Source organism: Lucilia sericata, unplaced genomic scaffold (genome assembly GCF_015586225.1).
Source record: "Lucilia sericata isolate MDLA Ls3-8-SP2 unplaced genomic scaffold, ASM1558622v1 Contig001170F_arrow, whole genome shotgun sequence".
Lineage (NCBI taxonomy): Eukaryota > Metazoa > Arthropoda > Insecta > Diptera > Calliphoridae > Lucilia > Lucilia sericata.
In genome coordinates this window covers 9,308-81,396 of record NW_023995139.1, presented here as the reverse complement: position 1 = coordinate 81,396, position 72,089 = coordinate 9,308, and the positions used below count along the sequence as shown (strand labels likewise).

Here is a 72,089-nt window from a genome sequence, read left to right as displayed (position 1 = left end):
ATTAGAATTATGAGCATTTAATGTCATTTTAATTAATAAAATACTAGTATTTACATTTAATAAACAAAAGTAACGCTATCATATATATTAACTAACCCATAATAAAACATAATTTGTAAGTGCTAGAGTAATAACATTTTAAGTGGATATCATGCATATGTCCTCAAGTAAATAAATAAATCTAATTAACCTAAGTAATTATATTTTTGTGTATACACATGCATGTAAATAGTATAAAACTAAAAAGACGTGAAGTTTTGTTATCAAATGATAAATATTATATACATCTGTTAGATATTATGAAACAATTAGGAAATAGTATCATTTATTTATCTATCTTTTGCCTAGATATATTGTTGAAAATTAAATAATTCGTATCTGAGATCTTAAAATTTAAACATGAGATTATATCCTCAATTTATGTATGTGTGTATGTATTGTACAAATATTGTACAAAATCTGTGTTGAGATTTAAAACAAATATTGAAATATTTATAATAATATTTGCTATTAATTGTTATAACATTTTATATATCTATGGTCATCAGCAATAATAACCTAAATCCTACTTCATATGCGGCATCTTTTCAGGAAATTTATACATTCAATAAGTCTACTTAGATGTTTATCAGCTATAACCACAGATATTAGGTTAATGCCAATTTTGTACAAGAAAGTATTGAAATGCAATTAAGTTTTAAAACTTATCCCAGAACTAGGATATTTATACAAGACAATAGTTTTAACAAATTCCTTTCAACCTAATTTTTACAAAGTTTACATCTTTTGGATCCACCTTAATGTACACTCACATCCAGCATTATTATTTACTAAAAGCGCACAGATTCAACCAATTCTACATACATGAACAAACTCAGGTAAACACACATTCAATCGTATTTGTATGCGGAATTTTTTGGCGAAAGTGCAAATGTTTTCAAAACACAATTAATGTGCGTAAATATTTTAAATGGCAAAAAAAAAGAAAGAAATAAACCAAAAATTTCGTAAAGCTGTATGTAGACTTTTGGATAAAAACTCAAAATGCCAGCTAAGAGCCAGCAAACATATGCAATTGCTGAAGTGTAAATTTAACAAAAACAAAATACTTTAATATTAAAATCGCTTTTTGGGTACTTGAATTTTTGTTGATTTGCTAATACATAGTCTTTTGAAGAGAAGTATGTTAAATTTTGCGTAATTGGAAAATCAAATGTTGATTGAGCTGATTACTCTCTTCGTTACTTCTTGAACTTCTATATTCGATGTTGATTTTGACAGTATTTAGCTGATGGCCTTAGGAATATGACTTTTAGGCTGTAAAGCCTGCTGGAGCTGTAATAAATGCTTCCCTCTCGTAGCCATACAGAGGAACAATGTATTAGGTTTTTCCTTGGAGGGATCTACAAGATCCAGGCTACGTAGACGTCCTATGAATCTAAATCCATAGAGCTCTCCTCATACCCCGCCACGCTGATCATGTCAAACAGATCACCCACTAAACCTGTGACAGACTGGGTGTCCTTCTGGCTATCTGAACTAGCGATACTGTATGCATTTGTTTCCTATATGGAACTATCATCTTCCAGAGAGCTATCGTCATCCTAAGCCACGTTCACCTTGCCAAACATATCAGCACTAAACTTGAGGTATGTATTTATACTTCTATGTATTTGTCATCACTGCGATGGAGAGTAATACTATAGATATCCTAGGACATTTTACGAGTATCCTTTTACGTATTTCAACTAGCGAGATTGTCGGCATTTATCATCACTGCGACTGAGAGTAATACTATCAATACCGTAGAACATTTTGCTTCGATTATCTCGCAGTTGCATAGACTTTCGTCTACGAAGACTGTCATTGAACAGGACCAAGTCTTACTTTGCACCTGGCCACATTTCCCCAAGGATCTCAATATTCAGATTAAGGAGAATATTAAAAAAAATTGGATAACTTTGCCTTTGAAGGTTGCCGATTGATGCAGTCCACTTCTGGTAAAGGAGTCGGAACTGAGTGGACCAGGAGACTCTTTGTCTATACGAAATTCAGTTTCTTGTCGCTCTAAAAGTCGCTTGCCTTCTGAGGGCGTTTTGTGCAAAGAGAAATTTTCTGATGTCACACTAGAAGTGCTAGAAAACGAGTTTGACAGTTTTATCAGTATAGATGGAGGTATGGTTTTCTGGGTGAACATTTTCCATTAAACATGGGGCATATTTGAGATAGGATTGTCAATCCTTTGTATTCAAACGAACTACTCTACTGATAGTCATATTTCAGTGACCAGAGAAGCGAATCAATATAGTACTTCGGACATAGTGCTCAATTTGGGAAACAGACGTCTGACTGGTGGTAGTTCTTAGTATCGTACTTATCGTACAAATTGTCTAACATGGGTGACACTACCTATAACAGCAAGCATGAACAGATCTATCTCCATCAGCATAGCTGAGAGGATTCATCGTTCTCAAGCATTCACCTCGTGATCTTTCGTCAACTAACTTCCGCAAGATCTTCTTCTCAAAAGCTGAAATCCTCACTAAAAATTTTAACACAAGTTGTCTACAGTCTATGGGCTATGCTTTTAGTATTCATACTCTGATGTCATCTATGTCGTATTTAATATTTTTCGCATCTTTGATTTCACGAAGAATACCGTGACTTAGCAGAACATTTTAAGTATATATCAACATTTATCTCACGCTTATATTTATTTCATTAGGATATTTACCACCACACACGTATCTAGTGCATACGGAAGACGGAACTATATCTGTCAACATGGTTGGTTCATCATACTCATATACCTTCAAGATAACCTTTCGTGAACTTTCTTTTACATGATCTCAGCAATTACATAGTAGTAATTCTAAAACATTTTGACTATAGTCTATGATCTACACTTTCAGCTCTCATACTGATCTCACTTGTGTCTTATTTAATATTTTTCGATTCAACTTTGACATACTTACCTGATCGTCAACTTAGGGAAAGCAGTATCATCACAAATTAATCATTGATCTTGGTTAGATACGTTCCTTGGCTTCCCAAAGAATATCTACAGTGAATTATCGGAACATTATCTATCCAGAGCTAACGCTATTTTATAACTTTTTGAACTCGGGATATTTTCCTCCATACACGTTCAAACTCCAATTTATTTCATGATAGCAGTAGTGTTATTGGTAATGATGATTCTCAAGGTTCTTTGGCCATGACTCTATTTATACCCTACACCACTATAGTGGAGAGGGTATTATGCGTTTGTGCTCATGTTTATACACCCAAAAATATTGGTCCTACAAACACCTTAAAGTATTTTAATCGGCTCAGAATCACTTTCTGAGTTGATTAAGCTATGTCCCTCTGTCCGTCCGTCTGCCCGTCCTTCTGCCTGCTTGTCTGTCTGCCTGCCTGTCTGTCTGTCTGTGTATCCATGTAAACTTTGTGCACACTCTACAATTTTCGAGATAATTTGTTGAAATTTGGCAATCTTTTGTCGACCCAGAGACGAAGCCTATTGAAAATGGTTAAAATCGATGCATTATTTCGCCTAGCTCCCGTACAATCGTACCGCCTAATAAGGCTTTTGTGCTCATAATTATGTTAAATGTTCTAGTATTTCTACAAAAATCGGCATAACGTGGTTTTATATACGTCTAAATTATACCGTAGTCCCCATACAAAGTCTCCTTCGGAAAATCAGTTGAAGGTCAAAATTCACTTATAAACTCTAGTATCTCGATAAAATTCTTCATAAATAACATAAATAATGTAAAGGTAAATCTCTGTACCAAAATGCATAAGGATGGGCCCATATTTACTCTTGCCCCCAAGTAACTCCTTTTTTGGAAAAATCTGTTTTTTGTCAATAAATTGTTAAAATATTTCGCAGTTAAGGTATTGCTTCATAATTCTTTATATGCTAGATTAGTTGCACTTGAAATCAAGGACTCTGTTACTAACCATAATAACACCGAATATATTCTTTAAAATACCACTTTACTTGATAAAATTAAATTAACATTAAAAAAAATACTCATTTATTTGTTTAAAATCATTTTCATTAAAAATAACACCTTGCTTATTTACACAAAAGTTTAAATAAGTATAATTTTCATAACACAAGTGAACAATTTAAATTTAGTCTCTACTTAACCTCGAATATTATTTCTGCAGTATATTTTCACATTTTATATTGTGTTAGTTATTTTGGCCCGAAATCAACAGTATTTAAAAACAACTGTTTCACTTGCAACAACAAGGACTTAATGGCATTGTGATGCAGTGCATCATAGTTTTTTTTTTTCCTTTGTATATTTTGGCTACCACCTTAAGGGTCCTTTACTAACATTCATACACATACAAATTTGGGTAACTTATTAACTTAAATGTACTTGAGATAATTTCTGGTGCTCATACTTTCTTTTTTTATCTTTTTGCTTCACCTTGGCAAGAATTGCAATTTTACTACAACTAAATCACACTGACACCAACACACTTATACTAAAAAAAGGACAAAATAATAAAAAGAAAACTACCTGCAGTTCGAGATGACTGTACACAACTAATTATTCTGCACAGATCATTATCTGAGTACGGACGTATAATTAACAATGGACACAGTATAGACTAACTACTTTATGCATTACTTAGGGACTATGAAATGTCGATTGACTTGCCTCTGCATTACTTAAAGACACTGAAGTAAAGAGAGCAGCCTCTGCAATATATAAATTTTTCTGAAAAATAGTTTTTTAAAGGGATACATTGACTCCTTGCAAAACTGTTGGGTTATAAGAGAAAAAAGGCATGTGAAACTCTTGGCTGGAAAATGTGAAATTCACATTAAAAAGCAAAATCACAGAATATTATTTAAGAAAAATTCTTTTGTACATTTTGTAAGCCATAAAAAGTGTCGTCTACTCGTATTTGCTAACTTCTGTTAAGTAAGACCCGACACACTCATTAAAAAATCTTAGTAATTTAGAAAAAAATGTTTTCACATAAAAACGGTTTAAATTAAATATTAACTAAAAGCTGGTGAGGGAATATTTAAAATTTAAATATTGTTTTTTTTTTAATTTTTTAGTTAGTTAGTTTTTTTACGAGTGTTTAAATATTATGTATATAATTTTTATTTATAGTCATGTATACAAATATCTTTCTTTTGTACTACTCTTCCTACGTTAATCCGTTTTCTGTACATTTTTTGCTGCATTATAGAAAAACCACATCTTTTCGCTTTCAATGGATTTAAAAAGCAATAAATCTTCTGCCTTTTTTTCCGTGTATGTATGTGGCAAGGTTAAAATTGTTTTTAGGAAACAAATGAAAGTGAAGTTTTTTGTTATTGCTTTATTATTGTAAAAACTATGTTCATACTCTGCTACTTACACAGGTTGCAACAAAGGGCTTTTAAACATTATTTTATTTATTTTTATACCCTACACCACTTCAGTGGGGAGGGTATATTGGGTTTGTGCTGATGTTTGCAACGCACAATAATATTGGTCCTATACCCACCTTAAAGTATCGGCTCAGAATCATTTTCTGAGTCGATTTAGCTATGTCCGTCCGTCTGTCCGTCTGTCCGTCCGTCCGTCCGTCCGTCCGTCCATGTAAACCTTGTAATCAAACTACATGTCGCAATTTTGGAGATAATTCAATGAAATTGGGTACATGATCTTCTATTGTCCCAGGGACGAAGCCTATTGAAAATGGTTAAGATCGTTCTATTATTTCACCTAGCCCCCATACAACTGAACCTACCAATAGGGCTTGTAAACCTTTTAATCAAACTACAAGTCGCAATTTTGGAGATAATTCAATGAAATTTGGCACATGATCTTTTATGGTATCGTAGACGAAGCCTATTGAAAATGGTTAAGATCGTTCTATTATTTCACCTAGCCCCCATACAACTGAACCTACCAATAGGGCTTGTAAACCTTTTAATCAAACTACAAGTCGCAATTTTGGAGATAATTCAATGAAATTTGGCACATGATCTTTTATGGTATCGTAGACGAAGCCTATTGAAAATGGTTAACATCGGTCCATTATTTCACCTGGCCCCCATACGACTGAACCCCTCGAATAGGGCTTTTAAAACTTGTAATCAAACTACAGGTCGCAATTTTGGAGATAATTCAATGAAATTTAGCACATGATCTTTTATGGTACCGTAGACAAAGTCTGTTGAAAATGGTTAACATCGGTCCATTATTTCACCTAGCCCCCATACAACTGAACCCGCCGAATAGGGCTTTTAAGTTCATAATTATGTTTAATATACTCATATCTCGACAAAAAGCTGCAAAAACCAAGTTCTATACAAGATTTGATGACCCTCATGAATAATAATAGGTCCTCATATGACCCTAGCCCCTATGAAAAGCCCACATCAAAATTTCACTTAAATGTCCACAATTTTATTCAACAATATATCTGTATATCTGAGGCAATTTAAATGCTTTATTATGGTGTAGGGTATTATATGGTCGGCCTCGTCCGACTGTAATTTCTTACTTGTTTTTATTTAAAATGAATTTCCGACATAAATCTTTGACAATCCCTTCGATCTTTTATTACCACGTTTTACTCATTGGATTTTTATACTAGTTATACACCACTATAGTGGGTAGAGTATTATGCGTTTGTGCTGTTGTTTGTAATACCCAAAAATATCGGCTATATCCATCCGTCCGTCTGTCTGTCCATGTAAACTTTGGGCACTAGAGGTCGCGCAATTTTCAAGATAGTTTGATAAGATATGAAACAAACTTTTCTCTAGGCCAAAGAGGAATCCTATGATTAAAACCGCTCTATTATTTCATGTAGCCCTTATACAACCATGCCACCCTGAATTCATTATTATATTACAAATTCTAGTATGTATAAAAAAATTGGCACAACTTAGTTCTGTTTAAGTCTTAATGTTACTACCGATTATGTAATGTACTTATTTAAATTTGTTTGAAAATATTTTCTTCACTTTATCACTATACAGAAAACATGAAGAATTTATATTTACAGCCTTTAAAGATTTAACTTCTTTAATGATAGGTATTTTCTGAAGTAAACCTTTTAACTTATAAATCCTTTACTTTATATAGTACATATGTATATGGGTAAAACCACAATAATTAATGAACGAATTTAAAATAAGAAAAACGTCATGACTTAATCGTGATGCTGTAAAGAAAAATAACACAAGTGTATGAAATACACATAAAGTGACATATCATTCCTGATAGCACAAAGGCAACAAAAGGGTTTCCCTGGGGGTGCTAAGATGAGCAATTCCAAACAACCAATTAAAGAAATAACAAGTAAGAATGTAAAGTCGCTCATGGCAGGCCATATGATACTCTACACCAGTGTGTATGAAAAAATTTGGTATATAGGGTACAAAAAGGCATGACCGTTAGTTAGTTAGTTAGTTAGTTAGTTAGTTAGTTAGTTAGTTAGTTAGTTAGTTAGTAAGTTAGTTAGTTAGTTAGTTAGTTAGTTAGTTAGTTAGTTAGTTAGTTAGTTAGTTAGTTAGTTAGTTAGTAGTTAGTTAGTTAGTTAGTTAGTTAGTTAGTTAGTTAGTAGTTAGTTAGTTAGTTAGTTAGTTAGTTAGTTAGTTAGTTAGTTAGTTAGTTAGTTAGTTAGTTAGTTAGTTAGTAGTTAGTTAGTTAGTAGTTAGTTAGTTAGTTAGTTAGTTAGTTAGTTAGTTAGTTAGTTAGTTAGTTAGTTAGTTAGTAGTTAGTTAGTTAGTTAGTTAGTTAGTTAGTTAGTAGTTAGTTAGTTAGTTAGTTAGTTAGTTAGTTAGTTAGTTAGTTAGTTAGTAGTTAGTAGTTAGTTAGTTAGTTAGTTAGTTAGTTAGTTAGTTAGTTAGTTAGTTAGTTAGTTAGTTAGTTAGTTAGTTAGTTAGTAGTTAGTTAGTTAGTTAGTTAGTTAGTTAGTTAGTTAGTTAGTTAGTTAGTTAGTTAGTTAGTTAGTTAGTTAGTTAGTTAGTTAGTTAGTTAGTTAGTTAGTTAGTTAGTTAGTTAGTTAGTTAGTTAGTTAGTTAGTTAGTTAGTTAGTTAGTTAGTTAGTTAGTTAGTTAGTTAGTTAGTTAGTTAGTTAGTTAGTTAGTTAGTTAGTTAGTTAGTTAGTTAGTTAGTTAGTTAGTTAGTTAGTTAGTTAGTTAGTTAGTTAGTTAGTTAGTTAGTTAGTTAGTTAGTTAGTTAGTTAGTTAGTTAGTTAGTTAGTTAGTTAGTTAGTTAGTTAGTTAGTTAGTTAGTTAGTTAGTTAGTTAGTTAGTTAGTTAGTTAGTTAGTTAGTTAGTTAGTTAGTTAGTTAGTTAGTTAGTAGTTAGTTAGTTAGTTAGTTAGTTAGTTAGTTAGTTAGTTAGTTAGTTAGTTAGTTAGTTAGTTAGTTAGTTAGTTAGTTAGTTAGTTAGTTAGTTAGTTAGTTAGTTAGTTAGTTAGTTAGTTAGTTAGTTAGTTAGTTAGTTAGTTAGTTAGTTAGTTAGTTAGTTAGTTAGTTAGTTAGTTAGTTAGTTAGTTAGTTAGTTAGTTAGTTAGTTAGTTAGTTAGTTAGTTAGTTAGTTAGTTAGTTAGTTAGTTAGTTAGTTAGTTAGTTAGTTAGTTAGTTAGTTAGTTAGTTAGTAGTTAGTTAGTTAGTTAGTTAGTTAGTTAGTTAGTTAGTTAGTTAGTTAGTTAGTTAGTTAGTTAGTTAGTTAGTTAGTTAGTTAGTTAGTTAGTTAGTTAGTTAGTTAGTTAGTTAGTTAGTTAGTTAGTTAGTTAGTTAGTTAGTTAGTTAGTTAGTTAGTTAGTTAGTTAGTTAGTTAGTTAGTTAGTTAGTTAGTTAGTAGTTAGTTAGTTAGTTAGTTAGTTAGTTAGTTAGTTAGTTAGTTAGTTAGTTAGTTAGTTAGTTAGTTACTTAGTTAGTTAGTTAATTATTTAGTGAACTCCGGTAGGTTAGTGGTTAGTGTTCTAGTCTGGTAGACCGGAGGTTGGTTGGTTCGACTCCCACCTGAGGCACTGGTTAAGGAGCGCACAACAGGCCCGATAGAGGTCTAGGTGTATTTCTTCGGATTTGATGTGTGTATATATGTATCCTTAACCGCAGGCATTCATACCCACATACACACCTATAAACTTACTCAACCGTATGTCATTCCCAACATTTCAACATTATCTTTTTCCCATTTCTGATTTCATTCTCTGGTGGTACTGCGCTGCAAGTGAGGGGCCAAAACAAAAAGACAATGCAAGAAATCCAAAAAGTATGTCACGCATGTTACTCCGCAAAATTGCTTTATTCCAAAAAAAGGAGTTCTTTCTTTAGCTCACTCACTTATTTATCCATTTTTTTTTTTTGTTCATCCTCAGCCACTTCTGTGTTGAGTTGCTGCGTAACACATCTGTTTTAAATCGAAATTTATTCGTGCGTACACAACCAGGCTTATATTTATTACACCGTGTTTGTTTCTTCATTTTTTTTCTAAGCAAAACCCCTTAAGATACTTACGTATGTGGAAGAAGGAGTGTTGATGGTTGCTGGGTGTTTGAAAGAGTTTATCTCTAGGTTTTGTAGAAGGTGGATTTAAGTATGTTGGGGTCTTTTTTTATTAACTTCATAACATATTTTTAACCTTAATTTCTTTCATTTAGTGTTACACTGAAAATAAATGGTAAATATTTCGAAATTGGGAACTCGAGAAATTAATCATGTTAATGTTGCTAGTTGGACTTAGAAACGTAACACATTCGATATAGTCTTCTTTGGAAAAGCACTTTAATAACGAATAATAGAAATTCGTTGAAAAAATAATCCTTAGATTGATTAGTCCTGAATTTAGAATAGCTCATATAAGTTTTCAAAATATAGTGTAGTAATGCGTGACGTCGAAAATATTTCGCGGTGTAATTTTCATTTTTCACCTTGCATAGGTATGATTTTAGCTTTTAATAACACTTTGTCATGTTTAGTTTCCAAAGAAATTTTTATGCGAATTTACATTCACATGCCTAAATATACACACATATGACAGGTTTTATAAACATACGCATCAATACAAGTACATTGAAATATTAGGGTGTTTTTTTTAAATAATTATTTCTACTTAAGCGAATTTCTTGTTTAGTTTCAGTTCCGATGTATGTATTTAAACAATTTCTTATTAAATATGTATGTAACAAGATGTCTTTAAAAATAATTTGCACAAAAAAACTACCTTAATATCCTCTCACGTAAATACATGCCTGTAGTATATACACATATGTACACACATACATATGCACAAAATTATTACATAATGCGAAAATATTTTGCAGGCGCCCGTATATAGAAAATACTTCCATACTCCTCACATTATATTTATCTCGAGTACATACTTAACATTTTTTGTTTATTGTCTACGTATTTTTGAAATTTTTTTTTCAGTTTTATTTATTTTTTTAACTTTAATATTTCATTTTGACTTTTATCCAACATTTATTTATATTCATTGTATTTTGTGCAAATTCGTTATGGAGATTAACTTTATATATATTTTTTCAGCGAATAATATTGTATTATGGAAAATAAATTATTTAAAAAAAAATTCAAAAAATTATATTTTTTTAATAAAAATTATGCAAGTAATATAAAGCATGCGTGGATTGTATTAAATAAATACTTATGAGAAAAAATGCTTTTAATACTTAATAACTTTCTATTAAAACAATTTAGCCCATTTGGCTTATAAATAATATAGTATATTTTTGTAGCTGTGGCGAATAGAAGAATAACAAATAGAATTTTTTATCTAAAATGAGCAATTTGTGTTGACAAAAAAAAAAAAAACAAATCTTAAATCCATAAGTATTTTATAATTTCATTAAAAATATGAATGTCTTTTTGGTATATGTACAAATTTAACATTGATCAGTAACCTCACGTAAATATGCGGAAGGTCACGTATTTGGAACTTATGAAAACTAAGAGGGGGGATTAGGCCACGGGTGGGGCAAGAAGACAAAAGGAAGAAAGGGGGGGCAGGGAAAACAAAAAGGGAACGAAAAGGGAGGCGGGAACAAAAACAAACGAACGAACGAACGAACGAACGAACGAAACGAACGAACGAACGAACGAACGAACGAAACGAACGAACGAACGAACGAACGAACGAACGAACGAACGAACGAACAACGAACGAACGAACGAACGAACAACGAACGAACGAACGAAACGAACGAACGAACGAACGAACGAACGAACGAACGAACGAACGAACGAACGAACGAACGAAACGAACGAACGAAAAAGAACGAACGAACGAACGAACGAACGAACGAACGAACGAACGAACGAACGAACGAACGAACGAACGAACGAACGAACGAACGAACGAACGAACGAAAACGAACGAACGAACGAAACGAACGAACGAACGAACGAACGAACGAACGAACGAACGAACGAACGAAGAAACGAACGAACGAACGAACGAACGAACGAACGAACGAACGAAGAACGAACGAACGAACAACGAACGAACGAACGAACGAACGAACGAACGAACGAACGAACGAACGACGAACGAACGAACGAACGAACGAACGAACGAACGAACGAACGAACGAACGAACGAACGAACGAACGAAAGAACGAACGAACGAACGAACGAACGAACGAACGAACGAACGAACGAACGAACGAAAACGAACGAACGAACGAACGAACGAACGAACGAAACGAACGAACGAACGAACGAACGAACGAACGAACGAAACGAACGAAACGAACGAACGAACGAACGAACGACGAACGAACGAACGAACGAACGAACGAACGAACGAACAAACGAACGAACGAACGAACGAACGAACGAACGAACGAACGAACGAACGAACGAAAACGAACGAACGAACGAACGAACGAACGAACGAACGAACAAACGAACGAACGAACGAACGAACGAACGAACGAACGAACGAACGAAAACGAACGAACGAACGAACGAACGAACGAACGAACGAACGAACGAACGAACGAAAGAAACGAAAGAACGAACGAACGAACGAACGAAGAACGAACGAAACGAACGAACGAAGAACGAACGAACGAACGAACGAAACGAAAACGAACGAAAACGAACGAAAAACGAACAAAACGAACGAACGACGAAAGAACGAACGAACGAACGAACGAACGAACAAAACAAACGAACGAACGAACGAAGAACGAACGAACGAACGAACGAACAAAACTAAACTAAACTAACAAACAAAAAAAACACAAACAAACAAAGAAACAAACAAACATAAAACAACCAAACTAACACATAACAAACTAAACTAACTAAACTACAACTAACTAAACTAACATAACTAACTAAACTAACAAAAACAAACGAAAACCTAACAACTAACTAACTAGTAACTCAACTAACGAACGAATCGAAAACCTACAACTAACTATAAACTAACTAACTAACTAACGAACACTAACTAACGAACTAACTAACTAACCGAAACAACTAACAACTAAAACTAACTAACTAACTAACTAACAACTAACTAACTAACTAAATCAAATAACTAACAACTAACTAACTTAACTAACTAATCTAACAACTAACGAACAAATGTTCGTTCCTTCTGTCATGCGCAGCTAATTCCATGAAACTTTCATCTTCACCTGGTCGGTTTCAGAACAATTACTCTTATGGCCATATTCAGTTATGGCTGTAAAATACAAACAAATTTGAAAAATTTTATAGGGGTTGGCCCATTTTACCATATAGTTCATAACGCCAAAATATATTGATCCTACACCCACCCACATAGCTAAATCCTCTTTCTCAGTGGGTTTAGCTATGTCTGCCCGTCTGTCTGTCTGTCTGTCTGCCCATCCGTGTGGTAGCAATTTTCAAGATAATCACATGAAATTTGCACACGTTCTTTTTTTGACCCAAGGACGAAGCCTTTTTTAAAATCGGTCCATTATTTCGTATAGCCCCATACAACCGTACCCTGAATAGGACCTTTGAACTCATAAATATGTTAAATGTTCTTCTATCACTCTAAAAATCGACAAAACTTAGTTTTATGTAAATCCTAATAATACTGCTGATTTTCGTAATGATCTAGCCTCATTTGACCCTATCTCCCATACTAAGTCCCCTTCAGAAAATAACTTGATTCAATTATAAACACTAATATGACGATGGTATTCTGCATATATAACTGATGTAGGCTTAAATTCCTCTACCAAAATATACAAGAATAGGACCATATTGACCCTCTACCCCATATAACACCTCTTTTAGAAAATGCTTTTTTTGTCAACAAATTGTTAAAATATTTCTGAATTAAGGTAAAAATGAAATTAAATAATTTATTATTAAAAAAAATAATCAAAATTTGTAAGTTATCGGCCATGCCCACCATAAATTATTACTTGTTATGAAATATAGATCACATTTTATGGTAATAACTGATGTAGGGTATCAAATGGTATGTTATGTCCGACTATACTTGTTCTAATATTTTGGCTATATTGATTACTTCAAATTACATCTTATCAATAATTTGTATGTGAATTAAAAGACAACTTGTATTGTAAGTTTATTCTTTCTAGACTATACAAGTAAACATCTCACTTTGAAATTACTTTCATTTCAACCCAATAAAACCACAAGTCACGATCTTTCATTTGAAAAAAAAAACTCAAAACTGGCTCTTTGTCTTTTACCACCCACCGGTCATAAGTAGAGATATAACGAAACGAAACCCCGAAAATAATTGTAAGACTGGTTTAACCACAGGTCATAATGGTTACGAACATCAAAAATTACAAAAACAAAAAAAATTTTATTATTTCATTTCAGCCTTCAGTCATAGATAAAAACTGGAAAAACTAATAAACTTAAAAAAATGCAGTTGTTAACTCTACAACGATCTTCTTCGTACAGAGTTTTCCCAACAACTATTAACACAATCAGCAATAAGCACGTATGCACCCAAACACAGTGCTAAGTGTAAGTGAGTGAGTGAAGGCATGAAAGCAAAAGTGATAGTGGTGGGTATGTAGCAGAGTCTTGGCCGGCCAAGACCACAGTCATTAACATCATCAATATTAAACATTCATCGCTCGTTCGTCTTATGAGTAAATAATGTTGTGCGTGTGAATTTTAAAGATCAACTGAGAGCGACTTAAAGTAACTCTCAATCTCTTTCTCTGTCTTGTAAACCCTAATTAAACCGGTTTTAGTATTATGTCTATAAGAGTATGAGAAGTCCCCATAATCATGTATTGGTATTTAGGTAAACAATTTTTTTTTTTTGGCCAAAACAAATATGTTGGTAATTGATGTTGTTGTTGTTGTTGATCGTTGATGATGCAAATGAAAGCGAAATTGTTTTGTTTATTTTTATGGCTTTTTCGTGTGATATTGTTGTTGCTGAAGAGAAAAAAGAATGTGTTAAAGAGCGTTTTATAGCAAGAGTGTGGTGAGTGGAGTGAGTGAGTGGGTTTGTTTTCTTCGTAAAATGATTTTTTAACTTGACCATAACTAAAGCAAATGAATTTAAACAAAATGTTGTGTAAGGTTATTGCTGCTGATGTTCAAGATGATGACGATGATGTTGATGGGTTTTGAATTCCAAGCAATTTGATTGTGGGGAATAACGAAGAGACTTGATTAAAATATATATTTACTGTTATGGGAATAGTAACTTTGTACATTTATATGTAGGTCTCATATTTAACTTTATGCGATGTCTGTAGAACTTGTATGTTAATAATTTGCTTAATGATTTATGATGTTTGGAATTGGAGGTTTATGAGGAGTTAAATCAATTATGCATCAATTTCTATAGAGTTTAATAAATACATTGATTATTATACCATCCTCCATAATTAGAGATGACAGAGGATATATATAAGTTTGTGCTTTCGTGTGTATGAAATTATGAAACGATTTAGCTATGTCCGTCCGTCCGTCCGTCTGTCTGTCTGTCTGTCTGTCTGTCTGTCTGTCTGTCTGTCTGTCTGTCTGTCTGTCTGTCTGTCTGTCTGTCTGTCTTTCTGTCTGTCTAAAACACGCTCCCATTAAAACTAAGCAAAAGAAATCAATCAAATTCACCCAATATATTCCCTGTTGTCCTAATCAGTTTGGTATTGAAAATCAGCAAAATCGGTACACAACGTAAAAAGTAATGAGTATAAATTTTAGTCTACCTCGAAAAAAAATTTGGGTTTTTATTTAATTCTTGAGTAGTTTCTTATAGGCCCATAATTGATCATATCTTCCACATAATATGGAGACCCGATCGTTATGAATATCGGCAGTATTATTTAGGCACTTATAAAGATAAGTTTTGAAGATTTGTTCTTAAGATACTAGAACAGTTAACATAATTAAGAATTCAAAAGCCCCATTCGGGGTATACAGTTGTATGGGGTCTATGCGAAATAATGAACGGATTTGCACCATTTTCATAACTGAGTCAAATGAAGACTATGGGCCAAATTTCATCAAATTATATTGAAAATTGTTGCGTGTAGCGTGCGCACAATGTTTACATGGACAAGCGGACAGACAGAGACAGACGGACGGACGTAGCTAAATCGACACACAAGCTAATTTTGGTATACTTTAAGGTGGGTATAGGACCAATATTTTTGGGTGTTACAAACATTGGCTCAAACGCATACTAGTGTAGGGTATAAAACAGGTACTAAACGCCAAATAAGTATGAAGAATGCATTTAACTATTGGAAGAAAAACGCTCAAAATATGTCACCAGAAATGAAAGCATGATGGAATATCTCGATGATTAACATTATAAAGGTATTTTCTTCAGACTATGAAAGGAATTTCATATACTATGTAAATATACGATTAAGCAGAGATGAATCTAAAACTCCTATTCGTCATCTTTATGAATCACTTCATATAAGACCTTGATTCCTTTGGTCTGGCCAATGATGACTCAAGTAGGCTGTCAGTGAGTCAATCAATAGATGATCAAGCAATCTACTACTTACTTTTCAATACTTTGTCTTCCACTTCTTATGATTAATGGATCCTAAACTATAACCAAGCATTAAGTGATTAAATAATCCCCAACTACCTAACATTTACCAGTAAAAGCATTGAAAATTTGCATTTTATTTAAAAAAAAAAATGTGTGTCTTTTTTAAAACAACAACAAACAGGTTGTTTACATTTCAAGTGTGTGAATATAAGGGGAGATCTGTGTTGAGCTCTTTTGCAATCGAAATTTTTAACACTCTCTAGGGAGTGGAAGCAAGATCATGGATAGACAGACAACAACATGCAAACGTACGTACTTGGGCAGATAAGTCACTGTCAGGGCATTACAATAAAAAAAAAAACACTTTCGGTTTTATTTGCATTATTTTCATGACTCGCACTCTTTTTTTGTAAGTGTGTGTGTGTGCACTTACTCTCTCCTGGCCAAAAAGCTGTGAAAAAAAGCCAACATCATGGCTAAAACAACTACAACAAACAGCAACTGTGTTAAACGAATTTTATATGTATTACATGTGCGATCTTCCGTTAGCCAGACGAAAAATAACTGAAATATACAATTTTTGGGCATTTTGTGGTTATAATAGTAACCGTTAACATCTTACAACCAGCATTTAATATTCACAAGTGGCAAGCAACGGGTCGTATACGAACGCCGGTTGTTTTTTTGGAAAAAAATTGTCGCGTCGGTTTTTTTTTTTTTTTTTCTTTAAAAAACCATTTATTTATTATCTAAGCAAAAGAAACTGAAGCTTGTTCAACAAGCTTCTTGCTTTTTTCTTTTTGAAACGAAAAATAACGACAAGTCAAATAAAAACTTGTCTTTTAACTAAAATATTAAAAAAAGTGAAAAAATACAAATAAAACTTATAAGTTTTTTTTTTGGTTTAGTTTTAAAACGAAAAACTCTGGCAATTGTTTTTGTGTATGTGTGTTCTACAAGTTAATAAGAAAATAAAACGAAAAATAAAATTTTCAAACATTCTTATATCCGTTTCCGTTTGTTTGTTATAAATTCTCGTCTTTTTTTCTCTGCTGTTTTAATGTTTGAAACTTAAAACCGGAAGTTGATACGCTAAAGCATCATCAGCAAACAAACGAATATTGTGAACAGTAGAATCCTTGTCGTCGTCATCATCATCAGCAACAGCAACATCGTCCTAGTCGTCGTCATTAATATTGTCATCAGCATAAATCCAACAAACCAACCAACCCGACAATCAACAACTTCAAGGATTAACAGTGTTTTGTGACTTTTTTCTCTTTTTATCCCGTAACAAATGGTAGGCATCCTCAACATTTTATATAAAAATTATAAAAAAAAAACAGGAATAATTGTTTTTTGTGTTCTGTGTTTCTAAAATATTTGTTTGACAAAGAGGTTTATATAAATCTGACAGTAGTGTTGTACCAGGCAAATAAAATGGGATTAAAGTATTGTGTCAAACTATTTAAAGGAGTTGAAAGAGAAAACTAAAAAAAAATCTCATAATTATACTAAAAAATTCCCAGGACTTAACAAATCTCATCCTTATGTGTGTGTGTGTGTTTTTTTTTTTGTCCAGAAAAAAAAACTTAATTATTTGCATATCATAAAGAAAACAATGAAAAATTTGTGAAAGAAAAAGTGTTTGTTTTTGTTGAAAATTAATGTGCACAAGATAAAGAAAATGTCGTCCTTTTTAAATGTATGCAAAATTATTTGCCTTAAGGAAAACTTATGAATAAAAATTAAGTAATTTAGTAAAAGTGAAGGTTGTTTAAAATGAGTGAAATTAGAAAAAACTGTTTGATATAATTTTAAACAAAACTTTAATCAGTTTCTAAGGACTGCTTTATGAAAAAAAGTTTCCTTTTGAGTACCAATGTATGACCGACCCAAAGATTAAAGGGTATTTAAACTTACAAAAGTTTCATTTTAATCACTACAACACATATTTGCTAGAGACAAGTGAAAAATTTGTTTTAAAATCTTTTGATTGTAACTATAGTGGGTAGGGTATTATGTGTTTAATACAATACCCACCTTAATACTATAACCACCTTAAAGTATACCGATTGACTCAGAATCACTTTCAGATTCGATTTATCGAAGGATGTCTGTCCGTCCGACCGTTCGTGTGTCCATATAAACGTTGTTATCAAAGTACAGGTCACAATTTGCAAAATAATTTGATAAAATTTGGCATATACGTTTCAAGGACGAAGCCTATTGAAAATTATTAAAATCGGTGCATTATTTCATCTAGCCCCCATACAACTGAATCCCCCGAAAAGGGCTGTTAAGCTCATAATTCTGTAAAATATAATTGCATCTCGATAAAAGGTGACACAATTATGTTTCATTTAAGCTTTGATGTCCTTTCTGAATTTCGAAATGATCGGACCTAATTTGACCCTAGACCCCATACAAAGTCCCCCTCAGAAAGTGACTTTAATATCCACAATTCACTTATTAACACCAATCACATTTAATATTCAGAACAGGTTAAGGGTATCATATGGTCGGCTTCGCCCCACTATAGGTACTTTCTTATTTGATTTTTATGCAAGACACTAAAATCTTTAAACAAATATTTTATCGAAAAGGTTCATTAATAGGTCACTTTATAAACTTTTATCAATTTGAAAATTGACATGAAACAATTCTTTTAAATATCACTTTTTGGCGCCATTTTTATAACTTAAATTATTATAATGAGGAAGATATTTGAGAAATATTGGTGCCTCTTCCACCTCAAAATCATTTTCTCAATCGATTATGAGACGTCCAGTTCAGCTGATCTGGCTATATGGGGCTTAAGTGGAAAAATGTGTCAATTTGGATCTATTGGACAGCCGGACAATAGATCATAATTTTTATCGAATAGGCAAATATTTCTGAGGATACTTCAGGGCCAATATTTGACCTCTCCACATTATAATAAGTATTAAAAGTTACATAACTCAGAAATATAAACAAACTTGTTGCAGTAGGCGTGGCACCTACCATATAAAGAAAATGTTGAAAAGTGTATGTGAGAAAATATAACGGCTAGAGTTCTCCAAAATTGCCCAAAATTGGGCAAACTTGCAATAGAGGGCGTGTCACCTAACTTATAAATTAAGAACAAAAATTCCTATATCTAGGAAACTATTAGAGGCTGAATCATAAAAGTTTGCATGGACACTACAGAAATCCGTATGAGCATTTTGGCGAACTTTCAATCCTCAAATGGTTGAACCTGCAGTAGTGGACGTATATAAAATTGAACATTCTACGTTCCTATAAAAGTTTCTTAAGTCGAATTTCATAACTGTACTAGTATATTTAAGCCAGTAGTACTTTATATGGAGGGTAGGGTCAATTATGGACCGATTCTCATACAATTTGTTAGATAGATTTTGGCTAGAAAGAAACTTACTTATGTCAAATTTAATCTATATATTTTCAAGCCATCTTTAACGCCCATTGTTAAAGTTATTTTCTGAAGGGGCCCTTACATGGGGGTTAGGGTCAATTATGAACCGGTTCTTATAAAATTTGGTGGAGCAATTTTTGCTTATATGAAACTTATTTATGTCGAATTTCATTGCTCTAATCATATTATTAAAGCAGTTCTGACTGTTAAAGCTGTATTTCGGGAGTCCACTTATGTGGGGACTATGCGAAAACGTGAACCAATATTGGCTATTTTCAATGCCAAGCAAACCTTACCTATAAAAAATATTTGTGGAAAATTTCAATCCTCTAGCTCTTTCCATTCGGACTCTATTGTGCTTTCAATAGACAGACAGACGGACGGATGGACAGACGGACGGAACATGGCTAGATCGTCTTAAAATTTATCAAGGACGCAGAATATATATATACTTTTGCAGGTCTATTACCAAGATAATTATTTAATTTATGAATTTTGCTAGACAATAACCCAACAAAGCTTTAATTAAATGTTTCTTCCAATAAAAATAATTTTTCCTTAATTTTCACAACAAACAAACAATCACTTCACAAAAACAAAACAAATCTTTAACTTGCAAACAACAGAAAAATAATATTTTTTAATCCTGTTTATTTATTTAATCATCTCCTTTTGTCTGCTTTTGTTTTGGTATATAAAACTTCAGCTTTTTATTGTGGGGAACCAAAAAAATCCCCCAACTCTACATTAATTAGATTCCTCTTTTTTTAAAGCATTAATATTCTATTGTTTGTCATTTTTTTGACGTTAATGTTTATTTTCTTTAGTCTTTTTGCTGTTTTTATCCGCTTTAATCCTTAACTGTTTCAGTTAAATTTGTATGCGAAAAAAAAAATATTTTGTATTTTCATTAAGGATAACGAATCCTTTAAGCATTTTACAGAGAGAACATAATAAAGAATTCATTTTAAATTTATAGAAAATTTTCTATGACTTTAGCTTTTTGGGGCCCTCTTTTTTGAGTACAATTTTGACAATTTAATACTTAACAAAATAGTATGCTTTCAAAAAGTACTTTAAACTATTACAATTCAGTTTTTTTGCATACTAATTAGCAGCATTAAAAATACTTTTATTACAATGCCTTTTTAAGTGGTATTTTTAAGCAATTACAAACTATTTTTATTTCAAAACTTTCTTTGGAAAAAAACATAAAATTTTGTTATAAAATCCTTTTATCGCTCTTTAAATCTACATTTGAAGTTATGATTTTAATTTTAGATAATCAATAGCACGTTCCTATTTTATAGGTTTTTTTAATGTTTAACGTTTTTTTCCATATGTTTTTAACTATTTCAAAAATTTCACTAAATCAAATAAAACTCAATTAGATAAATTAATAAACGTTAAACAAAGTTTACATTTACTTTGAAAAAATTAACGAAAAAAAGTCGTTAAAATGTAAACTGTTTAAATACATATTGGTTTTGATATTTGCAGCATGCTGTTTCGAAAGTGTATAAATTTTTACTAGGTAGACAAATTACTTTAAGTGTTTAGGGGTCAGTTTTTCAATGTTAGTTTAAAGATTATATAAGAAACAATTTGTTGCAGGAGATTTAGAAAAATGTTTCTGATAAATTATATTTGAGCGCAAATTTGAGATAAATTTTGTATTTGTAGAAAATTTATGAATAATTAGCGAATAAATTCTCTTTAAAAAATTTGCGAATTAATCGCAATTCCAAATAAATTTTAATTTTTAAATAATTAGGGATAGATTTTTCCATGTTTATAGAAAATTTGCCATCAATTCGCAAAAATGCTCTCTTTACTAAAAACTTGCAATTAAATCGCGAATAATCCTCTGTTTCCAAAAGTTTCCAACATTTCATGATAGCTTTTATCTCAAATGGAAAAAATTGCTATAAATTGTTGTCTGTTTAAATTTTATACAAACACTTTATATAATATTTGCAATCAATTCGCGATAAATCTTCTTATTGTAGATAATTCGAAATAATCTTCTATTCGCTATAACTTTTCTCTTTAGTGAAACTTTGCCGTAAAGCATTAGCCAATTATTGATTTATTTTTACAAACTTTGCGATTAATTCTTAATAAATCTTCTATTTTCAAATTATATATATTCAATATCTTCTTCTTTTTAAATGATGTATTTACGAGATAATTCGCAAAAAATTCGCGAATATTTCTCAATTTTCTTAATATTTCTCTTTTATAGAAAATTTGTGAATAATTCTTGATAAATTTTCTCTTTAAAAGAAATTTACAAGGAATATTAAATTTAAAGAAAATTTGTCACTAATTCGCGAACAATTCTAATTGAAAAAAATTTCAACAATTCGTCATAAATTTTCTTGTTAATGATAAATTGCTTTAAGTTGTTTGTTTATAGAAGATTTGCGATTAAATTTTATAGAAAAAGTTTATAGAATATTTGCGATCAATTCGCTATAAATCTTTTTATTGTAGATAATTTTCAATAATCTTCTATTCGTAAAACATTTGCCCATTTTTACAAAATTTGGATTAAATTCTTAATAAATCTTCTATTATTAGACAATTTTGAATAATTTTCTTTTTAAATGATGTATTTATGAAATAATTCTTATATATTCTTAATTACTCTTTTATAGAAAATTTGAGAACAATTCCTGATAAATTTTCTCTTTAAAAAAATTTACAAGGAATGTTTCAGTTAAAGAAAATTTGTCACTAATTCGCGAACAATTCTTTAAAAAAATTCAACAATTCGCCATAAATTTTCTTTTTAATGATAAATTTGCGTACAATTCGCGAACGATTCGCGATTAATTTTCTATTTAAAGAATATTTAAAATAATTTTATTATTGCAGTTAATTCATTTCCAGTTCCTTGTAGGAAATTTGCAATTAATTTCTTAAATTTTTTCTAACAAAAATTTGCAATAAATTTTCCGTTTATGAAAAGTTGACGATTCATTTGCGATAAATGTATAACTTACAGATATTATGAAATAATGTTCTACTTCTATTTACAATTAATTTGCAATTGATTTCCTATTCAATGACAATTTGGTATAGATTTTCTGTTGAAAATTGTCAAATCGCGAAAGAAAATTTACGATCGATTCGAGATAAATCTTCTATTAATGGAACATTTACAATAATATATTTCCATTTGTAATCAGTTCGCGATAGAGTTCACTTTAATACAAATTTTCCAAACATTTTCTGATTTTGAAATTTTTGATAAATTTTCTGTTTATGAACACATTACGATTTATTCGCGATAAATCTTTAATTTGAAGAATTTATGAAATAATGTTCTAGTTCTATTTATAAATAATTTGCGATTGATTTTCTTTTCAATGAAAAAGTGCTTTAGATTTTCTATTGATGAAATTGAAAAATTTTAATTAATTCGCGATAAATGTTCTCTTAATAGAAAGTTAAAATTCAAAATAAATCTTCTCTTTATAGAAAAGTTTGCGATAGAATTTTAATTTAATAAAAATTTGCTATACATTTTCTATATTTAGTAAATATTGCATTAAATTTTCAGTATATGAAAAATTCACGATAAATTCGCGATAATTCTTTAATTTAAAGAAAATTTTATTCAATGTTCTTATTCTATTTGAATTCAGTTAGCAATAGATATATTTAAAGAAAATTTTATTCAATGTTCTTATTCTATTTGAATTCAGTTAGCAATAGATATATTTGTTATTAAACATTTACTAAGTATTTTCTACGATAAATGATATGTTTATAAAAAGTTTACGATTCCTTCGCGATAATTCTTCAATTTGTAGAAATTTTAATTCTTTTTGCAAATAATTTGCTTTTAATTTTCTTCTTAATACAAATTTGCTTTATATTTCTGTTCCTGATAAATATTTTTCTCTAACCAATAAAAGCTCTCACGGATAAATGCAACATTATCTAGCCATAGCTATTAGAGAACTAATGACATGTTCATCAACATGTAGCTAATAGCAGCAACATGTACTTAAATATCAAAAAGTCTACTAACCACTTGAAATGAAAAAACTTTATCGCGAATGTTTAAAAGAACTTCCAGAATCAATTATTAACTAAATTAAATAGCCATCCCTAAAGCTATTTTAACTATTTGTGAATTTTTAACTCATTTTTAAAACTTTACTCTACCTTCTACAAGGACATTCTTTTTTATCCCTACTTTAATCCTTTGTTCTTAATTTATAGTTATTATTGTTTCTAATATCTCTAATAGCATTAATTAAAACAAAAATGTTTGCATACAAGAACAAAAAAAAAATTATTGTCATAAAATTTCTTTGCTTTTCTTCAAGCTTGTTTTCATAAGTTTGTTTAAAAAAAATATTCACTCTTTTTCCCAGAAAACACAAGAAAAATTTCTTAGCATAACTTTTTTATTTAATTTTTTTTCTTGTTATAAGAAGAAATTATTTTTCATTTACTGCAATTAGTGCAAAAATATGTGCTGCAAAACTTTACTGTTGCAAAAGTTCAAGCACTAACAACAATAATAAAAATAAGAGAAAAAAAAAACATTGTAGCAAAAACTATAACTAAAGGTTAGTAAAGAGTTTGAGGATAAAAAGGAAGTTAAGAAGGGGAAACAGAAACCTTCCGATGTGAAACAATATTTGCCGTTCTTTTTTATTGTTTTTGTTTTTTTTTTATTGCCTTAAGAAATAGTGCGTTTATGCCGCTGTTAAAAGTCTATGTGTATGTGTAAAAAAGTATCTATTTTACTAACTCATTGTAGTAGTTTACTTAACTACTTAGCACAGTATTTGCCAAGGATTACAAGGATAATGAATGTAGACGCATAATGTCTGTTTGTTATAATAAAATTATACAAAAACACACACATATACAGCGAATGGCGTAGTCTAGATATTGCAACAAGAACTTGATGACCTTAATATGTATTTATAAAAAAATATCATACACAGTTATCCGCTTTTCAATATAATTTCCTAGATAGTATAGGATTTCATTTAAAAGTTGTTTAAAGGGAAATATTTATAAAACGATTTCACTGCTAAAATGCTATTTGGATTATTTTCCTCTTAGGAACATTATTTTTTCTTTCTTTACTTTTCAAGGAAGTTTAATAACCTCTAGTTTAGTTCTAATTCAGTTCTAGTTCAGTTCTAATACAGTTCTAGTTCAGTTCTAGTTCAGTTCTAGTTCAGTTCTAGTTCAGTTCTAGTTCAGTTCTAGTTCAGTTCTAGTTCAGTTCTAGTTCAGTTCTAGTTCAGTTCTAGTTCAGTTCTAGTTCAGTTCTAGTTCAGTTCTAGTTCAGTTCTAGTTCAGTTCTAGTTCAGTTCTAGTTCAGTTCTAGTTCAGTTCTAGTTCAGTTCTAGTTCAGTTCTAGTTCTAGTTCTAGTTCTAGTTCAGTTCTAGTTCAGTTCTAGTTCAGTTCTAGTTCAGTTCTAGTTCAGTTCTAGTTCAGTTCTAGTTCAGTTCTAGTTCAGTTCTAGTTCAGTTCTAGTTCAGTTCTAGTTCAGTTCTAGTTCAGTTCTAGTTCAGTTCTAGTTCAGTTCTAGTTCAGTTCTAGTTCAGTTCTAGTTCAGTTCTAGTTCAGTTCTAGTTCAGTTCTAGTTCAGTTCTAGTTCAGTTCTAGTTCAGTTCTAGTTCAGTTCTAGTTCAGTTCTAGTTCAGTTCTAGTTCAGTTCTAGTTCAGTTCTAGTTCAGTTCTAGTTCAGTTCTAGTTCAGTTCTAGTTCAGTTCTAGTTCAGTTCTAGTTCAGTTCTAGTTCAGTTCTAGTTCAGTTCTAGTTCAGTTCTAGTTCAGTTCTAGTTCAGTTCTAGTTCAGTTCTAGTTCAGTTCTAGTTCAGTTCTAGTTCAGTTCTAGTTCAGTTCTAGTTCAGTTCTAGTTCAGTTCTAGTTCATTTGGAGGGTTCATTAAGTCCCATAAACACTATTGGACTCAAGGCATATATCATCGGCAAAGTCAAGATCCTCAAATATTCTTTGCGGTACGTGAGGCTTACAGATGGTAATGGAGAGTCTGGTTTTGCTCCTGCGTTTTCGTGAAAAATCACTGTTATAAAAGTAAATCCACTTTGGAAATAATTTCATGTGATAATTATTTTCTTAATTTCATTTGAACAATTGAAATTTCTCTAAAAATAACCAATAAAATAAAATAAAGAAAAAGATTGCAAAATTTTTTGTGGCAAAAGCACCAGCATTATCAGCATCATATGATGACATAAAAAGTGAAATTGATTTTTTTTCAAAAACACCAAAAATAAATAAAATATTTTTAACAGCATTTCGGGCAAAAATATACACCCAATTATCTTAAAGTAACTAGACGTACATGTACGAAACTTATTGTGTATTTTAATTTTATTTTTTCAATAATTAACAAATAAGATGTACATACATAATATAAACGTACACAACGCGCCCTAAAAGAAAGTTAACAAACTGAAAAAAAAAAAAATTATTTTATGGAAGAAAAAAACCAACAAACAATCAAGTAAACAAAACAAGTGTTGTTGCTAGCAAAGTACACCACTTGTAGTACTACACTGCCTCCGCCTGCGATGCCTTGGTTTTCAGCTGAGGTTTATCAATGAAAGTCAGTTAAAAAACTGCCTACATGCATAAATTATTTAGTACAAACTTTTTATTTTACTCCACTATTCACCCTCTTTTATGTTAAAAAAATATTCGTAAATATTTTGTGAAAGAAATTACGAAAAAAAAGAAATGTTTTATTTAAATATTGATTCAAGAAATTTTTAATAAGATGTTAATTGATTTTGAAATAGTTTTAAAAAGTTGTTATTTTTTTAATATTGTTGTTATTGAAAGTTAATGCTGAAAGACGTTTTAATAAAACTGACGAAATTAATATGGGGTGTAGTAATCAAATATTATGATGATTGGGCTTATTAGTTAACGGTTTTTAAAGAAAACATGTTTAGCAACATGTTGCTGTTAATAACAGTCAACAGTTGTGTAATATACATAATAAATTGGGGAATAAAACAGGAATTTAAATTTGTTACCCTTAATTAAGCTTGACATGCTTTTGTAATATTTGTTAAGATAAACAAATTTCACTTTTAATTTTTATCATAATATTCACTTACATAAGCTTTAATTTTTATAAAATATTTTTGTTTTAAAATATATTTGTTTAACTATTTTCTCTTTCTTTTTAATTGCAGGTATGTAAACTTCTAGTGTAAATACTTATATTAAACAAAAAGTAAGTAAGCTAACGAAATGGAAAATAATTTATGTACAGAAAGATAATTTTCTCGAAAATTCCTTTTCTATTAAAGAAGAATTTTCTCCAGAATTCTTTTTTAAAAAAATATTCTCGAGTATTCTTTTTCTATAAAAAGAGAATTTTCTAGAGTATTATTTTTCTATAAAAAGAGAATTTTCTAGAGAATTCTTTTTCTATAAAAATAAAATATTCTCGAGAATTTTTTTCTATAAAAAGAGAATATTCTCGAGATTTTTTCGATAAAAATAGAATATTCTAGAATTAGAATTCTTTTTCTATAAAAAGAGAATATTCTCGGGAATTGGTTTTCTATAAAAACACAATTTTCTCGAGAATTCTTTTTCTATAAAAAGAAGAAAATTTTCTATAAAAATAAATTTTTCTCGGAAAATTTTCTATAAAAATAAATTTTTCTCGGAAAATTTTCTATAAAAATAAATTTTTCTCGGATAATTTTCCATAAAAATATATTTTTCTCGAAAAATTTTATATAAAAATAAATTTTTCTCGGAAAATTTTATATAAAAATAAATTTTTCTCGGAAAATTTTATATAAAAAGAAATTTTTATGTGAAAATTTTCTATATAAAGAAGATTTTCTCGAAAATTTTCTATATAAAGAAGATTTTCTCGAAAATTTTCTATAAAAAGAAGATTTTCTCGAAAATTTTCTATAAAAAGAAGATTTTTTCGAAAATTTTCTATAAAAAGAAGATTTTCTCGAAAATTTTCTATAAAAAGAAGATTTTCTCGAAAATTTTCTATAAAAAGAAGATTTTCTCGAAAATTTTCTATAAAAAGAAGGTTTTCTCGAAAATTTTCTATAAAAAGAAGATTTTCTCGAACATTTTCTATAAAAAGAAGATTTTCTCGAAAATTTTCTATAAAAAGAAGATTTTCTCGAAAATTTTCTATAAAAAGAAGATTTTCTCGAAAATTTTCTATAAAAAGAAGATTTTCTCGAAAATTTTCTATAAAAAGAAGATTTTCTCGAAACTTTTCTAGAAAAAGAAGATTTTCTCGAAACTTTTCTAGAAAAAGAAGATTTTCTCGAAAATTTTCTATATTTTCTCGGAAAATTTTATATAAAAATAAATTTTTCTCGGAAAATTTTATATAAAAATAAATTTTTCTCGGAAAATTTTATATAAAAATAAATTTTTCTCGGAAAATTTTATATAAAAAGAAATTTTTATGTGAAAATTTTCTATATAAAGAAGATTTTCTCGAAAATTTTCTAGAAAAAGAAGATTTTCTCGAAAATTTTCTATAAAAAGAAGATTTTTTCGAAACTTTTCTAGAAAAAGAAGATTTTCTCGAAAATTTTCTATAAAAAGAAGATTTTCTCGAAAATTTTCTATAAAAAAAAGATTTTCTCGAAAATTTTCTATAAAAAGAAGGTTTTCTCGAAAATTTTCTATAAAAAGAAGATTTTCTCGAACATTTTCTATAAAAAGAAGATTTTCTCGAAAATTTTCTATAAAAAGAAGATTTTCTCGAACATTTTCTATAAAAAGAAGATTTTCTCGAAAATTTTCTATAAAAAGAAGATTTTCTCGAAAATTTTCTATAAAAAGAAGATTTTCTCGAAAATTTTCTATAAAAAGAAGATTTTCTCGAAACTTTTCTATAAAAAGAAGATTTTCTCGAAAATTTTCTATAAAAAGAAGATTTTCTCGAAACTTTTCTAGAAAAAGAAGATTTTCTCGAAACTTTTCTATAAAAAGAAGATTTTCTCGAAAATTTTCTATAAAAAGAAGATTTTCTCGAAACTTTTCTAGAAAAAGAAGATTTTCTCGAAACTTTTCTAGAAAAAGAAGATTTTCTCGAAACTTTTCTAGAAAAAGAAGATTTTCTCGAAACTTTTCTAGAAAAAGAAGATTTTCTCGAAAATTTTCTATAAAAAGAAGATTTTCTCGAAAATTTTCTATAAAAAGAAGATTTTCTCGAAAATTTTCTATAAAAAGAAGATTTTCTCGAAAATTTTCTATAAAAAGAAGATTTTCTCGAAAATTTTCTATAAAAAGAAGATTTTCTCGAAAATTTTCTATAAAAAGAAGATTTTCTCGAAAATTTTCTATAAAAAGAAGATTTTCTCGAAAATTTTCTATAAAAAGAAGATTTTCTCGAAAATTTTCTATAAAAGAAGATTTTCTCGAAAATTTTCTATAAAAAGAAGATTTTCTCGAAAATTTTCTATAAAAGAAGATTTTCTCGAAAATTTTCTATAAAAGAAGGTTTTCTCGAAAATTTTCTATAAAAAGAAGATTTTCTCGAAAATTTTCTATAAAAAGAAGATTTTCTCGAAAATTTTCTATAAAAGAAGATTTTCTCGAAAATTTTCTATAAAAAGAAGATTTTCTCTGAAAATTTTCTATAAAAACAAGATTTTCTCGGAAAATTGTCTATAAAAAGAGAATTTTCTCGTTTTTTTCTATAAAAAAAAAAGATTTTTTCGAAAAATTTCTATAAAAAAGAGGATTTTTTTCGTAAAATGTTCTATAAAAAGAGGATTTTTTCGTAAAATTTTCTATAAAAAGAAGATTTTCTCGGAAAATTTCTATAAGAAGAAGATTTTCTCGGAAACTTTTCTATAAAAAGAAGATTTTCTAGGAAATTTTTCTATAAAAAGAAGATTTTCTCCAAAATTTTCTATAAAAAGAAGATTTTCTCAAAAATTTTCTATAAAGAAGTGGATTTTCTCGTAAAATTTTCTATAAAAAGAAGATTTTTTGGGAAATTTTTCTATAAACGAAGACTTTTTGGGAAAATTTTCTATAAAATGAAGATTTTTTGGGACATTTTTCTATAAAAGAATATTTTCTCGGAAACTTTTCTATAAAAACAAGATTTTCTCGGAAATTTTTCTATAAAAAGGAGATTTTTTGGGAAAATTTTTTTTCTATAAAAAAAGATTTTCTCGCAAACTTTTTTTTCTATAAAAAGAAGTTTTTCTCGAAAAATTTTCTATAAGAAAAGGATTTTCTCGGAAATTTTCCTAGATAGGACCAATGGGTTCTATCCTTTATACGGTATTTCCAGTTTAGCTTCCGGTTCCTTTGGCCTATGGTTCTTCTAAATAGGACCGAATATCAATGGGCTCTATCCTCTTCATTCAGCTCTCTTAGTTGATCTCGGTTCAAATTCTCCTCTACTCACCAGTATACTTGAATTGAAGCCCTTAGAAGTATTGCAGTATCAAGTTTTGAGGACTTAAACCTTTTCCCTAATAGTAATATCGAACAGTTCACAGAAAGCTCTATTTATTACTTAACACAAAGCCAGCAATATTGTTGTTAAGTCATAATTATGCCATCATTATTTTCAACACATTAGTTATTTCTGTTAATTTAAAACGTCATATGGAAACTCCTTGAAGTTGTATCGGACAAATTCCCAACCTTAAATTTGTTTCTCAAGAAAATTGTTAAAGTAAAAGTGAAATCAATTAAATGTTTATTTCTTAAGCTTTAGTAAAAATATATATTACGTTAAACCAGCAAACAGCCTTATGAAATTTCTTTTCCTGACCATCTTTTTTTAATCCAAAAAAAAAGCAACAACTTATTTCAACAAAATGTGGCTAACAAACAAAATTACCAGTTCAATTCAACAGGTTACATAATATTTACAAAAAAAAAAACGTTTTTTTAGCTTTTTCAATAACTTGAATTGCACAAAAACTTTTTGAAGAAAAAAAAAATAAAGAAATATAAACAAAAATTTCAGAAAAAAAGTATCGTATAACCCATACAAAATCTACATAAGAAAGAAGAAAAAAATCAATAAAAATAAACTTGAAGAAAAAAGTCCAAATAATCGAAGAAATAAAAGATGATACATAAACCATTGAAAACACCTTTAACCACAATTGTTGTTTGTAATACAGACCCAAAGTCGCCAAAAGCAATTTATGGTTTTAGTCAGTTTTTTGAAGCATTATTATTTCATACAAAGTGTTTAACAAAAAAAAAAGTATTTTTTGAAGAAAAAAGAATGCGGTAATAAACTGAAGTTGAGACTAAAGACACTGAATAAATGAAAGGAAAAGCAGAAGATTTTAAACCAAAAAAACACACTCAGCGGTATAATAAATTTTATACATTTTGCACCCAAGTTACAATTTATTCCCGACACTCTTCAGTCGTAAAATGTGTTGTTGCAAAACTTAGTGTAGCAACAAATCTTCACTCTACTTGGGCCACTGAGAAGAGTCACTACCATAAGTTGCTGTTGGTTGTCTTTGGTAACATCTCGTGTACATGATTGTCTACCAGCTAGTGGAAATGACTGGTTTTCTTGCTGAACGTTAAGCAATATTCATACACCAACCAAACTGCCAGAGTCTCAAGTCCATACCGCAACATCCACACAGCCAGACAGCAACAAAACTTTTACTTTCAATATACTTAATTTTTAGTTATTTTCTGTCACATTTTTTTTTTCTTTTTTGCTTTATTTTAAGATGAGTTTGTATGTCTCTTTTAATATTCAGTCTTTTTTTGTGTGGCTGCAGCAGCTTCTTCTTTGCTTTTGTCATTGTCGCCGCTTTTTACAAAAAAAAAAAAGTTATTTTTATTTTTTAACATTTTTTACCTTTATGTAGGTTAAAAGTAATTTAATATTGTATATATTTTTATCACCTTCTTTTCAGTTAATATTTTCTATAACTTGCTTTCTTTCATAAAAAATAAAAGTTCAAAATTCCTTTAATATTCACACAGGTGAAATTAACTTAAATTGAGTTTTTGATTACTTTTATGGCCTGACATTGTTCGCTGAGTAATGTTTGGAGAGGTTTCAACAATTGCAATATTTCTTTTAAAGAAAATTAATAATTTTAAAGTAAATGAGTTGGGTATACAAATGTTTATATACATTGAAGAGCAATATTTCTAAAAAGAGAAAAAAACATTCGATTTTCGAATCTGAGCAAACCTAGTTCAGTCTAGTTCAGTTCTAGTCAGTTCTAGTTCAGTTCTAGTTCAGTTCTAGTTCAGTTCTAGTTCAGTTCTAGTTCAAGTTCTAGTTCACTTCTAGTTCAGTTCTAGTTCAGTTCTAGTTCAGTTCTAGTTCATTTCTAGTTCAGTTCTAGTTCAGTTCTAGTTCAGTTCTAGTTCAGTTCTAGTTCAGTTCTAGTTCAGTTCTAGTTCAGTTCTAGTTCAGTTCTAGTTCAGTTCTAGTTCAGTTCTAGTTCAGTTCTAGTTCAGTTCTAGTTCAGTTCTAGTTCAGTTCTAGTTCAGTTCTAGTTCAGTTCTAGTTCAGTTCTAGTTCAGTTCTAGTTCAGTTCTAGTTCAGTTCTAGTTCAGTTCTAGTTCAGTTCTAGTTCAGTTCTAGTTCAGTTCTAGTTCAGTTCTAGTTCAGTTCTAGTTCAGTTCTAGTTCAGTTCTAGTTCAGTTCTAGTTCAGTTCTAGTTCAGTTCTAGTTCAGTTCTATTTCAGTTCTAGTTCAGTTCTAGTTCAGTTCTAGTTCAGTTCTAGTTCAGTTCTAGTTCAGTTCTAGTTCAGTTCTAGTTCAGTTCTAGTTCAGTTCTAGTTCAGTTCTAGTTCAGTTCTAGTTCAGTTCTAGTTCAGTTCTAGTTCAGTTCTAGTTCAGTTCTAGTTCAGTTCTAGTTCAGTTCTAGTAGTTCAGTTCTAGTTCAGTTCTAGTTCAGTTCTATTTCAGTTCTAGTTCAGTTCTAGTTCAGTTCTAGTTCAGTTCTATTCAGTTCTAGTTCAGTTCTAGTTCAGTTCTAGTTCAGTTCTAGTTCAGTTCTAGTTCAGTTCTAGTTCAGTTCTAGTTCAGTTCTAGTTCAGTTCTAGTTCAGTTCTAGTTCAGTTCTAGTTCAGTTCTAGTTCAGTTCTAGTTCAGTTCTAGTTCAGTTCTAGTTCAGTTCTAGTTCAGTTCTAGTTCAGTTCTAGTTCAGTTCTAGTTCAGTTCTAGTAAGTAAATGAGTTTGGGTATACAAATGTTTATATACATTGAAGAGCAACATTTTCTAAAAAGAGAAAAAAAATTCGATTTTCGTTCTGGTTCAGTTCTAGTTCAGTTCTAGTTCAGTTCTAGTTCAGTTCTAGTTCAGTTCTAGTTCAGTTCTAGTTCAGTTCTAGTTCAGTTCTAGTTCAGTTCTAGTTCAGTTCTAGTTCAGTTCTAGTTCAGTTCTAGTTCAGTTCTAGTTCAGTTCTAGTTCAGTTCTAGTTCAGTTCTAGTTCAGTTCTAGTTCAGTTCTAGTTCAGTTCTAGTTCAGTTCTAGTTCAGTTCTAGTTCTAGTTCAGTTCTAGTTCAGTTCTAGTTCAGTTCTAGTTCAGTTCTAGTTCAGTTCTAGTTCAGTTCTAGTTCAGTTTAGTTCAGTTGTTGTTCAATTGTAGTTCAATTGTAGTTCAATTGTAGTTCAGTTCATTTCTAGTTCCTAGAAGTGCCTGAAAGCCCTTTTTAAAGCGACCTTGTCTACCATCTTACCCTAGAAATATCACTTTCCACAATCAATACTCATTAACACCAATATTTTTTCCACTCTCACTAAATGTTAAACAACCTAAAGCAAATAAAAAAAGTTATAACAAACTGTTAAGGACTTTGAGGTTCATTAATAAAACATCAACTAATTGAAAAGGGTTTTTACTTTAATTTCTACTCGTTTCGCATTTTATTTATATTCTAAGAAGAAAATGAAAACAGAAATTAATTTGAAAGTTGATATGATATTCGCAAAAAAATGTGGCAAATAATAACACGTAGACAATTAAATAAAAGGCAAATAAAATTTTATAACAATTTAGGCAAGAGTGAAGAGTAGGCCTTTAAATAGTGTTAAAATAATTTATGTTTAAAAGAGGACTAGAAACACGTAGAAATTAAAAAATTTAAGGTTTGAGAAAAAATTCTCATAATTTGAAGTAGGCTTAGGAATTCCTGGGAAATAATTACTTTATCTTATAGAGATTTGAACTGATACTGATGCCCTTAAAACAAAACATACATCTTTGTCATCATATATGATCCCATGTGTATCTAATTTCGGTTCTTTTTTTCAAATTTCTTACATCAAAACATCTCATTCATTTCAATCAAATATTTTAATCCTCTTAAACCAATTGAAAACAAAAATTACTTGATTTTTGCAAACAAATCTTGGAAAACAATCAATAAATTTTAATTTTATTGTTTTTTTTTTTTTTCTTCAACGTCCCTAAACCAATATCCATTTATTTCATTTTAAAGTAATAAATTTTAATTTTGTGTGTGTGTTTCCAAGAAACTCTAGAATCCACAAATGACAAGAGGAAAAGAAATAAAACCAACGACAACAAATTGTAGAAAATACAGTCTAATAAAAGAGCAATAAATTCAATTACAAATTTAACAATTTTTTTGAAGACATTTTTTCTTTAGTCTTTAACACCATTTCATGACTCTGTGAAATTTATAACACAAGCCAAGAAAAAAAGTGGTTTAACTAGCCGGCTGGCTGGCTAACTGTCTTAAGAGCAATAATATGTGTACATGCCACAATGGGGCGGAATTGAACATAATTAAAAAACAACTAAACATTTAAAAATTATCCACTGCAGCATGTTATCTTGCTACATCTAGTCTGCAGGGACTATGAACCAATGGCCAGAAGGACTGATTTTCTTGCACCGGTTATTCTGAGGGGTACTGAACAAGAACTGAACTAGAACTAGAAATGAACTAGAAATGAACTAGAAATGAACTAGAACTGAACTAGAACTGAACTAGAACTAAACTAGAACTAGTACTGAACTAGAACTGAACTAGAACTGAACTAGAACTGAACTAGAACTGAAATAGAACTGAACTAGAACTGAACTAGAACTGAACTAGAACTGAACTAGAACTGAACTAGAACTGAACTAGAACTGAACTAGAACTGAACTAGAACTGAACTAGAACTGAACTAGAACTGAACTAGAACTGAACTAGAACTGAACTAGAACTGAACTAGAACTGAACTAGAACTGAACTAGAACTGAACTAGAACTGAACTAGAACTGAACTAGAACTGAGCTAGAACTGAACTAGAACTGAACTAGAACTGAACTAGAACTGAACTAGAACTGAACTAGAACTGAACTAGAACTGAACTAGAACTGAACTAGAACTGAACTAGAACTGAACTAGAACTGAACTAGAACTGAACTAGAACTGAACTAGAACTGAACTAGAACTGAACTAGAACTGAACTAGAACTGAACTAGAACTGAACTAGAACTGAACTAGAACTGAACTAGAACTGAACTAGAACTGAACTAGAACTGAACTAGAACTGAACTAGAACTGAACTAGAACTGAACTAGAACTAACTAGAACTAGAACTAGAACTAAATAGAACTAAACTAGAACTAAACTAGAACTGAATTAAATCAGTCGTCAAAAAAATTATTAAGTTATTTCCAGAAAATTGTATCTCTAAACCATTGTGCATTTAGTTTAAATGGAAACGCAATGACTTTTTTTGTTGGCCATTTCAGTTAACAAGATTTTGACATTGAATTGTAGACAAAATTGTAAAAAATAAAATAAGTAATAGAAGTAAACAAGACTGACTATAAAATACACAAAAAATGAATTTTTCATGAGTGCCACCACAAAACCGCATAGAAACCAGAAAAAGACCAAAATGTAAATGTTGCTTGTTCATAATATCATAAGTGTGGCAAGTAACAGCAGACAGACAACAGCATTTCAGCATGCTGCACAAATAAAAAACACACATATTTAAAATGTCTTGAAATGAATTGATTTGGTTTTTATTAACACTTTTATAATTTTTCTATATCAATGATACTACTGGTATGACTTGATTTCTGTTTTTTTACTTTATCCAGCTTATTGGCTTTTAACTAATAAACCTGGCCTAAAAACATTAAGGCGTGTGTCTTACTCACAAGCTACTGTTTAATTTGTAATATAGGCGTTTGTTTTATTATAACACTTCTCCGTATTTGCTATAATTTTTTTTTTTGTTGTTGCTTCTTTTTAATAAAGATAAATTTCCATAAAATTATATAATGATGAGGAAAAATAAATAAAATGTTAAATAATTTGTAAATAAAAGAAGACATTAAATTATGAAAGCTATTTTTTGGGAGGAAAACATTACAGCATAATTACTGGAAAATTGTTTTTATTACTGACATTGGCCAGTTTTGTAGATAATTATGTCATAATTAAATTTTGAAAATGTAATATATTTAAATTTCTTTATATAAATGGACGTGAATTAGTTGTCTGGAGGTGTATTTTAGGTGTTTAAGGTTAATGCTTACTTCTATGGAATCAACTGAATTGAATGAAGAGTTACCTTTGATGGTCTGACCAGATATCAGCAGATCTTAGTAGATAGAATGCTTCCGTCTAACTATTTTCTCGAATATTTTCTATAAAAAAAATTTTCTCGAAAATTTTCTTAAAAAGAAGATTTTGTCAAAAATCTTCTATAAAAAAAGATCTTCTCGGAAAATTTTCTATAAAAAGACGATTTTCTCGGAAAATGTTTTATAAAACGTAGATTTCCTCAGAAATTTGCCTATAAAAGGAGAATTTTCTGGAAAATTTTCTATAAAAACAGAATTTTCACGAAAAATTTCCTATAAAAACAGAAATTTCTCGGAAAATTTCCTATAAAAAGAGAATTTTCTCGGAAAATTTTCTATAAAAAGTGAATTTTCTCGGAAAATTTTCTATAAAAAGTAAATTTTCTCGCAAAAAATTTTGTATAAAAAAAGAATTTTCATGAAAAATTTTCTATAAAGAGAATTTTCTCAGAAAATTTTCTATAAAAAGTGAATTTTCTCGGAAAATTTTCTATAAAAAGTGAATTTTCCCGGAAAATTTTGTATAAAAAGAGAATATTCATGAAAAATTCTCTATAAAAACTTAATTTTCTCGAAAAACTTCCTATAAAAAGAAGATTTTCTCGGAAATTTTCTACAAAAAGAAGATTTTCTCAGAAAATGTTTAATAATAAAAGAAGATTTTCTTAGAAATGTTTCTATCAAAAGATGATTTTCTCAGAAATTTTTCTATAAAAAGAAGATTTTCTATAAAAACAGAATTTTCTCGGAAAACTTTCTTTAAAAAGAGAATTTTCTCGGAAAATTTTCTTTGAGGAGACAATTTTCACGGAAATTTTTCTATAAAAAGAGAATTTTCTCGAAAAATTTTCTATAAAAAGAGAATTTTCCCGAAAAATTTTCTATAAAAAGAGAATTTTCTCGGAAAATTTTTTATAAAAAGTGAATTTTCTCGGAAAATTTTCTATAAAAAGAGAATTTTCTCTGAAAATTTTCATTAAAAAGGGAATTTTCTCAGAAATTTTTATATAAAAGAAGAATTTTCTCGGAAATTGTTTTATAAAATGAAGATTTTTTCGAAAATTTCCTTAAAAAAGAAAGGAGAATTTCCTCAAAAAAGAGAATTTTTCGAAAATTTCCTTAAAACAGAATAGAGAATTTTCTCGAAAATTTCCTTAAAAAGGAATATAGAATTTTCTCTCAAATTTTCTAAAAAAATTTTCTTGAAAATTTAATTTAATGAAGCTATATCATTGGAAAGCTTTGTAAAGCACACAAATTTTAGTTTGACTAACTATAAAAACTGGTTCCACTTCCCAATCAGGAAAAAGGTAAAATCTCATGAATATTTTTAAAGACAGTTATGTAAATGCTAAGATATTCATTCGTATTAGTTTACCAAAATCAGTAATTATGTCTGTCAAAAAAAAAAATAAAAGAATATCAGCTGTTTACGGAAGTCATAAAGCCTGGAAAACACCCAGAGTCTAACATGATAAACCGAATTAAATTGTTTTATTTTTGATCTACTTATGTATAAGTAGTTTAATAGGTTTTTGGGTAACATTATCAAAACTTTTGAAGGCGGAAATATTTACTAGTAAAACCAGCATTTCAATCAATGGCTCTAAGTGAAACCCTACTAGTTGGACTATATACCAGTAGCTACTAAACATGTTAATTATTTAACATTTCCATAAGATATATTTAAAAAAAACCCACAATTTTGCATTTTAATTAAAACATTAAAAGACAAAATCTTCACAAATATTTAGCAAAAAAATTCCCGCATTAAAAAATATTAAAATGTGTATGAATATAACAAAAATACAAACACTTAAAATCTAAAGCAAAATGCATAAAAAAGCTAAAATAAACAAATCACACTGCAAATAAAACAAATAAAACTAAAAGAAAAACTTTCACTCATCATCTTGGAAAAATTCATAAAAAACTAAAATTCATCATCATGCATTCAGAGACAACACGTCACAAATTTTAAGTGAAGCCTACAAAAATGCATGACGAAAAAAAATTATGAAAAAAAAGATATAAAAACGTGAATGCAACTCTAAACTAACTGAATGATGTGAATGAAAAATTTATAACTATTTCAACAACAACAAAAAACAAACATATTTTTTTGCTTTTTGACAAATACGAGTTAAAACTTTAAACATGCCATGTCAAATTAAATGAGAAAACATAGCAACAAAATGTTTTAAACATTTATTTAAATATTTTCGAAAAAAAACAGCCAATTAAATTAAAATAGAGTTTAATTAAGGAATTAATTTTTGTTTGTAAATGTCCAACAGCAGTTTATTTAAAATTAAAACAGGAAGTTTAGTTGGGGGTAGATTAGAGGAGATTATGTTAGTAACAGTGATCATAATTTTAAAATATTAACTTTTGTTATTTAATCGAATTATGTTTTTGACTTCGCATTTATAAGTCATTATTTCATGAGTTCTATTATTAATTAAAAATTTTCTTTTCTGTTTTTAGGTATGTTTGAAAATTTTCTTTAATAGTTTACTGGAACCGTAAGTAAATATATTTAAGGCCACAAAGAATTTAATAAAAACATTCGAGAACATTTTCATTACTTTGTAAAAAACGATTTTTTGGGAAAATTTTCTACAAAAGAGTATTTTACGAAACTTAAAAAAAAGAGAATTTTCTCGAAAATTTTTCATAAAAAGGGAATTTTCTCGAAAATTTTCTATTAAAAGAGAATTTTCTCGCAAATTTTTCTATAAAGTGATAATTTTCTCGGAAAATGTTCTATAAAAAGATAATTTTCTCGGAAAATTTTCTATAAAAAGATAATTTTCTCGGAAAATTTTCTATAAAAAGATAATTTTCTCGGAAAATTTTCTATAAAAAGATAATTTTCTCGGAAAATGTTCTATAAAAATATAATTTTCTCGGAAAATTTTCTATAAAAAGATAATTTTCTCGGAAAATTTTCTATAAAAAGATAATTTTCTCGGAAAATTTTCTATAAAAAGATAATTTTCTCGGAAAATTTTCTATAAAAAGCGAATTTTCTCGGAAAATTTTCTATAAAAAGATAATTTTCGCGGAAAATTTTCTATAAATAGATAATTTTCTTGAAAATTTTCTTTAAAAAGGTAATTTTCACGGAAATTTGCTATAAAAAGATAATTTTCTCGGAAAATTTTCTATAAAAACATAATTTTCTTGAAAATTTTCTTTAAAAAGGTAATTTTCACGGAAATTTGCTATAAAAAGATAATTTTCTCGGAAAATTTTCTATAAAAACATAATTTTCTTGAAAATTTTCTTTAAAAAGGTAATTTTCTTGAAAATTTTCTTTAAAAAGGTAATTTTCACGGAAATTTGCTGCAAAAGTAGAATTTTGTCGAAAATTCTCTATAATAAGAGAATTTTCTATAAAAATATAATTTTTTTCAGAAAATTTTCTAGAAAATTCTCTTTCTCAACAAATTTTCTATGAAAAGAGAATTTGTTAGAATATTTTTCTTTAAAAAGATCATTTTCTCGGAAAAATTTCTATAAAAAGAGAATTTTCTCAGAAAATTTTCTATAGAAAGTGAATTTTCTCTGAAAATTTTCTATAAATAGCGAATTTTCTCGGGAAATTTTTTATTAAAAAAGAATTTTCTCTGAAAATTTTCTGTAAAAATAGAATTTTCTCGGAAAATTTTCTATAAAAAGAGAATTTGCTCGGAAATTTTTCCATAAAAAGATAATTTTCTCGGAAATTTTCTATAAAAAGAGAATTTTCTCGGAAAATTTTCTATAAAAAGAGAATTTTCTCGGAAATTTTTCTATAAAAAGAGAATTTTCTCGGAAATTTTTCTATAAAAAGAGAATTTTCTGGGAAAATTTTCTATAAAAAGAGAATTTTCAAGAAAACTTTTCTATAAAAGGACTATAAAAAGACCATTTTCTCGAAAATGTTTCTATAAAAAATAATTTTCTCAAAAATTTTCTTTAAAAAGTGAAAATTCACGGAAATTTTTCTGCAACAAGAGAATTTTCTTGGAAAATTTTCTATAAAAAAAAGATTTTACCGGAAAATTTTCTATAAAAAGACTATTTTGTCGGAAAATTTTCTATAAAAAAGCAATTTTTTCGGAAAATTTTCTTAAAAAGACAATTTTGTAGGAAAATTTCATAGAACCACAATTTTCTCGGAAAATTTTTTTTACAAAAAGAGAATTTTCCCCAAAAATTTTCTTTAAAAGCAGAATTTTTTCTAAAATTTTCTATAAAAAAAGAAGTTTCTCGGAGAATTGTCTATAAAAACAGAATTTTCATGAAAAGAAAATTGTTCTCTATAAAATTTTCTTGGATAATTTCTATATAAAAAGAAAGTTTTCGAAGTATGTATTTCTATAAAAAGCGAATTTTGTAAAAGAATTTCTATAAATTAAATTTTCTCGAAAAAATAGTTACTTTTTATTCTTTTAAGAGAATTTTTTGTCTTTAAAGAAATATGATCTTTTTTACATTTTGAAAACAAAAATATCCTCATAATTTTTTGCAAATTATACTAAAATATTTTGTAACTTCAAAATTGATCAAAATTATACAATTTTCTACAGTTTCTTTAGAAAAGAGATTCTGCCTATTTGCAGGAACGACGGACTTGTTCCGAAACAGTATGGTTCAGTTTGAAGTTATAAAATTTTTACAATAATTTCACATAATTAACAATAACTTTTCGTTTACACTTTTTATTTAATTTTCCACCTAGTAAATTACGATTATCAAATCCATTTAACCTGTTTTCAAAATATTTGCTTAAAGTTAATAAATTAACATTTAAATATGCAAATTATATGAACAAAAAAAAATATATATATTTTAAATATGTTAACAAAACATCGATTGTTTATATTATTGTTTATTTTTAGCTTATTTATTATAATATTATTACATAATTTATGGCTAAAATAAACCAAAAAAAAAATAATTTTTATTTTTTTTTTTAACTAAACAAAAGTTATTTATTTATAAACTTTTAAAACCACTATTTTTGTTTTTTGTAAAACAAAAAGCTAAAACTATTTTATTGTTGAAAAATTGGCTTATTGTAAATGTTTCCGTATTTAGTAGTAGTTTTATTGGCTATTTTTATTGAAAAAAAAAACAGTTTTTGTTTTAAATTAATTTTTTTGTTATTTTTAAATTGACGCATATTTAAAATATTTAAAATGAGAAATTTATGTAAGTGTGGCACATACACATCAGCAAAAAAAAAATAAAAATAGGGGCGTTCATCGTGTTACGCATACCGCAGTACCAGTTTAATAATGTCAAATTACTTAACACGACAGATGCAAAATATGCTCATTTTCATTTAGTATCCCAAACTCGTACTTCAGCTTATATTGTATGCACTTGGAGAAATTATTTGTTACCAAAAACTTGAACAACATATGGGTAATGAATATTAAGTATTTTGCTCATTGCTCTCCCCTTAAACTGATTCATGATATACATACCTATGTTTGATCTTTAATTAAATTCACAAACTACTGGCAAAATACCCCACTGTAGTTAAAATTCCCCCCAAAAAACTACAATACAAAATTTCGTTTACAGATTTTATTTTCCCTTTAAAGGTACTTTAATGCATACATAACTTCTCATTCATACATATATGTATGTATGTTGCAACTCCTCACCTGTTCCTATACATTTTCTCAGGGTACATTTATAACTGAATATTTATAATACGGGCATATTAAAATAAAACCTATGAAATAACTACAACAAAAAAAACAAATCAAGGGGAAACAACAGTCTAAAGCACACATGCAACACCCAAGTTGCATGACCTCTTCTTCTTCTTTATTGAAAAACACAATGAGAAATACAATGAATTGAAAATGAAATTGAAAGGTTACAAATGCAAAAAATTAGTTACTAATTAAAAATAATTAATTAAATTTTGAAATAAAAAAAACCACAAGTGAAAGTTTGATAAGTAAACCACAAAATAGACATATGTATGTATATAGGCTGAAATACACAAAAACATACATACATATATGTATATGTGGGTGTAAAGTATACCTAGAGTTCAAACTGTAATAAGTTTGACACACATTTATTGAAATTGTAACAAATTTTGTAAAATTGTGTAAAGAATTTAATAGATAAATTAGTAGACATGGTAGGCAAACACATACATACATATGTATGTATGTTTATAGGACAAATGCAAACCTATTTCTATATAAATTTAATATACATACAATGTATAGGGTTTCAATATTAAAACCCATATAATAAGTTATTAAAGCTGACTTACACTACATATAAGACTTTTCGTAACACCTTACGCTTGAAATAATGAAATTCACAAAATTTTTATATAAAAACGTTTTCTCCTAAAAAATTTTGTACAAAAAGAAGATTTTTTTTGAAAATTTTCTATAGAAAGAAGATTTTCTTCAAAAAGATTCTATAGAAAAAAGATTCTGTACAAAGAAGATTTTATCCAAAAAGATTCTATAGAGAAAGATTTTCTGCAAAAATTTTCTGTAGAAAGAAGATTTTATCCAAAAAGATTCTATAGAATGAAGATTTTCTCAAAAAGATTCTATAGAAAGAAGATTTTCTCCAAAAAGATTCTATAGGAAGAAGATTTTCTCCAAATAGATTCTATAGAAAGAAGATTCTCTCCAACAAGATTCTATAGGAAGAAGATTTTCTCCAAAAAGATTCTATAGAAAGAAGATTTTCTTCAAAAATTTTCTATAGAAAGAAGATATTCTCCAAAAAATTTCTATAGAAAGAAGAGTTTCTCCAAAAATTCTCTATAAAAAAAGATTTTCTCCAAAACGTTCCTATAGAAAGAAGATTTTCTCCAAAAAGATTCTATAGAAAGAAGATTTTCTCCTAAAATTTTCTATAGAAAGAAGATTTTCTCCTAAAATTTTCTATAGGAAGAATATTTTCTCCTAAAATTTTCTATAGGAAGAAGATTTTCTATGAAAATTTTCTATAGAAAGAATATTTTCTCCGAAAATTTTCTATAGAAAGAAGATTTTCTCCGAAAATTTTCTATAAAAAGAAGATTTTCTCCGAAAATTTTCTATAGAATGAAGATTTTCTCCGAAAATTTTCTATAGAATGAAGATTTTCTCCGAAAATTTTCTATAGAAAGAAGATTTTCTCCTAAAATTTTCTATAGAAAGAAGATTTTCTCCAAAAATTTTCTATAGAAAGAAGATTTTCTCCAAAAATTTTCTATAGAAAGAATATTTTCTCCGAAAATTTTCTATAGAAAGACGATTTTCTCCGAAAATTTTCTATAGAAAGACGATTTTCTCCGAAAATTTTCTATAGAAAGACGATTTTATCCGAAAATTTTCTATAGAAAGAAGATTTTCTCCGAAATTTTCTCGAAAAAAAAATTCTATAGAAAGATTTTCTCGGAAAATTTTTTATAGAAAGAAGATTTTCTCAGAAAATGTTCTATAAAGAGAATATTTTCTCGAAAAAGTTTTTATAAAAAGATTTTCTCGAAAATTTTCTATAGAAAGAAGAATTTCTCGGAAAATTTTCTATAGAAAGAAGATTTTCTCGAAAAAGTTTCTATAAAAAGATTTTCTCGAAAATTTTCTATAGAAAGAAGAATTTCTCGGAAAATTTTTTATAAAAAGAAGATTTTTTCGAAAAAGTTTCTATAAAAAGATTTTCTCGAACATTTTCTATAAGAAGATTTTCTCGAAAATTTTCTTGGAAATTTTTTTATAACAAGAATATTTTCTTGGAAACTTATAAAAAGATTTTCTCGGAAAATTTTCTACAAAAATAAGATTTTCTCGGAGAATAATTTGTAAAAAGAAGATTTTCTCGGAAGGATTGTTATTGTAACAGTTCGATGTAGTTCTTTCCAGGTAACAAAACTGTCGATTGATAAAGCTGTCGCTGCGTTGACAATCATTGGCCGAGTTGACTCTTGTCGTTCCTTAATGAGGTTCCGATTGTCGTGAAAACGCTATGTTGTCAGTTCATCTCTGATCTAACGCTTCTAGTTACCGTTATGAGTCGATTTTTCATCGCTAATAATGATTCGATTTTATATATGTATCTGTTTTTGGTTGAATATATCTGTTGAATTTTAAGATTTCCTTGGATAGATCATGCCTTCAATTCATGGTCTTCAAACATTTTTGACCGAACTGGAAAAATTTTGTCTTCGATTGAACTGCATAAACCATTTCTCGCCCATCTACACACATTTACCATACACGTCGGCTAACAGTTAGTGATAGGCAATGTGAAAAAGATGTGGATATAGGACTTTGTCGAAAGATCTTTTGCCTTGGCGACACATTAAATTATTTGACTCAAACTCACACCGCACATATACATGTGAGTTTTTTCACTAAGACAATCAAAAAACTTACCGTTTGAGACAAACAAATTTGATGTGTGGCCGTGTCGCTTTACACGTATGAAATAACACTAATTTATAAAACAAAACAAAGCTAATTAGATACTTTCCCAATGCCCTATGTAAACAATGACCAACTTCTGCAAGTATTTTGGATCTCTCTGAATACTAAGTACATTGAAATAAATATTACGAGCAACTTATTATGTATAAGTGATAAGAGTGTGGAATTAAAAAAACTTCAGTTTTAATTGGGTGTTAGCCGGGCGCCTCAATTACCCACGAGTACTACATTTTTACCCGAAAACATAAATCATTTAAAGACCTGCTAAAGTGGTCTTTACACTTAAATATTTCCGCAGCATGGAAAATATTTAATAAAAAAACAAAACATGTGACAACAAAAAATAAAACATATTTTATATTCGACACCTTTAGCTCGTGTTACAAGATACATGTTACAATTATCGTCTACATATTTTAATTTTAACATACACTTTCTTCGTTCGCTCAGTCTTCTCATATATAATTTTGGATAACATACGCGACAGCAGGTATCATAACATTGTTTATATTTATATTCCTTATTATTTTGTTGTTGCTGTTGTTGTTACATTTGACTGGGTACTTCACGTACTATTTAGAGTAGTATTTTTTTTGTTTCGTACGATATGTGGGTGTTTGTTTATGGCACATTAAACGGAAAACGCACTGAGGGCAACTTAACATATAAACACCTAATGTTTTCAGCTTATGAGTTGAAATTTTTGTGTACACATTTTGAATTTTAATAAAGTTGTTAAAGTATCTATGAGTTATGACAAAACAACGGCGATATTGTTGTTATTGTAGTTATTGTCTTTTTAGCTGGTGTTATTGTCATTTGTTGTTGTTGTCTTTATAGAAAACAAAAATTTTAGATACCTATTTGCTGTTGGCTGGCATATTTTTGTCTGTTATTATGAGAAGAGTTTGATATGAATTTTTCTGTTCGGTGGTCTTCGGTGTGACGTTATGAATGGAAGTGATGTACAGAAACTTGGGCTTCTACTTGTTATGGGCTCATATGTACATATGTGGGTTTATTTGTCTGCTGCAGCCACTATTTTGGCTTGTATGTTTGTACCTATATTTTTGGGGGAAGTTTAGCTGTTTGGATTTGGTTACGAAATTGTTCTGCCAAAGCGTTAAGAGTGACGCTTGACAACTTAAAACCCCTACCGAAAAATGACGAGCAAAAAATTATATGATTAAAATAACAATACAGCAACTCAAAACTCAAAACATACTCTGTACATACAGTTTCTACATCAAGCCTACCCCACAGAACAATAGCTATCTACATACTTACATCATATGCTGTACGTTTTGAAATGTGAATTGGTAGAAATATTGCTTTCAGTTGTGGTGAATATTTTTCACTTTACATTCCAATATCGGAAGGTTGTGTCATTGAACACCGTCATGCTTTTAGAGTAGGATATGGGTACGCAAGAAACTCTCAATGTGGCCAGAAACAATGTTGTGCTGTCACGGTGATTCTTAGATCCTCATTAATATACCCACATCAAAAAGTTCTTAATGTATCAATTCACGGTTATCGGAACAAGGTGATACACTATCTTCGTGATTTGGCCAATTGCGCTTTATCGAACTAGAACTTTCAACAGTCAGACTTTTCTTACATTTATACTTGACAGAAATCTTACCAACAAAATAGTCATTTGATTGTGTATTGCTGGATCTAAATTAAAATAAAGTTCTCCTTGACTCTGTGATGTCAAAGTCCAAGATATGACTGTATTAGATCAGCAGCATGAATATACGCGTGATCATCTACGTAATATAATGGCACTGATCACTTTTTTGACCGTGATCGATTAGCGGAACTGAATGTCCAACAAAATAGACATTTTATCTCTCATAGTTTAAAACCAATAACATGGTATTTACCCAACTTGACTTAACTAAACCAGACACGATTATATAGTTAGTTAGATATTGGCCTCCGGTAGGTTAGTGGTTAGTGTTCTAGTCTGGTAGACCGGGGGTGGTGGGTTCGATTCCCACCTGAGGCACTGGTTAAGGAGCGCACAACAGGCCCGACAGAGGCCTAGGTGTATTTCTTCGGATTTGATGTATATACATCCTCCTTTAAAACTAACTAACTAGATATTACAATGTCGGACTTTTTCAAAAAAAAAAAAAAAAAAAACGTATTATGTGATCTACTCTTGATGCCAAATACCAAGATACTGTAGTAGATCAGCAGCACATATATACTAATGATCGTCTACGTAATATGAAAACAGTGATCATATATTCAAGAGATCCTGTACTGCTAGACTTTTCAAAAACTCTATTCGTGATCTACTATGTGATGACAAAGATCAAGATATGCCTGTAGTCCATCAGTAGATCATATATACGAAACTAAATAGATGCTCTATCCTGTACTGCTAGAGTTTCCAAAAACTCTATTACTGATCTACTCTGTGATGTCAAAGACCAAGGTATGACTGTAGTCCATCAGTAGTACGTATATACGCTCGTATACTGAATATGATGGTAGCAGAGCTTCGAATTAATCAATTCAATTTGAGCTTAATTCACCAAAATCTTAATTCAGAAATATAAAGTTAAATCTTCCAATCCTTTTTTTAATTCTCAGGAATGAATTCAATAGCTTAATTCAAACGCTTTCAGTTTATTTTAATTCATTCATATACTGAATTCATTCATATTTGAATTACATTCTATTTTGAATGATTAAATTTTTCTTTAATTCAAATCTACTCCAAATTGAATTACGGTATTTTTCATTAATTCAATTTGTAATAGATTGAATGAAACCCCGTTTCGTATGCAGCCAGAGTGTTATATCTCAAAAACCAATATTTCAACTTAAATGGTTTTTTAAATTTATTTTTTTGTCTCTATCTAAAAGCCAGTTTGCGTATAAATTTTAAATAACTTATTTTACAGCTGATATTTGTAAGTTTATATAATAAGAAACATAATTCTAACGCTAATAAACACAAATTCTACGCACAAAAACATGTTTCTATTTTTAAGTTACAACACTATTGCTGCAAATAAATATACATAATATTTATGTAGTATGTATGTACAATATACAAACATATGTAGATATGTACATAGTATGTATGCATATTTTGTGACTATAACTTTATGATCATAAAACATAAGAAGTCCGTTGAAGTTTGCATAGAATCGGTCCCTAACATAAAAGAATTAGCGACGGAACGCCTTTTGTGTTGCTAGATTTTTCTTCTGAATAATGTACAATTTGTATAAATATACCATACATTTCCAGCCTGAGTGCCTCTAAAAGCAATATTTTGAGTAAAATGTGACTAAGATTAAAGTTCATTCATGTTTTTTCGTTATTTTTACAAGTTTGAAATAAGTTTTTCGAGGTTTTCAGAAATTAGAAACTATATAACAGGAAGATTTTATTTTCTAGAAATTAATAACAATAAATAACAGTACAAATTGATATAAATTGTAATTTACAATATTTTTACAATAACTAACTATTAATTATTTTTATTATTAACTTTTAAAAGAACAAGTTGCTCAAAATTCGAATCGGTTAGTGCCGAACGCCTTGGTGCATTTACCAGCCCAGCATAAGAAAACATACGCTCAACTGGAGCCGATGAGGGTAAGGGTGTGTTGTATTTCCTAAACATTTTTTTGAGTTTTGGATATCGATTGAGCATTTTTATATCTGTAGAGGTGTCAACCATGAAGTTCAGGTATTCAGAATTTATGTTAGTGTAGGAACATGTTGGGGTTTCATCTAAAAATGTACAAAAAGTTATGTTATTACTTAAGTACTATTAGAGTTTGTAAACATACCAGAAACATTAAAATTGAAATATGTATTTTTAGATACTTGAGGTGTTTCGTCAGTATTTACAAGTGTTTCAGACTCTATTTTATTTTTTATTCTTTTGGCAATTTCCTCGATTTGTGTTTGCCCTAGGGACGGGTTCATAGCCTTTATCCAATTAAGTTTTACATCTGGACATAACACCGATGCTGTTATTGCCATATCAACTTCATTTTCTAGTGCAAAATATTTTGAGAATCGTTTAATTAAACTTTCTTCCATCAGATTTATTATGTCTTGTTTTAGTATTTTTAGCGTTGTATTTTTTAGTCTTCTAAATTCATTTCTAATAGTGGCAAGTGTTGGTAACATGTATCCATAAAAAATATTTTTCTCTTGTTGAAGAAAATCGATAGCATCAGCAATAGGCTTAGTAATTAAGACATATTCTTGTATGTATAAAAAATCATTTTCTGTTAGGCTCGGTATATTTAATATGTCACACAACTCTTTACACTTATCTTTTATTTCTAATATATGTTTGAAAGAGTCATATAGGGAGTTCCACCTTGTAATAACAGGACTTTTTAATAAGGAACCTAAAAATGATTTAATTAGCTCTGCGGATTTCGGTCTGTGGGACTTATTCCAGATAATAGAGCATTTTTGAATCACCTTAAATATATGGTAAAAAAGCACTTTTGTTATTAAAAATCATATATATATATCTACATATATATTCATACCTCTTTGTGGTAGTCATAGTTTAAAGTGGATTTTAAATTAGTTTCGTAGTCCTTTGTTGCAAGTAGACTTAATGTGTGAGAGCAGCAACGAATATGTGTTGGCAGAAATTCTTCTAAATGCTCATTGTTGAACACATACTCATCCTCATTTGTAACAAAGTCAGTGGAGTTGTAATACCTATCGATTCCATATTCTTTAAAAGTCTTAATAAAATTCGAGCCATTATCCGTGACTGTAGCGATAATATTGCCATTATTCAAATTATATTCACTATGGATTTGTCGCAATAAGTCATTAATTTTGATATATGTGTGCGATCCAGTAAATCGTCTACAGGCTAAACCAACAGATTTTCTTTCCAAATTATCATCAAGCCAATGACATGTATAGCCAAAAAAGGAACGTGTGGATGATGACCAAATATCGGCTGTTGTACAAACAAATCCAGCATTTAGAATTTGACTTTTGATATCATCTTTCATTTCTGTAAAATTTTTTTTAATGATTTTCATAGCTGTTGGACGACTTGGAACCGTATAGTTGTCATTTAACATTCCTAAAAACACTTTGAAGGCTTTACTTTCTAACAAAGTAAAAGGAATTAAACTCTCTGCAAAAACGTCTATTAAGTGTCTGTCCAAATCTGTTTTATAATTTTCTTTTTTATCAATTACAACTCGGTCCTGAGAATATTTATTAAAAACAGTCTCATGTCTCCTCAAATGTCTTAAAAAGTTGGACGTTACATTAAGAGTACCCTTTACTTCAGAATTACATGTAATACATTTGGCTATAACACCACAATTATTTCTTTGGTAATCTGTATCATACAACTGTAATATAAGGATACAGGTTAGTAATTGAGAATTATAATTGGACGTGTCCCACTAGATTATACCCTGCACCAGAAGGAATTGGGTTCGGACTCAGCTTAACTTACAGCATTATATAATATACATATGTATATATCCAACAATAGTGGTATAAGGTATAACCTGAGGAATTTTACTTACTTGTTGTTTAATTTGAAAATAGTCCTTAAATAATATATCATTTGTTATATTTGGTTTCTTATAAACCTTTCTTATTCGCTTCTGTCTAGGAACCACATAACTTTTATCAACGATGGAGTCATCAGATGAAAATTCTAAATCACTCATAATAGAAATTATTTTGGAAAAAATAATTTTTAATTTGAAAAATAATTTTAAATTTTAAATTTATTTCAAACTTGAAATATTTATAATTCTGTTTATACGTGTACGTATGTATGTATATGTATAAGGGTAGTTCAAACTTTTTTCAAATGGAAATTATATTTCGAAAATATAATTAAAAGACGCACAAAAATAACGTTTAAACAACTTTATAAATATTATGTTTCAAACTAGATTTGTCATTTATGTAAAATAAAACAAAGGCTATATTTATTTTAGTTTAATTTCATCTAGTGTGCTTATTTTTCAATCATATTTAATTAGCTGATATTAAAACCAAAAAAATTTATTTGTAAAATACAAAATAAAATTAATAAAAACAAAAGACCCCCTAATGTATATACATTTTTATTTGAAAATATTTCTTTAATCCCCTACAAAATGAATGAAGAAAAAACGATTGAAGCTATTTTGTAATAGATTTGAATTTGAAAAAAATTAAATCATTCAGCAAGGAATTAAGCCTTTAAAGAATGAATTATACATGTAATGAATTCAACATTTTTAAAGCCCTAAGGAATTCAGCTTATGAATTAATTCGAATGAATGATTTTATAGAATGGTGAAGTAATAAATTTTAATTTGATTTAAAAAATTGAATTAAGGCTTAACAATTTTAAACCTTTGGATGGTAGTGACTACAGTCTTTGACGGTCAGACTTTTCCAAAGTTGTATTAAGTTATCAATTCTGTGAAGTCAATGATCAACATATGAATTTGGTCGATCAGCAGCAAAAATATCCGATTGATAGTCCACGAAATATGATGTCATTGATCACAGCCTATGACATTGGTTGAGTAGCGACACAAATATCCGAAAGATCGTCCGCGGAATATGATGACAGTGATTGACACAAATTGTTAGGCTCTGAACTATTTAGTAACTATGATCCATAGTTACTACTTCTTTAGTGTACTACTTGTTTAGTGGTGAAATGAGAGAGAGAGTGGATAGAGGACTACACGATCACACATCTCGCAATGATCAATCGAAATCGAAAAATGAGAAAACATGGAGGGATACTGTGAATGACTAAAATTAAGGGGCCTGGTGAGAGATAGGCAAACTATCTTCTTGAAAATGATGTACGTGATCAGCGTAGATCAGGCAACGGGTGGGAAAAACAAGAGCTCTCATCATTAGTTTTAATTATTTCTTCAATATGAGGATATCAACAAAGATTAATATGATCTACCGAGAAATATTAGTTCATTCCACTTCTACATATTGGGAATAATATAAATTAATTCATTGAATGCCAGTTGTAGGCAGAGAGTAACACGTTTAAGCTAACGAACACGTAAGAGCAGTTATGAAAAATCTCTCTTTCTATAAAAAGAGAAAATGTTTTCTTGTGAGTTCTAATTAATCTTGAATAGAAATAGTTTACTCTTATACATTTAATACTCTCTTCAAATTTTCAATTTAAAAGAAAATCTAAGATAAAAATCAATTTTTTAGAAAAAACTAAACCCTTAGATTTTAGAAATGTAAAAGAAAATCTCCGTAACTTACAAACAATACGATCAAAACACTATGTAACTCCTATTTCCACCAATATTCACTTGATTAAAACCGAAAAAATCTCTCTTGTCTTCCTCAATGTCAACTGTGCCAACCATAGATGATACAAACTGATGAGAGATGCGGGCTTATTTGTTTAAACAAGTTGCTATGTACATGGCTGTTAGTTGCTGTTCCACCAAGTGGTACTAGTAGTGGCAGCAGTAGTTTTGGCAAGCAACAGCGTCAATTGTTATAGTATGACGGTGTCTAGGAATATGCCTTCATAAAAATGTCATAAGTTGTTGTTATTGTGGAGGAGGGTATGGGGGGAGTGTATAGCATGGTGTTAAGGTATGAAAATTGTTTTAAGCCCGCAGGATTTTTACAGCAGCTTACATACATGCTAAAGCTTTATCATATGTAAATATATGTGTACCTCCGTAGATGTTTGTGGAGTTTAAGGTATGCATATATCAGTTTTACATTGTTTGGTTTAAGTAACATGGCAAGGCAGCTTAATGGTAACATGACATTTTGGAATAATATTGAACAAAAATAAAACAACAAATATGTATAAAATAAGATAAATCTTAAATCTGCTAAATTTGAAGATTAAAGAATTTGAAAAGAATTATTTCCTCAAATTTTAGTCAATTTCATTCTCGTAATTTTGCAAACCATTTGCTTTCTAAATTAATGAATACATTGGCCTAAGATTTAATTCTTACTTAGGTCTATAAAGTCATTTCATTAAATACTTTTTAATTTTTCATTTTCCTCATTTTCCTTCTTTCTAGTCTTTACAACTACAATTTAATTTCTACTTCCTTTACTTTACTAATTCTTCTTTCTACTATTTCCTACTTTCGTTTCTTTCTCCCCTAGATGTTCTTTCGCTTTACGCTGTTAACAGCGCTGTTAGCGTGCTCAACGCATGCCATACAGATCAAACCTTCTTATGGACCACCACCACAACGTCTGCCTCATCGTGAGTATGGTGTACCCCAACAGATGCCCTTCCGTGAATATGGACCACCAGCTTTGAAATATGGACCTCCCAAATTGAACTTCATTGGCGGTGGCGGCTCTTCGTCTTCGGGTTTGCATGAACAAATCAAAAACCATTATGGAGCTCCCAAACCTTTCTATGGACCTCCCCATAAGCCTCAACAGCAGTATGGTCCTCCTCCAACACAGCAATATGGTCCACCACCACCAAAACCGGGCAATAATTATGGACCACCACCACAAAAATTGCAACATAAACCAGCTCCCTCTTATGGACCACCCAAGCTTCAGTATGGACCTCCACCACCACAAGCCTTGCCTTTGTACCAACCTGCCCCACAATTTAAGCCTCAACATCAACCAGCCACCTCTTATGGACCACCACCCTCGGGACCTTTGAACATACCACCCAAGCAGATTTATGGTCCACCGCCACCAAACTATGGACCACCACCATTGCCCAATTTCAATCGTGTACCTGAGACCACTATTATTCAATCGGGTTCCCAAAATTCCCAAAGTCATCATCAACAAAGCCAACATCATCAACAGCAACAACAACAAGTTCAAATACAAATTGATGCCTCTGGTCATACTCACTCCGTAGCAGGATCTCAAGCTCCCTTCCACACTGCCTGTGATGGTTGGAAACCCATTCCTGCTCCTGTAGGATCTTATGTCGAAAACAATCATATTGATACTCAATCTGGTTACAGTCATGTTGCCCAAGGTTCTTCTCATTCGTCAGCTGCTTCTTCCTTCTCTACCACTCAGTACAGTGGTGGAGCAAGTGCTACCGGTCATGCTAGTATTGGTGCTACTGGTTCTGGTTCTACTGTCTTGGTTAGCGGTTCCGGTTCGGGTGGTAGCAGTATTATTGATGGTTTATCTGATGAACAATTAGTAGCTGTAGCTTTGCAATCGGGTAGTTTGGATGGCGATAATGTAGTGCAACAACAAGATGTTTTACCCTCGACTGGACCAGCAGGAGACTTTAATCAACATGGTTTGAATTCTATAGAAGCTGAAGCCTTGCAGGTAAGTAGCGAAGGTTTTGTTAAGGAATTTGAAGAAGATTTTAATTGTTTTATGTTTGTGTTTTACTAGCTCTCTTTGGGTTCCATTGATGACTCCTATAGCAAACCTCCTTCCGATTCTTATGCTCCTGGCTCCAAGTATGCACACAAATTCCAACAGCAGTCTAATTCTCACAGCAGTTTTGGCATTAGCGGATCTGGCGGTAACTTTGGACCTCCACCACCACCCAATGGCAAATATGGTCCACCACCACCACCCAGTGGTAACTATGGCCCTCCACCACCCCCGAATGGCAACTATGGTCCCCCACCACCACCTAAAGGCAACTATGGTCCACCACCACCACCCAGCGGTAACTATGGTCCTCCACCACCACCACCCAGTGGCAACTATGGTCCTCCACCACCCTCCGGTCCAGGTGCTGCTGCTTTTGTTCACCATCATGCTCAAGCCGGTTTAGGTATTCAATATGGCAAACAATCCGGCAATTTGGCAAACTTCCCTGTCCATGGCGGTGCTCAGCCCAGCAAACCTGTAGCCTTTAGACCCCCAGTGCCTCAAGGACTTTTCGAAACTATCGGCGCCACTGTTCAACATTTAGATAAATTTGGTGTTAAGCCTAATGTTCAAGCACCCACTTATATTCCTCCCGCCGCCAATGAAATTCCACAAACAGGTCCTGGTAATTTGAATATTGAATATGGTGTGCCACCACAACAGCAGCAACAACAACAAATACCTCATGATATCATTGAACAACAATTGCCCCAACAACAGCCGCCACAAGTTTTTGTACAAATTGAACAGCAACAACAACATAATCACCAACAACAGCAAGAACAACATCATCACCAACAACAACAACAACAACATTTCCAACAGCAACAACAACAACATTTCCAACAGCAGCAACAACAATTTGGTAATGCTCATGCTGAATATGGCGTGCCTCCACCACCACCACAACCTCAATATCTACCTCCCGCACCACCAGCCGAACAATACTTGCCACCTACAGGTCCTTCACAACAACAATTCAACGGTGGTGCTACTTATACCTCAAGTGCCTCCGCTACATTTGATAGCACAGCCTATGCTGCCTCTCAGTACAATAACGAAATTATACATGCCCAAGCTTTACCTTTGCAACAAGAACAACCCCGTTTCCATGATTGCGGACACGGACCCAATCTAGTAGGAGGTGGTGCCAATTTTAACTACCAACAACAGCAACAACAACAACAATATTCATCGGGATCCAGCACTTCCATTGCCCAGAGCATTCCTGTAGCTGAACAGCATACACAATTCATCTCAGGACCCGCCTCCAGTTATGGTCCCCCACCTTCCGGTGGTAATGAACTTGATCATATTGGTTATGCCTCTGAAAAGTCTCAAGTTACCGCTTTGCCTGATGGCACCAATCCTGAAGGTTTACCCGGTTTAGATGGTCTTAATGTACTCTCTGCCCAAAAGTCGCAAGCCATACATTTCAGCCATGAGGAACACACCACCAACAATGGCCAAACCTATCAAGTACAATTTGGTGGTAATGGTGAACAGTCCGCTAATCATGAGGAAATCTTATCTTCTGGTCTCTTACAAACCATTCTCAATGCTGTCGAACAACCCCAACAGCAACACCAACCTTTGCCGGCCAATCACAAGGCCGAAAGTAGATCAGATATTGATATCCATGATGAACCTATAGAGGCCGAAGATGAAAATGAACCGGGTGTAGCTCCTCAAGAATCCAATAAGGTTGAAGTAAAAGTACGCCCCGATGATGAGAAAGAAACTCCCGCCGACGTTAAGGAAATTGATCCTATTGTGGTAAAAGAGGAGAATGAAGCTAAACATTAATTCTCACAAAAGTGTGTTAAAGAGAAAATATAAGAGAGTCGGGAAAACTCTCTTCAGTCACTATTAACTTTCTCTTCTAGTTACTTTTTCTTCAAATTTTTCGTTTCAAATCCATTATTTTTATTTATTTCATTTTAGTTTTTGCCCTTTTAATTTAAGCTCATTATTTTAACACAAATACTAGTAATTTTATTTATTTCTCATTATAAATATGTCGTTATTATTTAAGTTAAATACATATTTTATTTTAGTTTCAAATTTGAAAATAAATTTTCTATTTGAAAGTTGCCATAAAGATTAAATAACTTCTAACGTAAACATCAAACGTTACAAAAAACTTCTTGTCCCTTTTTATATTGTATTGTGTATAAAAATTTATTTATTTATACTTTATTAGTTGTGTAAATCTCTCGAGTTTACATATCACGTAATAATTGCTATAAATTAATAATAACTATATTAATCCTTAAGGGAATTTGTAGAATATTTATGAAATTTAAAATAAACAAATATTGTAAAAAAATTGTGAAACAACATTATTATTATGTTATGTTAATCATACTCATTTGTATTATAAATTAATAATTTATTATAAATAAAATGTAAATTAAAAAAAATAACAAGTTTTAATTTTTTTAATAAAGGTCATTATTTTTCTGTGAGTGTTGACACATGTCTGTTAGGAACATGTTATGATGTTATAATCAGCTATATACCCACGATCAACACATATGTATGCCGCAAATTTTAAAAGGATTTTTGGTCTTTATAAATCGATTGCTTCATTATTTACTACCTTATATCAATACGTATATGAACATGATGGTGATTTACGGAAAAATACCTTTAATGTGGACATGGATCAATTATGGACCCACCACTACTTATTTTAAAGATCATACCAACCTTAAACTACTTGGCTTCGTAAATTGAAGAAGCTAAATATTCGGAAGTTGAGGATTGAATGTTAGTTTACGGAAGTCGCATGTTGATTTTTGGAGTGTCAAAGGCTTTCTATTCAACTACGATTTATCGCTTTATAGGCTAGAGCGATCGATTAAATTAGGACGAAATCAAGAAGAAATCGGTGGCTTTTGATATCGGCTAAGAAAACAATCGACAAATAAACAAGAGGTTATGAAGTATTCAGGGGCTCTTGATCAGCCATTTTCACTTGGCTTAAAATGATCTCGACCGAAATACGAATGAACAATAATCTGGTAAACTAAACGAAGTCGAGAAGAGTTCGGGACCTCTTGATTCTATCTAAGAATGTGATCGGAAAATCTACACGAAGTCAAGAAGAATTCGACAGCCCTTGGTCCCGACTAAAATACGAATGTATAACAATCTGATATCATGTATAAGTGCTGCACAAACGGCAATATCAGTTCTGCCTTTTCACACTATGACTACTTAAACACATTATAAGATAAACCTGTTGGGAATTATGAAATATCATGACTTTGTAACTTACATATTACAATTTCCTTCGATCTATCCTTTGACGTTATTATATCTAGTAGAGATCAATAGATCTCTATGACAAGAATATACTGAGCAAGTTTGCTTCACAGATGGGTCCAACGAAATTGGTAGTGAAACTTGAGCTAGAAGACCGTGCGCCAATTAACTTCATCTATGTGTAAGAAGGAATATTAGGGGTTTATATTTTTGTGTATTGTCTTAGACGCAAAGGTCACTTATGATCTAGTTGCCATATGAAGTTAATGTTGCAATGAACTATGCTATATCATAGTATGAATTAGGCACATACAATAAATTAACTTTATGCTGGCTACCTGGTCATGAAGGCCACTTTGGCACCCATTTATTGGCCCGAAACTTTCCTTTGTACTTCACAAAGATAGATTAGGGAATGGTGTGACTCGTGGTTTGAAAACTGGGAAGCTATATCAGGGACAGGCAAAACATTTTATATTTCTACCTAAGCAAGAATTCCAAAAGCTGTTATTTCTTAATAAAAGTGACCTTAGAATACTAGCGGAATTACTCTCTGGAAGGGACACTGAGTTCCCAAATACCACCAATTCAGACTGAGAAATGCTACAACGATTCTATGTAGATTACGCGGCTTAAAGGAGAAAACCTCCAAATACATATCTGTATAATTGACTACCTCTAGGGACTCGTAGATCAAGGACATTGCATACTTCTTTTTTAGTTCTAAAGGATATTTTCAACCTCTCGAGAATTAAATGTGTAAATTTCTTATTTACGAATAACTTTATCAACCGGATCAGTGAATATTCGGTCATTTAGTATTGCAGGTCATTAAATCAAAAGGTTATCCTGGATATTCAACTCATGTTACGAAGGGTAATTTATATGGCGGCTAAAGTCAGGTGAAATAATTGACCGATTTCAACCATTTTTTCGTTCCTTGGACGAAAAGAGGCGTACGTGCCAAATTTTATCAAATCTTACAAATTGCGACCTGTAGCGAGTGCACAAAGTTTACACAGATGGACAGACGGACGGAGGGACAAACGAATATAACTTAATCGACTCAAAAATTGATTCTCAGCCGATTTGTATACCTTACGGAGGGTAATGACATGTACTTACATAACGACTTACTTTTTAATGACTACTACATACCGTCTGCGTTACCTCTAAGTACTCTTATAATAACTTACTAAGTACCGTACCTAATGATAACACCGTTATGATTAGGTAACGGTACCGTTTACCTAATCATAACACAAGATTCCGGGCAGATGTCCGAGCAATAATGGAATATGTAAATTGGATTATAATAAATGTGGCGCCCACGGCCCTTAATATATTCACCGACAGCCAGAAGGCAATTAGGGCGATATCAGGTGATAGAATTAAATCTAAGACCGTATTGGATTGTAAGAAAGCTTTAACTGAATACTCCCCCAGAGGTAAGGTTACATCATATTGGTACCAGGATACTCAGGAGTAGTCGGCAACGACGTGATGTTATTCCGGAAATAACATTCCTGACTAACACTGATTGGAAAATTCTTAGGAATTACGTCCAGGAAACTGAGTTTCTGAACACTGAACAATAATATTTTTTTTCATGAAAGGAAGCGCACCACAGGCCCGATAGTGGCTTAGGTGTATTTCTTTGGATTTGATGTACTATACGTCCTCCTATCAACCTAACCTAACCTACATAAGTATGAACAGATACGTAAGAACTTTATTTTGATTTTGCTGCTTTTTGTTTTTATGTGTGAAAATTATAATTTGACGTACAATAAAATAACTGAGCAGTGGTGTCGTGAGCGAACTAACGAACAAGAGGCCCAGATTCGTATTTTGTATGAGCAATTTTGTTCTACCTAAAACAAAACAACTTTTATTTTTTATGAAAGAACTTATTTAAGTAGTTATTTGTAAGCGAGCGTGTTATATACTTGCCTTCAATGTCATCATCGTGTTATTTTTAAGCTTTTTAACTCATTACTTTTCAATCTAAGTTTTTGCTGGGAATATTTAGAAAAATATAGGCATCTTCGGTGTGTTTCCTTAAGTATTTCTCTATAATTACAAAAATTAACATTTTGGCTTTCTAAAATCACATAATTTTAGAATTAATTAAAATTGTATATTTTTCATAATATTTTATCTTAATTAATTAACATTAATTACATAAAGCATAAATCACATTTACAAAATACCATTTAAATTCTTGCTGTTTAAGTGAATTATACAAAAGATTTATTTAAATAACAGATTAAGGCAATAATGTATTTACTTTTTACTTTACTTTTGTATATGATTAGCAAACCACAATTATTTACATTTACATATATACTTACATGTATGTATGTAAGTATTTACCATAACTATTTTACAAATGATTTAATATCTAATTACTTTTCACACTTATTGTTTGCTATTTAGGCCAACAAATTAAAATTTTTAAAGGATTTTAGTTAATGTTTTTACTAAGATTGTTTAAGAATTTCTTAAAATACTTTTATTTGAAGACCTATAATGACCTTCACAACCTGCCTAGAGGCTGCATATTTGTAAATTAATTTAAACTTCTTAAAAAGTACATCCAAACACCATTCTATTCCTCAGCGAACCACTTATTTGACACTTAACAAATGTTTACAAATACTTCAGTTAAGCCTGCAAGAAAGCTCTATCTGTTATTTTCCAATTTTTTTTTTTTTTTTTCATTTTACAATTAAATGATAAAATTACAAAGTTATAAAAAATAGTCTGTTGTTTTTAACTCTCCTAAATAGTTTTAAGACCCCACTTAAGTCATTTTGCAGTTAAGGCAAGTCCATTTGTCTTCTTCCGTCTACTGCAGAGAAAAACTAAACTGCAATCAATAACACAACATTACAACTATGTATTTGCAATGAAAAGTATCTGTAAAATAAACAAAAATTCACAACAATGACATCTGGTTTTCGGCAGTAATACTCTTTAAGTAAATAACGAAACAACAATTACTTTGACCATTACTGTACAGATTTTTTTACTACATATTTGTATAAGTCTTATACAAATATTTAGTACAAGTAATCTGTAGCTGTATTTGCCAAATTATACATTTTAGATGTCATGGCAAATGTTACATAATTTAACATTACAGCACTATAATTTTATGAGTCATTTTGTAAATAATATCATGAAATTTTGTCTTAACGGTAGATCAATCTCTACAGGAAATCTTCAGCTGTAGCCGATAAGTTGATTTCATTAGGACATATTGACTTCTGGGCGATAATTCTTATCATAGATTTGCTATATAAGATTTTTAGACAAAATCTTTCCATGAAAAATGCCGTTAGTGGCCGATATAAACTTTTTCGGATCTAATAAAATATACATTCTGATGTCAACCTATAGGGAAGCTTAAAGTAGAAAGATATTGAATTCAATAGGGTAGCTTGATCTAGCGAATGATTGACTACAATGGGAAAACTTCAGAAAGTTATAAAATTACTTTGTAGGAAAGTTTGAGTCGCAAATTGACTTCTAGAGGAAAGCTTGAGCTAGCGATATATTTTACGAAAAGCTTGAGCTAACTATGAATTGAATTTAGAGGAAAAGTTTAACTACCAATAAATTCTCCTAAAGGAAGGCAATATTAACAAATAATAGATTGATTTCCAGATGAAAGCTCTAGCAAGCGATAAACAGACTACTAAACATAATCTTCAACGATAGATAAATTAAACAATATATTGACATTTACAGGCTAGCTTGAACTTTGAACTAGCGAGAGATTGATTATATATGAAAGTTTTAGCTAGCGATAAATTTAGTTATTTATAAATTTACTTATGAAGCAAAGCTTAAGCTAGAAAGAAAAGCTTGAGCTAGCAAAAGATTGGAATCTGTAGGAACTTTTGAGCTATTGACAGTTCGGCTTCTTAAGGAATGCTGGAACTAGCGAAAGAATAGCTTCTACAGGAAAGCTTGAGCTAGCGAGAGATCGGCTTATATAGAATAGCGTGATCCAGCGAAAGATTGACTTCAATAGAAAGCTATAAATTGAGTCAGAGTCAGATATCTCGGCCTGAAATGTACTACAGATATTTCTAATCCTGAAAGTAACTGGAATAAATATGTCATTCTACCCACTCTCCCCGATTACAGTCACCGTGTATAGGAAGGTGTATTGTGTAGATCGATTTATACCGCTACATTGAAATAAAATAATGTCATCAGGTTTATTATCCCTCTTTAGTAATTGCATGCCAATAAGGTCTATCCACCTATTGCCTTCAGTCGGAAAGCAGTTTTGAGATCCATTTTTCTTTAAATTCAATGCACGAATTGCGATCAACAGGATCGTTTTGCATGAAGTAGGTTCAGTCTGATCGTGCTGAATATAGCTGAAGTGGACCCAATTATGTCCAAGTATATTGGCCTCATAAACCAATAGTCTCTTTGATCTTCGAGGAGAAGAAGCAATGCAACCGAAGCTGCTTTAGAGTGGTAAATGTTAGGTTAGGTTGATAGGAGGATGTAGACTACATCAAATCCGAAGAAATACACCTATGCCACTATCGGGCCTGTTGTGTGCTCCTTTTCATGAAAAAAATGTCCACTGAATGTTTTACTTTTGAATGTTCAGAAACTCAGTTTTCTGGACGTAATTTCTAAGTATTCTCCAATCAGTGTTAGTCAGGAATGTTATTTCCGGAATAACATCACTTGGATCTAACTTCGACGAATGCCTGACAGTGGCATAGAATATGCTCCAGAATTTCAGTGTCCTCTCCACATGTTCTACATTCGTTTAAATCCACACGTCCAATTTTGTATAGATGTGCTCTTAATCCTGTGTGTTCACTCAGAATACGTACTAACTTCAGACTTGCTCATTTTGAGGATATTTCTCGTCATGCTCTCATCAGGGTCACCCCATAGGATCTTTGTGGTTTTACACACCGTTTCATTATTCCAAGAGGCGTTATCGGATTCTCTCACCCATATTTTTAGTTCAGCTTTTGTTGCGTCGAATGGTTTGGCGTTTGTCAAGTTAACTACCTCGAGCTCCCTTCCCTTTAAAGCTATTACATTCGCCCTTTCGTTGCCGCCTACTTTCGAGTGGCCTGGTACACATATGATGTAAACCGTACCTCTGGGAGGGTATTCAGTTAAAGGTTTCTTACAATCTAATACGGTCTTAGATTTAATTCTATCACCTGATATCGCCCTAATTGGCTTCTGAAAGCTTGTGTTAGGATTAGGTAAACGGTGGTATATTACCGTTTCTGGGTCTTCAATATAGAACCCCAGGCCCACTTTGTCCCCCAATTTAATGACTTCCATGTAACAATGAATTCCTACTGGTATTTGCTCTAGTTTTCCGCTTGACCAAGACATTCTATCTGGGATCAGCGTTTCAAAGATTCCGATATATTCTGTGTCTGGTATGAGATCAGGCATATCCGATGATTGTGTATAACCTTTCAATGTGTCCAGTATACATTGATGACGTATCCTATAACCGCTTTTGGCCAGTTCGCCTAAAGTAAAGAGCCGTTCGGCTGTAAGCACCGCTCATATCTTAAATATGTTTCAATGGGTGGAATATCTAGCAACGTTTCCAGAGCCTTGGTTGAATGGAACCACTTATACCTAAGCAGCATGTACGCTGAACTCCCTGAACTTTTTGTCCAAAGCAATCCACCAGATTATTGAAGCATAAGCTATAATTGGTCTAATTACACTTTTATAAAGCCAATTTCCCATTTCGTGCCTATAATTCTCCTACATATCGCCCAGCACCGATGTGCCTTGTTGATCCTATCCTCTATGTGGTGTCTTCATTTTAATTTGAATGTTAACTGGGAATACCTTTTCTAGTCAAGCTTGAGCTAGCCACAACATGACATTTTTTCGTAAGTTTTTAATAACTTAAATGTTATAATAAAACGGAAGTGGTAAATTTCAATTCCTAAATGCAAATGTTTTAAAATATTAAAGAAAAATTTTAAGATAAAATAAAAAAAAAAGTATTACAAAATATTTTTTGTTTATTTATAAAACATTTTTTATCAGACTTTGTAACAGAAGAAAAAAAACGAAATTAAAACTGAAAATTGAACTGTCACACCACCTAAAGAACACATTCAGATGTTCTTCCTCATGAAAAATGATTGTGATTTCAAATATTTCAACTAAGTTTTTGTTTTGGAAGAAAAATACGTTGTTTTATATTTCTTTTGCCAGAAATAAGTATGGCACGGCACATATGTGCCATATATTTTGTGAATTTGCAATATAGACTGCTTTATTAGCATCTTTTATCAAGCAGAACAAAACAATTGAGTTTGATACAATAACAAAAAAAAAAAAAAGCAGCAAACAAAAAAATTTATAAAGTATGAAAAGAAAAAATATCTAAATTTATATTGAAACTCGTATAGAATCTTTAGAAAAAAAAAAATATATTCAAAAGAAAAAGTTTCAAGATACTTTTTTTGTGTTTAGAAAAGTTATTTTATTGTTGTATGCAAAAAAAATATGTAGGATATTTTTGTAACAGTGAGCTAAAAAATGGAGAAAGTAATGTAATTAATAATTTGTGCTTTCAATTTTTATATTCCAAACTCACTGCCTCATGTTTACCAACTCAAAACCTTCCCTGTTTTCTTTTCTTCTGCATCAGTTATTTCCTACTTTCGCTCCACTGTTTTTATAACTTGTCTTACATTAAGTTCCCCCTGGAGTTTGTTATTTTTAAACTTTTTCCTAATTTTATTGTACTAAAATACAATTTTTATTTAGATTACATCTTGTTTACATTACTTTGAAAATGTTATTTCTTAGTATGCTGTACTATTTAACAATTTAATTTTTATTTTATAAATAAAACATCGAATACAATTTAAAATAATTGTATTTGTATGAGAGCCTACACCTCGTGACTTGTCCCAACACAATCTCTATTGACTTTGTCGGAATCTTCTCAACTGTTTCATATCTTTTAGGAGTTTTAAGAAACAAATATTCATTATATAAATGGTTCCTTGGGTATTTAATTGTATTAAAGAAAATTTTTACAAAGTAATAGAGTAGTTTTTACATTAACAGCTCAGTTTTTAACTTCTTGAAGTTCATAACATGGTTCAGTTTTATTTCCAGTTTAACATGAATTGCTTTGGCGCTAAAACGACTTTATACTAAGTTCTAAAATTTAACTTTAATGCAAAAATTCTCAAATCACAAAGTGGGTATGAAATTATAGTTACCATTCTTAGAAGGCCTCATATATTCTTAATTACTCTGTAAAGGGTTTCGATAACCTCGCTCCAGAAACGGTTATTATAGCCAAAAAACTCGCATTTTGGTCTTTCTCAAATTTTAGTTTTCGATAAAAAAAATTTCAAAACTTCTTTAGTTTTACATTATCAGTTGAAAAATTTATATAATTGTATAATTTCGTTAATAAATCTGCATAAATATAAATTTTATTTACATTTTAAAATATTTGTCTTCGCAAAAATTCAACATAAAACTATTTTTGGCACTTTTTTAAAAAAGTCTTTTATGAATTTCTTAACTGCTAAAAACTGCTAAAATTTCTTAAAAAATAGAGTAAATTTCCACTCGATTGATGTATAAAACGCCTAAACTATCCTTTTTACATGTAAAACTAAGGATGAAATATATGAAATTTCATGATAAACTTGGCCCCCTTTTTTCATCAAAAACAGGAATACGTGACGTGACCAAGAGATGTGAAATAGTTCCTCCTTAATTTTAAATTTTAAAAGGACAAGTTATATGTTTTATATATCAAATTGGAAATTAGATCTACTATTCTTATTAGATTCTACTAGTTCGTTAGTTCGTTAGTTAGTTAGTTAGAGTTAGTTAGTTAGTTAGTTAGTTAGTTATTAGTTAGTTAGTAGTTAGTTAGGTAGTTGTAGTTAGTTAGTTAGTTAGTTAGTTAGTTAGTTAGTTAGTTAGTTAGTAGTTAGTTAGTTAGTTAGTTAGTTAGTTAGTTAGTTAGTTAGTTAGTTAGTTAGTTAGTTAGTTAGTAGTAGTTAGTTATTAGTTAGTTAGTTAGTAGTAGTTATTTAGTTAGTTAGTTAGTTAGTTAGTTAGTTAGTTAGTTAGTTAGTTAGTTAGTTAGTAGTTAGTTAGTTAGTTAGTTAGTAGTTAGTTAGTTAGTTAGTTAGTTAGTTAGTTAGTTAGTTAGTTAGTTAGTTAGTTAGTTAGTTAGTTAGTTAGTTAGTTAGTTAGTAGTAGTTAGTTAGTTAGTTAGGTAGTTAGTTAGTAGTTATAGTTAGTTAGTTAGTAGTAGTTAGTTAGTTAGTTAGTTAGTTAGTTAGTAGTAGTTAGTTAGTTAGTTAGTTAGTTAGTTAGTTAGTTAGTTAGTTAGTTAGTTAGTTAGTTAGTTAGTTAGTTAGTTAGTTAGTTAGTTAGTTAGTAGTTAGTTAGTTAGTTAGTTAGTAGTTAGTTAGTTAGTTAGTTAGTTAGTTAGTTAGTTAGTAGTAGTTAGTTAGTTAGTTAGTTAGTTAGTTAGTTAGAGTTAGTTAGTTAGTTAGTAGTTAGTTAGTTAGTTAGTAGTTAGTTAGTTAGTTAGTTAGTTAGTTAGTAGTTAGTTAGTTAGTTAGTTAGTTAGTTAGTTAGTAGTTAGTTAGTTAGTTAGTTAGTTAGTTAGTTAGTTAGTTAGTTTAGTAGTTAGTTAGTTAGTTAGTTAGTTAGTAGTTAGTTAGTTAGTTAGTTAGTTAGTTAGTTAGTAGTTAGTTAGTTAGTTAGTAGTTAGTTAGTTAGTTAGTAGTTAGTTAGTTAGTTAGTTAGTTAGTTAGTTAGTTAGTAGTTAGTTAGTTAGTTAGTTAGTTAGTTAGTTTTTCGTTGTAGTTAGTAGTTAGTTGTTAGTTCGTTTAGTTAGTTGTTAGTTCGTTTCTTTCGTTTGTTCGTTCGTTAGTTGTTCGTTCGTTAGTTAGTTCGGTAGTTGAGTTTAGTTGTTCGTTGTTCGTTAGTCGTTAGTTAGTTAGTTGTGTTAGTTAGTTCTTTTGTTCGTTAGTTAGTTCGTTCGTTGTTTAGTTAGGTAGTTAGTTAGTTGTTCGTTGTTAGTTGTTAGTTAGTTCGTTCGTTAGTTAGTTCTTTTTCGTTAGTTAGTTGTTAGTTAGTTAGTTAGTTGTTAGTTAGGTAAAATAGTTAAAAATAGTTTTTTTAATGTTTCAGTAAATAAAATGTTCCCGGCATTTCAAAAATGAAGAAGCTATAAAGTACTAAAAATACCTCATTTAATCAAAAAACATTATGTTTCAGTGTTCCATTTCAATATCTATGTTCAATATCGTAAAACTCATCAAAAAGTACCATCGACGGAAAAATGAAAAGTACAAAAATCTCTCTCAATAAATTCTCATTTAATAAGGAGCGTGTGTCAAGTGTTCCGGTTAACTATTTGAAGAATGGAAAAGTACCAAAGAGTTCCCACTTACAGGATATTATCAAGTCAAGACCATGTATGTTTAAATTTATGTTCCTAGGTTGAATATTTTAGAAAATTCTAGAAGTATCATTAATAAGATAAAAAGTACTAAAAACTTCTCTCTTAAAGAATCTTATTCAATGAGGACCGTGTATGTTTAATAATCAATTGTTTTGAATTAATATTATAGAACATTCAAAGAGTATTATTTGAAGAAAGAAAAAGTACCAAAAGTGGAATAAATTCTACCTTAGTGGAAAGTACTAATAAAAAAGTAAAATTTTTCCTCTTTTCCCTTAGAAATATATATTTTTTCTAGAATTTAGTTTACAAAATGCTCCGTATTTAAATCTATATATCACAGATAAAACTCAAACGAATCAAATCTGCATTAATTTGTTCCAGAAAAATTGTGCTTTTAAAAAGTACCAAACAATTTACTCCAATTTGATCCTATAGAGGCCTTAGTACTCGATTTCCAAAATAATATACCAATAGCTTATTTTGTGTGGGTAAATAAACTACTTTTTAAAATTTTATAAAAGCTGGCTCAATGAGTTTGAATAAAATTAAATTTCCCGTTTTTCCCTTTTTGGTACTTTTTTTCCCCTGTGAAATAGCAAAAATGTTATTACATTAAATATTACAGAGTTTGTCCGTAATTTAATAGGAGTAATTCAATAAACCGAAAATGTTTTCTTAATGTGCTAAAAAAAAGTACCATAAATACGTTTTTCTCCCTTTTTGACCCAAAAAGGACTGAATTTTAAAAAAGTACGAAACAGGTGTCTCCTAATTTTCGGAGATGTATCCAAAATATTTATAAAAATTTTATTATGTTAATTAGTTAAATAGTTTTAAAGTGCCAAAAAAGGTACCAAAATCACCTTTGTTACACATTTTCACTCCTTAAAAGTACGAATTTCTAAAAAGTACCAGACACCCACCTGCTTATTTTAAAAGCAGATACAGGTGCACTTACAATTTTTCTTGTATCACTAATACTAGGTAAGATAATTAAGAAAAGCTGTTTTACCCGTTTTTTCCCTTTTTTACCCATAAATGTACAAATTTCCAAAAATTCCTCCTTAGTGGATCTACATAACCAAAAACACATCTACTGTTAAAATTTCATGATGCTAGGTTCAGCCGTTTGGGCTGTGCGATGATGAATCAGTCAGTCAGTAACGCTACTATTTTATATATATAGATAAGTGTTTACAAATCTCAACCAAAAAAGATTTAATTTCCCAACCCTTATTAAACTTTCACAAACCCGTAGTCAATTTATCAATTCAACCACGCATCTAACTCTCTCCCTTATATTACAATCTTGTAATACAAGTTGTAAGTACAACATGAATTTAGTAAAATTTTTGTTTTTCACTAGCACGAATTTACAACTATTCAAAAAAGGGCTTGCTGCATCATTATTTTAATACTACTCGAAGGAAGTTTTAAAACTCAGCTTAATTTTGTGAATTTTTAGTTTCTTTAGCTTTTGTTGTTATTAAAAGCTCTTGGCCAGTATGTTTTTACTGCAAGTATTTTGTAGTTCTTATAAATTTTCCTATTTTTTTGCTCTGGCATGTCAATAGAGATGCTTGTCACGTCATTGTTGCACTTAATTGTAGGAAGTTGTAAACGTTTTATAAAGTATGTAGTATATTGGGGCATAAGTAAAAAAAAAGTATAAGAAGTTGTTGAAGAAAATTCATTCAGTCTTTTAACACACTAACTCACCCACTCAATCCAATAGTTGGTTCGGCTGACGGACTTATTTATAGTGTGTGTGTACGAACATTTTCTTACTGGTATTTATTTTTTTCATAGAGTTTATAAGAAAAGTTTTTCATCTTGTTGAATTGGATGACCACCATAAAGCGTGTTTGTTGGTAGTTGCAACTATATAAAGTGTGGCATGTTCATATTCTTATAGTGATGCAATGTTTTTTTTTTTACTTGTTTAAATTTTTGTATGGTAGATGATCAAGATTTAAAATTATAAGTTTCTTCTTTTGAAGTTTTATTTAGTAAGTTCCTAAAACTAGGCTATAACAAATTATAGTTAAGATTTACAATTATGAAAAATGGTTTATGGTATACTTTATGGGTTTCTCAAAAATACGAATTTAAACTTTTTTGTGGTTTCAAAAGTTATTGTTAAGATAATAAGAAAACGTAATTATTTATTGCATATTTTTAGGTAAATATTAATATTTAAAAAATATACAGTGGACGTCCACTAGTACGAATTATATAGTGTCAGGCCCTTTCGTAATACCGAAAAATTCGTATTATTGAACAACACATTTTGTATGTTTAAATTCAAATAATACACATAAAATATTGGATTTTATTTATTTTTGTTTTATTTTTCATGAAAAATTACGTAACGGAACAAAATATAATAAATGTGTATTATTTTAAATAAATTTCTTGTACATAAACAGGCATAAAAGGGACATATTTACGTATATGAATTGTTAATTTTGAAAGTATCGTGAGTCCAATAGTTGAAATGAGATATATGTAGAAGGTTTTAAATTTTAATGTTTTTAAAAAGATGTGTACCACAATTTGCAATTTACATATGTGTTCTAAAATGTATTAAAATCTTCAGATTACATAAAACTTTTATTAGAAACTTGAATGGAATATACCACAATTCTCTAATTTATAATTTTCTCTTAAAAATTAGAATAGTTATCCTTAAACCCATTGTTTGGATGTGGAGTCACACTACTTTCAAAATTAACAGTTCATACATACATATGTATATAAATATCATTTTACTTATTAAAAAATCCATCATTTATTGTTCTCAGCAGAGTTATTGTCGGGAACTAATAAAATACTTTCCTCATTGGCGTTATCATCCAATTTAATTTCTTCTTCTCCAATAAAATAAATTAATAACACTAAATAATTGTTGATTTGTAAATATACATGCAGAAAATTGTGTGTATAGGATTTTTAAAAATACAAAACACTTGTAATAAATACAAAAAAACTTCAAAATTACTGAGCTTAAGGAATGATACCGAAATAATAAAATAAAAACATAATAAAAACTTCATTCATACGTAAATAAAACCAAAATTTCCATAAAAAATGCGTTATTCGTACTATCGAACAGAAAAATTTTGACTTTATTCGTACTATAGAGTAGACAATGCAACAATTTTGCCATTCGTATTATTGGATATTCGTAATAAAGAGTATACGTACTATTGGACGTCCACTGTATAGGGAAATTTTTTAAACTCAACATAGATATAATATACTACAATTTTTCTTGTAAAACAGGGATGGAAAATTAAATATTTCATTTTAAAAAAATTTGCAAAAATAGTTTTACTGTTGAATGTTTTACGAAGACAATAATTTTAAATAAAATTTCTATTTATAAATATTTATTATTGCTGATGTTAAACTAAAAAGAAATTGTGAAATTTGTTATCATGAATCCCTCAATTCCCAAGATAGTTTTGAAAAATCCCAAACATTTGTTTTTCACTTTTATTTCCATACCAGAGGCGGAATTATCGAAACCCTTTACGGAATGATTAAAAACACATTGTACTATTCAAAATGCTTAATTATAATTTAATATCGCCTACACGATTTGAGAATGTATACTACTTTTCGCACGCCTTTGATGCAGCCATGATGTCCAAATTTAAAACTTTTACTTTTACTCTTTACGAGTGGATAATTTCATTTAAATTGGCCAAACCGTTTAGAAGTTTTCTCTCTTTAGTGGGGAGGGTATATTGGATTTGTGCTAATGTTTGTAACATACAAAAATATTCGTCCTAGACCCACGTTAAAGTATACCAATCGGCTTAGAATCGTTTTCTGAGTCGATTAAGCTATGTCCGTCCGTCCGTCTGGCTGGCTGGCTGTCCATGTAAACCTTGTGCGCAAGGTACAGGTCGCAATTTTCAAGATAATTGAATGAAATTTGGCACGCACGTTTTATTTGATCTAAAGACGAAGCCTATTGAAAATGGTTAAAATCGGTCCATTATTTCACCTAGCCCCCATAGAACAGAACCCCCCGAAAAGGGCTCATAATTATGTTAAATATACAGATATATCGATAAAATACGGCACAACTAAGTTTTATAGAAGTCTTGATGACCCTGCCAAATTTCATAAAAATCGGGCCACATTTGACCCTAGCTCCCATACAAAGTCCCCTTCAGAAAATTACTTGAATGTCCCAAATTAGCTTATAAACACAAATATCGCGATAAAATTCAGCACAATAAAATATTATGTAAATATAAATATATTCACAAAATTTTATCGGGCTTGGTCCATATTTGCCCCTAGCCCCATATAAAGCCTTTTTCAGAAAAATAATTTTTCATCCATAAATTGCTTAAATGTATCGGAACAAGGGAATATTGAAGATAAATGCTTTCTTATGAAAAATAAATCACATTTAATATTCATAACTGGTGTAGGGTATCATATGGCCGGCCACGCCCAACTATACCTTCTTACTTGTTTTATTTGTATACCACTGTGCCTCGGTGTAATTTTTGTAAAAAAGTGATCACTTTCTTAGCCTCATACCTTGCAAATCGTTTGGAATTTTGATTTATTTTCTAAGGCAAAATTGTAGCTCTTGTCATAAAATTGTAAACATATAAAATCCAAAAAAAAACTTAATCTTCATTTATCAAATTCATTAACAAATTTCATTGCTTTTATTAACGATACCTGTACGTATACGTGTTAATGAATTATTGATATTACAAATATTAAGTATACGCCTAATATAGAGAAGCACCCGAAAGTAGAGTAAACAAAATTTATCCCTAATTTTGTATAAACAATTTAGATATCCATATGAACATTATGGCGACATAATGGGCGGGCTAGATATAGTGGGCGTGGCACCTCCCATGTAAGAAAGCCTTAAATTAGTATATCTGAGAAAATATAACAGTTAGAGTCCTCAAATTTTTTGGAGCTACTTTAGTATCAACATAAATATTTAGGACAAGAAATGGGCGGACTAACTGTAGGGGGAGAGGCACCTCCGATATAAATTAAATACAATAATTCATATGGCTGAGAAAGTATAAGAACTAATATCCTCAAATTTTGCATGAAGAACTTTGCAATCCATGTGAATATTTGGATAATAAATTGGCGGACTAGGAATAGGGAGCGTGGTACCTTCCAGATGAATTAAATACAAAAATGTGTATATCTGGGAAACTATTAGAGCTAGAATTCTCAAATTTTGAACGAACAACTTTGGCATCAATGTTAATATTTTGGTAATAAATTGACGTGGCACCTCCCATATGAATTAAAGACAACATCTTATCTATCTGGAAAAATATTAGAGTTAGAATTTTCAAATTTTGCACGAAGAACTTTAAGATCCGTATAGACTCTAGCACCACTGATAGTGGTGGAAGGAAAAAAGACAAACACTTTGGGTCCTAAAAAAATCATGATAATGAAATAATCGTTATTATTTTAAAACTTAAATTTTCCAT

At 30.2% G+C, this 72,089-nt stretch overlaps 1 protein-coding gene across 1 annotated transcript; it reads left to right on the top strand.

The window, feature by feature from the left end:
* The first annotated feature begins 16,688 nt into the window (after positions 1–16,688).
* LOC119610365 (trithorax group protein osa) lies at positions 16,689–56,188 on the top strand. Its single transcript, XM_037965536.1, has 3 exons — positions 16,689–17,304; positions 52,614–53,774; positions 53,844–56,188. Exons 1-3 carry the CDS (start codon positions 17,302–17,304, stop codon positions 55,635–55,637), a joined length of 2,958 nt encoding a protein of 985 aa, XP_037821464.1. The 5' UTR covers positions 16,689–17,301; the 3' UTR covers positions 55,638–56,188.
* The last annotated feature ends 15,901 nt before the right edge of the window (positions 56,189–72,089 follow it).

What these genes read in the sequence shown, in the direction of transcription:
- LOC119610365 (XM_037965536.1), top strand. An exon ending in TAGAAGCTGAAGCCTTGCAG is followed by an intron (nt 53,775 to 53,843) that starts GTAAGTAGCGAA and finishes GTGTTTTACTAG; the next exon opens with CTCTCTTTGGGTTCCATTGA.